Here is a 72,089-nt window from a genome sequence, read left to right on the forward strand (position 1 = left end):
AGCTCTTATTAATGCGTAGATACATTGATTCAAATGAACTATTTGTGTAATATAGTTTACTATCACTACGTCACTTAAGTCGTCCAGCCTTAGGTACATAGATAATTTTGTGAAGCCAGGACTAGTTAAATTCTATGATATCACCCTAAATTGTACTTCAAGTAATGCAGCAAGATATTGACAAACAGGATGTTGTAAAGTAGCCACTATCAAGCACTAGGAACATAAGTGGTTTTTCTCTGTGTTTATTTATTTTTCAATCGCTACTATGTGGGTGTGGTGCAGAATAATAACTTCGAAACTTTTATTTGAAAACTGTTAAATCTTTTGTAAATAAAACAAACTTGATCAATATTCTGTATCTTTATTTTACATACATATTGTTCAGCATAGTCTCGTGACGATCACATTTCTTCCAACAAGAGACTAATTTGTTGATACTGTACTGTAGAATGCTTCACTTTGTTCACGGAACCACAACCTTACCTCTGCTTCATCACTAGCAAGGGGAAGCTATTGAAGGTGTTGAAGTTTTAGAAACAGATAAAAATCGCATGGGGCTAAGTCTGAACCGTATGGAGGATGATCTATGATGGTGAAACGAAGGCTTTAGGTTGTTGCACGTACCGAAGCGGTTAGAAACCCGATCAAACCACGCTGTTTCTCACGCACCAACATAATTACATTACCCGCCGTCACGTTACACGCTACAATTCGGAACCCTCTATCGGCAGTGGTTTGCAACCTGGATCGGCGAAGCGGAGTAGTCGACCGAGTGAGCATAATACGCCTGAATCTTGTACCACATCGGGAACTGAGAACAGAATAAACAGTTCGGAGAATTACTTTTCAGCGGGACCTCGTATTATCTTCCTATTGTGGGTATAACCTATTGTTTCTTTCCGCAACTCGTGGATGATAAGGAAAAAATATTCGCAATTGGTTGACAATACCTAACAAATGAACCGTAAATTATCTTCTTCTTGCAAAATACGTAATCTAACCACGACTGCGTCTCATCTCGTCAGATGTAATTTTATCTATGCCCCTCGTATCTTGTTCCGATGGTTAAATTTATATCATCTTAATGTGAGCCTTTAACAATCTGCACGCGTAGTGAATTAGCTTTCCGGATACACTACCGCGGCAGCTCTGATTCGATTTTCGATACTCCTCTTCAGAATCACAAATTGACTCGAGATTAACTCAGAGTGGTTTCCGGGCGAAGATCCAATCATGAACGTAGGGTCTCTCCAATACCTTACCTTCTTCGGCTACACACTGCTTCATATGGCACGCTAGCCCATTAGAGGTGACATAGTTCTTCCCTAACGCACTTAATTGTCTCTTTCATAAAGTGAAGTGCTTTGGAAAGGTCACTCGATGTGCATAATGATGACATATGTTTCGATATTACGTGTATTATCATCAACACGATTCTTAGTGAATTGCTCGCCAAAGGTTTCCATTAGTAGATTTTTGCCGCTGAAAGACTTTTTTTCAGCTACTTTATTTCCCTTTTCTTAAGTTCATTTGGAAGCAAGTGGTTCAAATGGCTCTGAGCACTATGGGACTTAACTTCTGAGGTCATCAGTCCCCTACAACTTAGAACTACTTAAACCCAACTAACCTAAGGATATCACACACAGCCATCCCGAGGCACGATTCGAACCAACGACCGTAGCGGTCGCGCGGATCCAGACTGTAGCGCCTAGAACCGCCCGGCCACCCCGGCCGGCATTTGGAAGCAAACTTGATGCTGCAGTAATGAAGTTTATTCATAGTTAAGCTACTGCATTTTATAAACTTTGTTAGCTTACATTTGCGATCCAGATCTCAGAAAAATTTCATTTGCACTTCTACCACTGTACCAATATTACTATTTTTGTGCTACTTCCTATACTGGTTTAGCCTCGTAGAGCAAAAAGGTAGCAGATCTCTATTTTTCTTTGGCGGGAAGCTGCGAAGCTCGGTTCTCTATTTGGTTAGTTGATTTGGGGGAGGGGACCAATATCCACGCTCAACAGTCCAATCGCATTAGGGAAGGATGGGGAAGCAAATCGGCCTTGCATTTCACTGAAGCGATTTAGGGAAATCATAGAAAACCAAAATCAGGATGGGCGGACGCGCTTTTGAACCGTCGTTTTTCCAGTGTGGGAAGCACTGCGGCACCTCGATCGGTTCTTCATTAGTAACAATGTGGCACATGTGCTTTTTTCATGTTTTATTACTTTAATTGTTTGCCTAGGGTGCTTCTTTACTGGATACTCTTCAAACCGTTTTCTTTGCTATTAATTTTGTTCACTTCTGAGATGAGAGATCGTAGTATTATATCATTGGAGAAACTACAAGTGAGTTTATTTTGTGTCATCAATCGGCTACATAGTTTTATGTGATCTCACATTTTTGTCTCCTGTACCGATCAGAATAGACTTAAGAGTGCATGCTCAAAAGTAATACTCTGAATTCTTAATATGAAAAGTCTTCAAGGTTTTTAGACAGAACAAACGTTGTTAACATTTTACTTCTTTATTCTTCATGTGTACGTATTGCAGCATTCTGCGATAGAGGGCTCCGATTTGTAGCATATCAATTGAATCCTAATGTGGACAAGTGTAATGTGCTGCGAATACGTAGAAAGAAAGATCCTCTATCATTTAGCTAGATTATAGCAGGTCAGCAACTGGAAGCAGTTAATTCCATAAATTATCTGGGAGTAGGCATTAGGAGTGATTTAAAATGAAATGTCCGTTTAAAGTTAATTGTCGCTGAAGCAGATGCCAGACAGATTCATTGGAAGAATTCTAAGGAAATGCAGTCCGTAAACGAAGAATGTAGCTTAAAGTACACTTTTTCGCCCACTGCTTGAATACGGCTCACCGGTGTGAGATCCGTACCAGATAGGGTTGATAGAAGAGATAGAGAAGATCCAACGGTGAGCAGCGCGCTTCATTACAGGATCATTTAGTAATCGCGAAAGCGTTACGGAGATGATAGATAAACTCCAGTGGAAGACTCTGTAAGAGAGACGCTCAGTAGCTCGGTTTGGGCTTTTGTTGATGTTTCGAGAACACACCATCACCGAGGAGTCAAGCAGTATATTGCTCCCTCCTACGTATATCTCACGAAGTGACCATGAGGATAAAATCAGAGAGATTAGAGCCCACGCAGAATCATACTGACAATCTTTCTTTCCACGAACGAGACTGGAATAGAAGGGAGGACCGATAGAGGTACTCAAAGTACCCTCCGCCACATGCCGTCAGGTGGCTTACGGAGAATGGATGTAGATGTAACGTTGCGGCGATTGTCGTAACTATGTCTGAACGTGAGAAAGAGCATGCTTAATCGAGTTTCGAATTCGAAGAGTTCCTAGATACATGAAGCACGCTCTTCTTCAGCACAACAAGGCCAAAACACACACGAGCGCTGCGACATCTGCGGCAATTCGTCGCCTGATGTCCGGACAGTACCGAATTGGGCCCGTCCGATTTTCATCTGTTTCCAAACTTAAGGAACACCTCCGAAGACTGCACTTTGATGCTGAAGAAGCGGTGCAATGAGACGTGTTGCTGAGGCTCCGTCAACGAAGTCAACGTATCCATAGTGACAGTACAAACAATCTGGCCTCTCACTGCGCGAAATATGTTCGTCGTCAGTGTGACTATGTTGAGAAATAAGTATAAAGACCTGAAGAATAAAGACGTAGAATGTTAATAAAGTTTGCTTCATTTAAAAAGCTGTAAGGGTTTCCACGTGAGAAATTATTAGGCTCTACACATTCGTACACTCTCGTGCATTTAAAATCCAAAAAGTGTTAGTACAGATTATTAGTTTCTATGTAAAATATCTGTTTTAATCGCTAGGCAACCTATGTCAGGGGCCACAATTACGTTCTTGAAGACGGCAGAGAAATGAACTGTTGGTTAATCTGGGCCCAGAATGAAATTTTCACTTTGCAGTTGAGTGTGCGCTGATATGAAACTTCCTGGCAGATTCAAACTGTGCGTTGGACCGAGACTCGACCTCGAGACAATGTCAAATGTCCCGAGTTCGAGTCTCGATTCGGTGCACTGTTTTAATCTGCCAGGATATTTCAATCGAGTGGGCCTTCAGTTACGTCTACCGTATGAATAGCACTGTACGTAATAGATAGGCAGGCCACTGAGTGAATATCGTCAAACAGATTAATAGTTTGCTGTCGGGCGGTGACAGATTCGAGCAGGCTTAGTGACCACGACCGGTAAGACTGCACAATGCCTGTACCTCACTTTCAGTAATCCTGTTGTTGGCTACACTGCTGGCAGCGAAGCAGATTTTGTATGTGGCTCTTTTTCACCGTAACTTACTTGTTATCCTTGTGCTAACTGTCTAGCAACGTGGTTTTACATTATTGTCATGTAAAATCATGCATTTCCTAAATAAGCTATAGCACCTGCTATAAGAAGATTAGAAGGTTTAACTTTATACCATATGTGCTACTACCTATTGTAGTTCTCCCGACGAATTTACTAAGTTGCCATCTACAAAGAGTCTCCATGTAAAGGCAAAAACTGCAGCCTCGTAGAACGGAGCAAATTTGTGCGTTGCAGATGACGTAAAACTGCACAGTGCGTAAACTCCGAATGAGGATGAATCTGTCCAGAGCCAAAGTACACAGGAATCTACAAATGCATCACAACCAGGACCAAGTCCACGTATCTTCGTTTCCTTAAATGAAATAACTCATTTGGAAAACAGAAAGATAATATTATTTGTGTCGGGAAACCCTCTCAAAAGTAACTACAATCGCAGTTAAAAGAACAATAAAGAAATCATAGAAGAAACTGCTTGATTCTGATCCTACAAACAAAGTTAAAGCAACTCTACAAACAATTTACTGTTCATCTGTCAAGAGAAGTATAATAATCCACAAACAGAAGACTGCATTTAGTTTATAAATTCCGAGAGGTGGTGACGTGGCTCCTGTTGCTCTACGTTACATTCTGGACACTTCATCTGTGGTCTCTTTTAAATAGCATATCCTCGCATTACAATATTTTTGCAGGATTCCGTATTTTTTACTCTTTCATGTTCTCAAGGCTACTTACCCGTTTAGCCTTGCATGTTAAACCGTAACTTGCATATTTAACCGCCGGCGCCGACCCAGTGAATTAATGATGAGAGTCGGTGTGTTGGCCATTCTGAATGTGGTTTTTAGTCGGGTTTCCACATCCCACTAGGTGAATACTGGGATGGTACTCAAGTCTTGCCTCAGTTAGATTCGAAAACATTTAGAACACTTTCATCCACTTTGCAAGCCGTCGCTTCCTTCAGTCATACATATATGTCATACATATATCTGATTGAAGCTAAATGCTATTATCTTTACATAAAGAAAAGTATTATCTTGGCAGTAACTTTCAAATCGTCTGCTAGTCGCGCGAGTCTTCGAAAGGAGTTAGTGAATTTACTCATGGCAATTTTATTGTCCTATGTCTAATCACTTTCAGTAATTAAATATATATAATTAAAAATTTAATGTTTTCAAAAATATTACACTTTCAGCAGTCAAATTAATCATCAGATTAATTCATTCAATAAAACTGAACCTGAAACTGCTGCCGTACCCACGAAGCACCAAAATAAAATAAAAATACTGAATATTAGTGGGAGTATGAACAAAGACAGTGACGTATTTGAGTTTACAAAATAATGACAAATTTTATTACTCCTTTAGTAAGTACAACTTTCTAGAGAACGAGCTGATAAATCTTACACAGAAAAAGCAAACACAAATCAGCTGCGGAATGATGTCTGATAGGGATAGCCTAAATTGGGGTGGAAGCTATAGAATACTCACCTGAAATAATCCCTTTTAAAACGCAATCTGGCTCTGTTTACATAAATCCACTGTGAGGCCCAACACTCTTCAGATCAACAAGGATCCGCTATACCGCAAACTATGAATCACATGAGAACAGGAAGCTGTGAATATCACTTAACAACAGTCCGCCGGTGCAGCAGCCTTTTACCGTATCACCTTGCTTCAGGCGGCAGCAGAAAACGGCGCGCTGTGGGCGAGGGGCGGTGCGCTGCGGAAGCTGTATGTTCTGACACGTCTACGAAAATATGCAAACTACGTGATCTGTCATTCTCATTGTAAGAACGCGGCAATTCTCTATCACAGCACCGAAATCCCAGCAGATTGCATTGTAAGGTGCACCCGTTTGCTGGTCTGACCAAACTAGTTTGACCCAGAGACACAACAGTGCGTGCTGGAATTGTGAAACGTCAGACGGCCGACTCAGGACGAATAAGTTCACCCTCATAGCACACGATATGTCCGACGATATTCAGTTGCACTGTCGGTCTAGTTGGAAGCTGCCACAAGTTCTTAGTCCACCACAACATACAGACCATAAGTCTCACACACAAGGGAAAAACCTGAAGTTCTCCACCAGGGGCGGACCAGAAGATTATGTCCCCACGAATAATCACAACCACTCGCCGCCATGCCTCGGTACAGAAGCCGAATTAGCAAAACGAAACCACGCCCACAATGCACAAACCAATCAAACCATGCTCTGCTCATTGAATCTCCGCTCTTGACTCTCCTGCTGGACTAGTAGCCATTACAGATACAGCACCGGGGTTCCCACACTGGGGAACAAACCTCTACTTTGGAAATACTGAGAGGAGCGCGTCAGCACCTCCAAATTTCTCTTATACGAAAAAATAAGATTTTAGGATATGGAAACGTCTTTGTCACTGTAAGCATGGCCATGTTTTTGCAAAAAGCTTCTACCTATAACGGATCACATCCCTCATTCACAGAGTGATCTGATCTTTCCGCGTCGACCATTTCCAATTCATGAATGCAGGGTATTAAGCATCCCACACAGTGGCGCCAGTGAATTATATGTTTCCGCCGCTCACTAAAAATCCTGGCGGCTTCCTGACGTCATGAAGGATTACACTTATACCTACAGTAGACACGTACACCAGCCACTTCATCCCTGACGTCCCAGCGTCTTACATGAGAATGCACGAAGTTTTACGACCTTACCACCGTTTGCAGCAAACCTCGTTTTACAGCAGTCTGTCTTAAATGACTTCCTTCGCCCACGTTTACCCATCCCGCAGTCTTCCACGCTAGGCTGATGCCTGACCCAGAGAAATGGTTTGCGAACTAGCGGGAGGAGGAAAGAAATTTGCCCTGAAGTCCCTCTGCAGGTAACAACAACAGAACACTGTTTCCCAGAATTATTCACATGGCCAGACTACTACACTCAGAATTTATGGCTCGCTCCCTGTTCTTCGTTACTGCCCCCGCCTACAAGCCCTGTACAGGCTACACTTGCAACTACAAAAACCTTCTACCTACAATTTACTCATGCAGAAGTAGTCATCAACCACACACTGAGAATGTATTTCCGGGGAACACCAAGATCATGACCACAAATAGAAATGTTAATCTGACTGATAACGTTCTTAAACAGAGAGAGCAGCGTGCCACATCTCAATTTCCATATCGCTGACGCCACACACGGGTTGTTGGTGTACACATCTTCCATCTCGGGGTTAACTGGTTGCCGACAGAAAGTGCATTTGGCCATCCCTTAAAGTGACCATGCCAAATCCATTAATATCCATAATGATCCCAATCCAATCTGGGACAAAGAAATTCACACGTCTCATATCGCTTCACTAAATCAAATTTTGTGTTACTAGTAACGATATGTTGAAGTACTATATACAAACGTACACTCGAAATTAAGCAATGAGACAGAAATTGATGGCACGTATACTTTATCATTTTAAAAATTATGCCCAATTTTACCCAACTAGAAACGCACCCACTCTTACGCCCGGTCGGGCGAGACTAGGTGTTTCAATTTTAGATACCAAGTATGTATTACAGCATAATTTTACGTATACATTTTGGACTACATTATTTAATAGCAAGTTAAAATATTACTGTAATTCGTTAAATTTCCTGGAGTGATTCAACAGTTAAACCTTATGGTAGCAGTTTTGAACCACTTTGCTCTATTAATCTAATCGTGCAACATTAATTTAGATATTTCACTTTGTAACATAAAAGTGCCCACCTCCTCATCGAAATCAGAAACAAAGTTCTGTGGACATTATCAATCAGAGGCTATTTGTTCAAGATAACTGATGATGGAAAAAGTTATAATTAACAGGTATAGCAAAACCACTTCGGGCTTTAAAGTGTAAAATCAACATCGAGAAACAGTTTCTGATGGAATTTTAAAGCACAATCGTGCTTCCTTTTCTATGAGTTCAACGCCTTCACACTAATAATTTAACAAGATAAAATACACTATATTTCCTTTCTCCCACGGTACTGTGAAAGCGGTTCACATTAAAGATCGGTACCATTTTAATCTGTTGACTGTATCTTCAGTAATTACGATAGCCTACTAAATTATTAAAGCTCATTCACATACCAGAAGCCAAAGAATGGAACACGATGTTTTACAGGTTCATTTCTATACCACAGAAAATTTATGTCTGAGTATATATCTAATAAGCACGCACGAGATCTTTAGTTCGTCAGGGTTAACGGAATATTGGCTGTTGTATTTTTATATCTTTATTATTACTGTAAGCAAAGAGATCTCAGTGTGAAGTGTGTTAACAGATATGCCTGGCCTGATAGGGAGTTACGTAGAGAGCAACCGTAATCAATGCCCTCATAATACAACGTCCTTGGCTAACTGTGTTACCTCTAACCCTGTATCAACTTGCCGCAGATTCGCACCGACTCTTCTACTGTCGACCGTAATTTACTGGTATCGCTGATTCGCCTGTAACAGTGTCTGCACACCAACAGTGCCGCAGTAGAACAGCTACTGCAGATCTAAGAATAATACGATCAACATCAAGAGACATATGGACACTCCCAGAGCATGGAGTACCAAGCATTGTAATATGATGGGAGCATTCCCCTTCAGAACCGCCCACTAGGTGAACCGTAGCAGGAAGATATAGGAGAACCCATACTATGGCTCGAATGATATTAGAGAAAACGCAACACAGTATGTTCCTCAACTCGCTTATCTCACATCAATGTATTATTTTCAGAATTTCCTGCAGGAAATACTCTGTGTGATCAAAAGTATCCGTACACCCCCAAAAACATACGTTTTCCACATTGGGTGCATTGTGCCGCCACCTACTGCCAGGTACTCCATATTAGCGACCTCGTCATTAGACATCGTGAGACAGCAGAATGGGGCGCTCCGCGGAACTCACGGACGTCGATCGTGGTCTCGTGATTGGGTGTCACTTGTGTCATAGGTTTGTATGCGGGATTTCCACACTCCTAAGCATCCCTAGGTCCTCCTTTTACGATGTGATAGTGGGGGACACGTACAGCACAAAAGCGTACAGTCCGACCTCGTGTATTGAATGACAGAGACCGCCGACAGTTTACGAGGGTCGTAATGAGTTATAGGCAGACATATATCCAGACCATCACATACGAACTCCAAACTGCATCAGGATCTACTGCAAGTACTATGACCGTTAGGCGAGATTTCATGATCGAGCGGTTGCTCATAAGCCACACATTGCGCCCGTAAATGCTAAACGACGTCCCGCTTCGTGTAAGGAGAGTAAACATTGGACGACTGAACAGTGTGGCCGTGCGGTTCTGGGCGCTGCAGTCTGGAACCGCGAGGCCGCTACGGTCGCAGGTTCGAATCCTGCCTCGGGCATGGATGTGTGTGATGTCCTTAGGTTAGTTAGGTTTAAGTAGTTCTAAGTTATTGGGGACTGATGACCTCAGAAGTTGAGTCCCATAGTGCTCAGAGCCATTTGACTGAACAGTGGAAAAACGTTTTGTGGGGTGGCGAATCACGGTACACAATGTGGCGATCGGATGCAAGGTGTGGGTATGGCGAATGCCCGGTGAACGTCATCTGCCAGCGTGTGTAGTGCCAACAGTAAAATTCGGAGGCGGTGGTGTTATGGTGTGGTCGTGTTTTTCATGTAGGGGGCTTGCACCCCATGTTGTTTTGCGTGGCACTGTCACAGCACAAGCCTACATTGATGTTTTAAGCACCTTCTTAATTACCACAGTTGAAGAGCAATTCGGGGATGGCGATTGCATCTTTCAACGCGATCGAGAGAGCACCTGTTCATAATGCACGGCCTGTGGCTGAGTGGTTACACGACAATAACATCCCTGTAACGGACTGACCAGCACAGGGTTGTGACCTAAATTTTATAGAACACCTTGGGGATGGTTTGGAACGCCGACTTCCTGTCATGCCTCACCGACTGACACCTATAACTCTCCTAAGTGCAGCACTCCGTGGAGAATGGTCAGCCATTGCCTAAGAAACCTTACAGTACTTGATTAACCGTATGGCTGAGAGAGTGGAAGCTGTCATCATGGCTAAGGGTGGACCAACACCCTACTGAATTCCAGCATTACCGATGGAGACCGCCAGGAACTTGTGATTTTCAGCCCGGTGTCCGGATACTTCTGATCACATAGTGTTTGCTACGTTCACAGGGCCAGTTAAGAAAATTTTTCTGTTTGAGTGGGTGATAGGTTTTCTGCAGTAGTTTCAGATGATTAATACCGTCCCAAATAGATGCTGTTGAACTCTGCGACTACACCTTTACAGGTTAACGAAGAAAATAGACTACCTAAAGTGACGGCGGTCAATTGAAAACACCACTGGCTTCTTGTTATGCCAATCTTCAGACTATTACAATCATTTTCGTTTTAACACAGTCATTGCTGGAGTTCACTGTTAAACAGTGAACTCCAATTTTAACGTCTATAGGCATATGTATATGTAATCAGTAAAATATGGGTACAGCTCCAATGTAGTTATGTTTCAAATAAACCTTGTTCAGTTGTGACTGCTTGTCTTAAAGTTACCTTAATCGCATAGAACACACACAATATTGTGCTTTTCATTTACTATTTCTGACATTTTCTTCAGTACTGCCCTTTGGTATCAGTTTTGCTTTTAATTTAGACTTGCTCAAAACAGACTCAATTTTGTTGTCTGGTTACGCTATCACGTTTCTGCACGTAAGTGTCATCGTCTGTTAGTCGCCCTTTATTTCTAAAAACACAATTTCAAACTGAATACTAGTATTTCTGGTGTTGAGGTGTATGAGAGACGTTCTTTGAGCTGTGATTATAGGTTAATACGTGTTCTCCTTTTTAGTTGTGTTTCCGTCATGTTGTCAGTGTTACAGATTGGGCTGGTTTAATGTTGCCTCCTAGCATGAGCTAAATTGCATATCTTAGGATATTTGTCTCTAGTATAAGTGATGGGCTTGTATCTCATGCCAAGATTCTTTCTCATTCTTCTCCTGTTTATATTTAATATTAAGCTTGGCTATTCTTATTTATTACATATGCTGTAGCTGTGTGTCTGAAGTGATGTAAAGGAATGTGATGTTTCAATGAAAGTTAATTTTGTGAGGGTTGCCCCATTTCATTGCTTTTAAACATTTACAATATTCGTGGCACCGATATTGTATATCAGATGTGAACGTTACTCAGATAACGATTCCTTCATTTAACTATGTTAATGTTTAGTGCAATAGCCTCACTAAGGCCACGGGAAGGGCCCAATGTAGGTGAAGCCAACCGACATACAAGGTGATTTTTTTCTACCATATACAGACTTAGGAATTGATCGCTGGGAGGATATGGAACAAATAATTTCTAACAAACTTTTGTCTGGAAATGCGTGGTTTTCATGCTAGAAACCATTTATTTAAGCATACATTCTGAGAGACAGCAATCATACGCGCTGTACTGTGCTGCCACAGTTACTGTATGTGTTGAAAATAGTTTCCATATGCCTCAACGCAAGCGTATAAGCGCCACAGCATGTTCTATCTCACATTTTCACATCGGCCAGACTGCATCCAAACAGTATCGAAGGCAGCAAGAATACACTGCTCCAGAGTCTATGCATCTGGATTGCGCTCTTCATAGGCGATACTTTTGAGATGGCCCCATAAGCAGAAATCGCACGGATTGAGATCCGGCGAAAGAGCAGATTATGCAATTGGACCCACTTGTCCGATCCATCGACCAGGAAATACAGACTGAGATGCCTCCGGATGTTAACAGCGAAGTGGGCTGGAGCACCATTATACCTGTATAGCAGCCACATAACCCTTCGAATCGTCAATGGCAATTCTTCCAGTAGGGGAGGCAAAGTGACCCACAAGAATCGCCGATAGTTCTGGCCTGTTAGGTGACGTGGAAGGAAGACTGGTCCCAAAATATGGTCGCCAATTACTCCAGCTCACACATATCTGCAACTATGCTGCTGGTTCGCTGTCGCCATACTATGGCGGTTCTGCAAACTATCCCACAGATGACTTCTGAAAATTGAAGATAATATTCCACGTTAAGGTGGCCTCATCTGTGAATAGGATAGATGACACAAATCCCGATATCGTGGTTGACTGGTGAAGAAACCAGTGAGAAAACTGCTCCCCATGCGTCAAATCTGTTGCTACAAAACCCTGCAGAAGCCTCGAGGGATTTGGGTAGTAACAGGTACCACGAAGGATATTCCACACAGTCGTCTGGCTTACCCTGTACTGGCGAACCGACTGCTTACTACTGATATGGCGGTCGTCTTCCTCAGTGTTAATCACATTTTTCTCCAGGTCTCATGTTCGAACATTTTGGGTACGTCCATCATGATATCCTGCTTCGTGAAAGGGCCCTGTCTCAGACGGCGAAACACTGTTGCAAGCACTGAATGCTATGGTTCTTGTCAGCAGGGATAGGTCTCCTGATACAACCTTGCTGCCCACCGACCACTGTTATCTGCCTTTCCGTAAGTAAACACCATGTCGGCAAGCTCTCGATTCGAATCTGGAACCATTGTGTATAACACCGTATCATATCTACTATAAGGCGATGCAGCAAGAGAAGGGAATCGGACACAATATTACTAATTAATATGGCAGGAGAGGGTGCTAGGGCATCACGTTTGAGGAACAGCCCCACCCTCTAGTAGGAAATGATGCGTACTCCAACTGTAGCTGCATTCTCTGTAACAAAATATAATTGAATAAATGGTCTCTAGCATGGAAACCATGCATTTCTGGACGTTTGTTCCATATCCTCTCATCGATAAATCCCTAGAGTCTGTGCAGAGTGTACAAGCAGACCCAGAATTTTTGGTGTATGTTGTTGTTGTTTGTCGAAGATGGAGAATCGAGAACTAACTTGCAAATATTTTTAGTGATACGCAAGAAGAAAGATTTGTTCTCCATACAGGCAAAGGACTGCTGGTGCTGTTAAACTGTTATGATCGACGACTGTTAAGTCACTCTTACCATGAAGTGTTATATGTTCCTCCGTATTTATTGATCATCTAGCGAACCTGGCAATGCTTCGCAATTGCTAGATATGTATGCGAATTGGATGTATGTCCTTATCTCGTCCTCCCCCTCTTTATCGCTTTCCTCCTCTCCCCCCTCTCTGTCCATCCCCTCCTGTTCCCCTCCCCCCTTCCCATTTCTTTCTCTCTCTCTTTCTCTCTCTCTCTCTCTCTCTCTCTCTCTCTGACGTTGTGCCTTGCCTATTGTTACAGTCAACGAAACCTTTATCTTGAACTGAAGCCGTTTAAAATAAACGCGTTAGTCAGTTGTGACCATTGGTATACGGTGTATTACAGATCTCTCCTCCTGCTGCATCGGGTAGGATTACAAAGTTTCGGACGATACACATTCCACTTTAGTGTTCCTATCTCTAACCGAAGCTAAAAATACTATTTTCCTGTTTTCGGTAAAAACCGACTGCGAAGAAGAAAACAAAATAGTTGATAATTGTGTACATAATTATTGTTTAAAATTATATATAAAGAGAAAGAACATATATGGGAGGAACAGTTTGTACAATGGTTTAATTGCTGTGGTATAGCAGTCACCCGCTGGAGACAAAATGAGACCCGACATTTTCATTGGAAAGAAATACCGCATTTTATATCTCGGAGCCCACCTTAACAGAAAACCTGTTCATGGTTGTTTGAACAAATATATGTACACTATGTCTATCTGAATGTTTGTTAGAGTGTTACGTAAAAATTTGAAGTAAGTCAGGCCAGAAGCTTTCGCTATTTCACATTTTTGCAAACAATGCTCCTACTTTTTATAATTATACATATATCTTTATAAAGTATAGTTTAAAAATCGGAAGTAAAATGGGATAGTAGTTTTCTAGATTTTTCTTGACAGCATCACTTTACACAGTATACACGGTGAATCACTTAAAGAATGGACCGCAGTGACGGATAGGAATGGTAGGTAGGGGCTTGCTTGCCTATGCAGCCTATACACAGAGCGCTGTGAGTCTGAAATGTATCTCCTTTAAAAAGGTACAAATATTTCAATGGAACAATGCCTGTTGACAATAGACTGAATTAGCATGTCCACGTTCTTTGTTGCAGGACTCTAGTGCACATATTTTACCAGATATCGTAGTTTGAACATTGTAAACACGACAGTTGTTGGCTCCATACTGTAGTACAAGCGAATGTGACTTTCTCATGGGTGAGTATGTAAACATTAGTAAGTCTCCCGAGGTGTCATTTTGTTCAATGGAACATTTCCTAGGGTAAAGTAAAGACGATAAAAGATGGAGTACCCCTGTGAGGTCTGACAAGTGAGGAACCAGTGTAACCTCGACGCTTGTGCCCAGAAGGACCACCACCGGTGTTACTACAACCTTGCAGTGTACCATGCAATGATCACTGCAAACCTTCCAGCATTTCAAAGGAAACTGCACCGCATGTAGCAGTAATACACGGTTTCATATCACTGCAATTGTTTGGAGAGATTGACGTCTATTGCGATGTCTTTCAACTAACACTGTACACGAGCTAATAGTATACTTCCTGCATTCACCACAAACCATGAATATGCCCGCTCTTTAACCATTGGGGAGCACCATGTTCCAAGTACGTCCTACTACGTCCACTATCAGACAATAAGTGACGGTACTGTCCCAGTGCAAACGCTTTGCCGAGGAGCGTAATGTAAACAAACATAAAATCGTCACCGCGCGGTATTAGCCGAGTGGTCTCAGGCGCTACAGTCATGGACTGTGCGGCTGGTCCCGCCGGAGGTTCGAGGCCTCCCTCGGGCGTGTGTGTGTGTGTGTGTGTGTGTGTGTGTGTGTGTGTGTGTGTGTGTGTGTGTGTGTGTGTGTGTGTGTTTGTTTGTCCTTAGGATAATTTAGGTTAAGTAGTGTGTAAGCTTAGGGACTGATGACCTTAGCAGTTAAGTCCCATAAGATTTCACGCACATTTGAACATAAAATCGTCGCCTAGCGTCAAAACACTGCGATGGAACAAACATCTGTGTCTGTGTTCACAATAAGATAACCCAGAACTACTATCAATAGCTAACAACACTGACATTCTCATTTGAGCTACTTTTAGGACTAGGACTTGACTGCCAACAGGCATTGTCCCATTTAGAAATACGTAACTGTTGTAAAAAAAAAAAGCAACATTACTTAACGTCTCAAAATCTGTGTACTAATTCCAATACGCGTCCTTGTCTATAATTCTGTAAAAAACACGTATAAATGATCAGTAGTGCCTCCCATGTCCGAAATGTTTGCGCAGCAAGTGTCAGGTATTTCATCATATACAGGGTGAGTCACCTAACATTACCGCTGGATGTATTTCGTAAACCACAACAAATACTGACGAATCTATTCCACAGACCGAACGTGAGGAGAGGGGCTAGTGTAATTCGTTAATACAAACCATAAAAAAATGTACGGAAGTATGTTTTTAACACAAACCTACGATTTTTTAATTGGAACCCCGTTAATTTTGTTAGCACATCTGAACATATAAACAAATACGTAATCAGTGCCGTTTGTTGCATTGTAAAATGTTAATTACATCCGGAAATATTGTAACCTAAAGTCGACGCTTGAGTACCACTCCTCCGCTGTTCGATCGTGTGTATCGGAGAGCACCGAATTACGTAGGGATCCAAAGGGAACGGTGATGGACCTTAGGTACAGAAGAGACTGGAACAGCACATTACGTCCACATGCTAACACCTTTTTATTGGTCTTTTTCACTGACGCACATGTACATTACCATGAGGGGTGAGGTACACGTACACACGTGGTTTCCGTTTTCAATTACGGAGTGGAATAGAGTGTGTCCCGTCATGTCAGGCCAATATATGTTCAATGTGGTGGCCATCATTTGCTGCACACAATTGCAATCTCTGGCGTAATGAATGTCGTACAAGCCGCAGTACATCTGGTGTAATGTCGCCGCAGGTTGCCACAATACGTTGTTTTATATCCTCTGGGGTTGTAGGCACATCACGGTACACATTCTCCATTAACGTACCCCACAAAAAGAAGTCCAGAGGTGTAAGATCAGGAGAACGGGCTGGCCAATTTATGCGTCCTCCACGTCCTATGAAACGCCCGTCGAACATCCTGTCAAGGGTCAGCCTAGTGTTAATTGCGGAATGTGCAGGTGCACCATCATGCTGATACCACATACGTCGACGCGTTTCCAGTGGGACATTTTCGAGCAACGTTGGCAGATCATTCTGTAGAAACGCGATGTATGTTGCAGCTGTTTGGGCCCCTGCAATGAAGTGAGAACCAATGAGGTGGTCGCCAATGATTCCGCACCATACATTTACAGTCCACGGTCGCTGTCGCTCTACCTGTCTGAGCCAGCGAGGATTGTCCACGGACCAGTAATGCATGTTCCTTAGATTCACTGCCCCGTGGTTTGTGAAACCCGCTTCATCGGTAAACAGGTAGAACTGCAACGCATTCCCTGTTAATGCCCATTGACAGAATTGCACTCGATGATTAAAGTCATCACCATGTAATTGCTATGTAGCGACACATGAAACGGGTGAAAGCGGTGACGATGCAGTATGTGCATGACATTACTTTGACTCAGTCCACCTGCTCTCGCAAAGTCCCGTGTACTCATGTGTGGGTTCATGGCAACAGCAGCTAACACACCAACTGCACTCGCTTCTCCTGTGACGGGCCTGTTACGGACCCGTTTGCGTGCTACGACCATACCTGTTGCATACAGTTGGCGGTAGATGTTTTGCAATGTGCGGCACGTTGGATGCTCTCTGTCCGGGTACCGTTCTGCATACACCCTGCAGGCTTCAGCTGCATTTCGTCGACACTCGCCATAGATTAGTATCATCTCCGCCTTTTCAGAGTTCGAATACACCATGGTCACAGTTCCTACAACATTACACTATCACAGACGTCTGGTAACACGGTGTACTACAGTTGGTCTGCGTGCGGAGACGAATGCAGAATAACAATAGCAGCAAGCGCTACATGCGGACACTGCGACAGCTAGACCAAACCACAACAGCGCACTACAGCCACACTCGTAAACACGGTCGTCATCGTAAACATGCCCCTGCAGATGCTGCTCGCCGACCGTGGCCCGTGTTTGTTACAACAAGCAAGTGAATGTCGGAGGTTTCAAGCGTCAACTTTAGGTTACAATATCTCCGGATGTAATTAACATTTTACAATGCAACAAACGGCACTTAGGTTTGTGTTAAAAACCATACTTCCGTGCATTTTTGTATGGTTTGTATTAAACAATTACAATATCCCCTCTCCTCACGTTCGGTCTGTGCAATCGGTTCGTCAGTATTTGATGTGGTTTACGAAATATATCCAGCGGTAACGTTAGGTGACTCACCCTGTATACGTGTGTGTACGGGTGTGTGTGTATGTGTAAAGAAGTATGTAGTCTGTCCGTCCGTCCGTCCGAACGTTTCTTAGAATATCACGAAAAAATCTGAAGTAAATCAGTCAAGAACTGTTCGAGGTTTTTCCTAACAGTGTTTTCAAAATGGTTCAAATGGCTCTGCGCACTATGCGACTTCACTTCTGAGGTCATCAGTCGCCTAGATCTTAGAACTAACTAAACCTAACTAACCTAAGGACATCACACACATCCATGCCCGAGGCAGGATTCGAACCTGCGACCGTAGCGGTCACGCGGTTCCAGACTGAAGCGCCTAGAACCGCACGGCCACACTGACCGGCTAACAGTGTTTTAAAAATATATTTAATATAGTATCGTTTAAAAATGTGAAGCAAATTGGTCAAGAAAGTTTCGAAGGTTTGCTAACAGCGTTATACGACGACTTGTCTTTAGATATGGTAGTACGGATGAAATATGTCCAGTGAAACCACCAGCACGCTTCACTCCCCACAACCGTACTACCTACCGGCACAAGCCGCACGAGTTTTCACGGAACGCTAAATCTAGGACGCGTGGTGTTTCCCTCATTCCGTAACTCTCATTACGTTTGTTTGTTGTGCTTATGGACTGCGCGTCCGGGCGGCTGCAGTGTGTGCAGCCGAAACACATAACACTGTCATGCTCGACGGTCAATATACTGCCTGTGGTGCCCTCTGGTGACTATCTAAACTTATCCTTCTGCAAGGCTTCATATTTTGACTGTTTTATAGTTAATGTGTAATATTTCAAGAATACATATTTTAAATCTCGGTTTCGTTAGCTTTTTAAAGCTTAGCTTGTTATGAAGGTGGTCTTAGCTCTGTGTCGTTCGGTGCTATGGCAGGCAACAGGTGCACTATTTGTGCGCCTCGGGGCAGACCACGCTCCGCTGCCTTGGCATGCCACGCGGCATTCGCGGCAGCTGCCGAGCTGAGGAGCTGTCTGTGGTCGTAAAGCAGCGCTCCGGAACGTCGTCTAGGAGCCCGCGGGGCGGCTGCCGGCAGCGCCGCCTTACCCGCTCTCACATGGAGACCCTGTATTGTAGTACGCTTGGCCAGAAGGCTACGTGACAGTGTCTCTCTGACTGTTATGGTGTGCAAAATCACTTTATTTCAATTTACTATTTTATTCATCATGCCCAACTCATCACCTCACAGTAGCGCTCGCATTCTTGCATCTTCAATTGGATGTATTTTAATCTCTTTCCCTCGCTCCCTCGCTCCCTCTCCCTCCCCCCCCCCCCTTGCAGCTTTTGCCCTCTTCAAATGCCTCAAGTAACACAGTGATCATACCCTGATACGTCACTAAATGTTCTATAATCCTGTCCATCCTCCTCGTCAGTGTTTTGCACATATTCTTTTCCTCTTCGATTCTGTGCAGAACCTTCCCATTCCTCGCCTTATCAGTTCACCTAATTTTCAAACTACTTCTGCAGCACCTCATTTCAAACGCTTTGATTCCGTTCCGGTTTCCCCACAGTTCATGTTTCACTACCTCACAATACTGCGCTCCAAGCGCACATTCTCAAAAATTCCTTCCCTAAATTAAGGTCTAAGGCCTTTGTTTGATACCAATAGACTTGTCTTTGCCAGGCATGCTCTTTAAGCCAATGCTAGTCTGCTTTTTATGTCGTTCTTGATCTGTTCATCATGGTTTATTTTGCTGCCTAGGTAGTAGAACACCTCAACTTCATCTACTTCATAATCATCTATTCTAATGTTAAGTTTTTTGCAGCTCACATTTCTGCTCCTTCTCAGTACTTCCTTATTTCTTCGATCTACTCTCAATCCATATTCTTTAACTTTTCATAACTGGGATTCACAGTGGTGAAATTTCTTGAAAGACATCATGTTTACGCCAGTTACTGTTAAACTTTTTATTTCCACTATTGCAATGTATATAACAGCAAATGACAACGACATATAAATGTGTCAGCTTGTATAACGTAGACATGGCTTAAAGCCAAAACATCTGAACTTGGTATTGCGTAAACATGATGTCTTTCAAGAAAAAATCCATATTCTGTACTCATTAGACTGTTTATTCTATTCACAAGATCATGTTGTTCTTCACTTTCACTCAGGACGCCAATGTCATCAGCGAATCGTATCATTGATATCCTTTCACCCTGAATTTTAATTCCACTCCTGAACCTTTGCGTTATTTCCATCATTGCTCCTTCGATGTACACATTCAACAGTAGGGGCGAAAGACTACATCCCTGTCTTACACCCTTTTTAATCCGAGCACCTCGTTCTTGATCGTTCACTCTCACTATTCCATCTCGGCTATTACACATATTGTCTATTACCCGTCTCTCTCGTAGCTTACCCTATTTTCTCAGGATTTGCAAAATCTTCAACCTTTTACACTGTCGAAGATTTTTTCCAGGTAGACAGATCCTATGAAGGTGTTTTGATTTTTCTTCGGCCTTGCTTCCATTGATAACCGCAGCCTCTGAACTGCTTCTCTGGTGCCACTATCTTTCCTAAAGCCAAAGTAGTCGTCGTTTAACACATCCTCAATTTTCTTTTACATTCTTCTATATTATTCTTTTCACGAACTTGCAAGCCGCCCGCACTTGCTTCCACACTCCTGCCGCCGCCGAGCTCCACCTGGCCCACTGCTGCTGCCGGAAACCAAAGTACGCGACTCCTATCGAAAGTAGAATCGATACGAGCCTCCGCGGCTCAAATGCTGTGTCTTTAGCGTTCATAAACATATAACTAATACTGAATGCTCTCGATATGAGAGTACTGTTAAAAATCATTCAAAAGATAAGGTCGCACAAATTAGTTTTTATTTAAGACAACCACTGGATGAAACTCAGCACAATAAAAATTTAAGCGTTGTAAAAGTTTATAATGTTCTGACTTTTATCCAATTCATATATTTTGCCTGAGATTCAGTGTAAAATGAACATGTTCCACTATAAAAAAAAAATGCTTAAGATCAGCTATGACTGTTGAAACCAGTTGTCCTGAATAAAGAATATTTTGTTCGATGTTGGCTTTTGAACGGCTTTTAACAATATAATCACTGCATGAACACGTGACACCAATTTTACAGTGCATATATGCACGACCAACAAACAAAATATGCTCACAGTGGACCGAGCTCTCACCAATCCCATTGAGTTGTGGGGGGCGGGGGGGGGGGGGGCAAGGGAACGATTTTGTTTCCACAGATCAGCAAGGCTTCCCAGTTTTCGTAGCTCTTATACCACGATGTTTCAACCTCAGCTCATGCTACTGGGCAGTTCCTCTCGTTCAGCTGCCCGTCGTCGTATTTTTATATCAAACATCACAAGGTCCCGAGTATGACGTTAGCACAGTGCTGGGAGGTACCTAAAATGGGTATCTAAAGGCTGTAGAACGGTTCAGAAAATAAAGTTTTGTTGAGGAATCTATGTCTGTAAAAGTACCGTTTGGATATAAAATGAGTTTGAAGATCGGATCGCCTTCAGATATCTCGGTTGGCTCCAAAACCCTACTGTCTACACAATCTCTGTTCAATGTGACAGCCTTATACGACATTGCTGGGAGGGCCTGTAGGCCCACACAGTACCACTCTACTGGTCGACGTCGGAACCAGCGTCATGCTGCACCAATAACCTCCCCATCACCCACGTATTGCTTCCTGCGGAGTCCATATTGCGGAGTGCATCCCTCATTGGGAACATGGAAGTCTCCCCTTAGGCCTCGAGAAACCAACGGACACACATCTTTGAGACCCCAATGGAATTAACTTTTCAACCGAAACTGACTGATAAAAAATAACTGCTACATTACTTTTTGAACGCCCGTCGTATTTTTGCTGCAACTTAGCATTTTAGTCAGACTGCAACGACGGCTGCGAGAAACTGATTCGTTCGCATCTACAGTGGTGTCGAAGATTAAAGCAAGATATGGAAGGTTTGCAACGTTGCTTTTATTTTGCCACGAAACAGTATAAACAGGTGATAGTAAAAAGGGAACAATGCAAAGAATTTAGAACGTAAACAACTGTAAAATTCATAACGTTAGACAAAAAAATGTCTTCGTTTTTTTTCACTTAACGGATTTGCACACACATTCCGACAACTGGTTAATATGCACAGTATGGGGTGTGACCACCTCTGGCAGCAATACAGGCCTCATGACGACGGGTACGCTGTGTCATCAGTCTCATACAGAGACAATAACACCCGTTCTTCCTGCACACTGGTCGCAGTCTAGCAGTGAGTGTGGTGGATGCTGACGTGATGCAAGCCGTCTCCCTAGAGCATCCCAGACACGCTCTATGGGATGCAAATCGGGAGAGCGAGCAGGCCACGCTCTGTGTTCAATATCTTCCCTTTCCAAGAAAACATCATCCACCTGTGCTCTATGAGGTGGAGCATTATGGTCCATCAGTACGAAGTCTAGGTCCACAGAACCTCGCAACAACTGCAGATGAGGTCCCACGATACTTGACAACAGTTAAACCTTGCCGATTCACTTGCACAATTTCAATGGGAGGGACTCTAGTGATAAACCTGATCCCTTCCAACTCCATTAGGCATCCTCCTCGATATCGGACTCTTTGCACAAAGTCTAGGTCCCGAAAGCGTGTTCCACGTTCCCTCCAGACGCGAATCCATTGTGAATCACCCTCTAGACTAAATCAGACCCATCTGTGAAAATACCACTGGTCTGAGCCGTGCGTGGCTCATGTTCCCGCCATCACGTATTTTACACCCTGTTTTTAACGTACTTCCACCTCACTACGTTAATTTAAATTACTACTGTCACTTAGTCGCTGCTTTGCCTGAACGTGAGCGGCGTTAGTGCCTTTGCTCGACTGCTATGACTTCCCAGTCGTTGTCTGCTGTAAGTGAGTTGGTAGCAGTTCAAAAATGGTTCAAATGGCTCTGAGCGCTATGGGACTCAACATCTATGGTCATAAGTCCTCTAGAACTTAGAACTACTTAAACCTAACTAACCTAAGGACATCACACAACACCCAGTCATCACGAGGCAGAGAAAATCCCAGACCCCGCCGGGAATCGAACTCGGGAACACGGGCGCGGGAAGCGAGAACGCTACCGCACGACCACGAGCTGTGGACTGTTGGTAGCAGTTCGGGTTACGAGTTCGGATAAGCAAGTCAGTTGGAACGCGGCTGGAGCGAATTCCGGATCTGCCAGTCGGTAGTTGTAATGCGGCACTAGTACACTCGGGTTGGAGCAGCAGTGAGATCTGCGTCAACATGGCCCGCCCGACTATTGCCGCCACGCATCTCTTGAGCCGGGCCACGGTCTTGGTGGATCGTCGGTCGGTCGTCCTACCGGACACGTTTTGGCTCGACGATCGTTCATGAGTCGTGTGTGTGTGTGTGTGTGTGTGTGTGTGTGTGTGTGTGTGTGCGAGCGCGCATCGACTCCCGATTTGTCTTCGTGTGTGCTTAGTTACTGTTGCGTATCGTTCAGGTCTTCGTACAAGTGTTTGTCAGGTTGTGTGTGTAATTGGCGTTGTTTCCTAACGACTATTTTAAATGTTGTCGGCGTACTGCCTCTGAAAAGTTGGTAGTCTCATCGGGCGACGATTATTTGGTTCTCCAAGTGCTTCTGGGCCCCTTCAGTTACCATCTTGTGGAACTTGGATCGGTCCTTTCCTGGTGCAGGGATGGCGTTTTGCCAGTGGGCGAGCCAGTATTTCCCTCCGTCGGGTGTCTGGAAGTGAGTGCGAGACGCACCAGCAGTGCAGTCGCGACGGAGCAGCAGTCGGGGACGGACCAGCAGGAGTCGGTCGGTTGTTGCGGACGAGGGAAGTCATCTCCGCGCGGTGCAGCCGGCTGTGGCCGCTGGCGGCCCCTGTCAGAGCATGTTTGGAGCTGTCCGATCGCTACGAGCTTCGTAGTTCACCGACACGGGACGTCAAAGTTGAGTAGTGGTTTCAACTACCCAAGACACGTCTATTCATGTTGTGGTGTTTCGCTTCGGTGGTTTGCTGTTGGGGAGGTTTTCCGGTGAGCAACACTGATTAGTTCTACTGGTGAGATTTAGCCGCCATGCAGTGCAATTAACTATTTTGGTCGACACAATTTGAGTGCAGCAGTGAAATTTTCTGTCTTGTGGCCGTTGGTGTTCTGGTCACCTGCCCTCGGCACTGATGTAAATTCAGGCACTGTTCTTTTGAGCGAAGTTAATATTACCGTGTTTCAAATTCAAGTGTACCAGCGGAATTTTCTGCCTTGTGGCCGTTAGTGTTCCGGAAACGTGACCTGGCCACTAACGTAATTTCAGGCAGTGTCCTTTCCTCATCTATTGTCGCTGTGCAACGTGGTGTGTAATTTTCACAGCTGATACATACTAGTAGTATGTCTATGATTGTTCTGGAACACTTTGAAGACGTATATACGCAACGAGGAGGCTTACTACACCGTACCGTACCCATCTGAGTCATCGCGCTCTGGCCGTTGTCCAAGGTTAGGCAGCCGTCCACATGAGTCAGTTACGTACACACACACACACACACACACACACACAATGTTTACAATTACAGATTGCTTTGTGATCAAATATACTTCGATTAGTTTCTTCAGGTTTCTCTGTGATCAGTACACACACACACCACAATGTTTACAATTACTGTTTTCTCTCTCTCTCTCTCTCTCTCTCTCTCTCTCTCTCTGTGTGTGTGTGTGTGTGTGTATGTGTGTGTACAAGAGGTTAAGGTTTTGCATAATGTAATATGGGAAGGTTGTGAACTTCCCTTTCTTACGAATTATCAGTTCAAGTATTAAAAGGGTCGGTTTAGGCCGGTTGAGATGGAAAAAAACACCTTACGTGTGCCGTTTTTCCAGTGTTTTGTGCAAGTGTAGGTTAGTTCGATTGGTGTACCAATGGGTCGATCGGTCAACCACTAACAAAGTTCGGCTTAAGTACCACGGAGATAGTTCGTCCTGTGTACCACGATTGATCATGTCTGTCGCTATCCTTCGACTTTACCAGAAGAGTGGCGGCGGCAAGGAGAACTGGAGCGAAATGTAGCAGTCAAGATTCCTCCCTCACCCCTTGCGGTAATGGAAACTAAACCAAAAGGTAGCAGGTAAGAGCTCGCAAATTTTGGAAATGGAAGACGTACCACCAAAATCTGTATCTGAGAAATTGCACTTTACGTATTCTGAAAATTTCTGTTGACCAGTTTGCAATGTATCCTTAGTCAAAGACTGTCTTCTATTTGCTAATGCTGACATAATCGCCGTGGATCGATCGTTTTGATTTTATTATACACCTCCACTGGCTGCATTTTAATTGTCCTGTGTTTCGTGTGATTATATTGCTTTACGAATCCTTCTACAGTATTAATCAATTTGTAGCAGCCCTGAGCAGTAAATTTTCTGAACATAAGACTCTTGAGAGTTCTGCTGAAACGTTCAACTACCGAAGCTTTCATATTTGAAAAAGTGGACTAATGATTAATTTTGAGATGTTGCATTAACTTTTTAAACTAGTATTGTAGAATTATTTCCCAAGATCAGTTTGTAAGTGTACTGGAACCCGCCTGCTTTCTGTGTAAATTTTTTTAAGCGCGTACCGGCCGCGGTGGTCTCGCTGTTCTAGACGCGCAGTCCGGAACCGCCCGACTGCTACGGTCGCAGGTTCGAATCCTGCCTCGGGCATGGATGTGTGTGATGTCCTTAGGTTAGCTGGGTTTAGCTAGTTCTAAGTTCTAGGGGACTGATGACCTAAGATGTTAAGTTCCATAGTGCTCAGAGCCATTTAAGCGCGTTTGCAACTGCTACAGCGCCTTTATCTTCAGAGCAGCAACCCATGCGTATTTGGAATAAACAACAACCACCGTTAATAAATATTTATTTTTAGAATTCCATTTCGAATATACAATCATGTGAATTAAGTATGCTTGATGGAGTTTGCCAAATCCTTTTGTGATAACTGCCCACCCACAGTATACATTCAACTGGCAGGAAGATGAAGCTCATCAGCAATCGCAGCTTGCATCTCTCTAACTTGATGCTTATTGAAAACATCTGCCAAAGCCTAGTTCAACGCCGTTGGCTACTCAACAAAAGGGGACCACTACTGTTAGTAATAACGTCTCTACTAAGGTATTAAGGGAAATGGAATTAATGATGGACGACAAAATGAAAAAATAGCAAAGGCAATTACAATCTGTTCGGGAGGAAAACTAAGGCATTTGGGAGGAAAACAAACAAATTCAGGATAAAATCAAAACCAAATTGAACACGTTAACAGATACTGTCAATAATTTGCGATCTGAGCTTACTGAGATGTTCGATGAAAAAATGATCAGCTCAGTGAGGGATGTGAAGTCAAACGCGAAGAAACTGAAACGGAAAGCCAAGAATTTTGGACCCACGTTGACAGAAAAATGTAAGCAAATAATTGAACTGGTTAGTAAAACTCTTGAGAAAACACAGGCGCAACGTGATGAGATCATTAAAATCAATAATACAAGCAAGAAGGACAAAAATCGATGAGTATAATGGTTAACGGCGTACGTTTCTAGTGCAACGAATTGAACAATGAAGTAGACAAAATCCGTAACAAAACTACTGCCAGTGATGAAAATTCAGTCGCATTTAGTAAAGAGAATTTGCGTAACGAAATTAATGCTGTGAGTTGAGAACTCACAGAAGTTACGACTTTAAATCACGAATTTAATTGAAATATCTACAACTACTGACAGAAGACTACTAGTGCTCCGCAGCAATAAGGGCAAACAATATGAAAATTGTCAAGAAAAAAATTCGGAATGTGGAAACGTGCTTATTTTTCGTAAGTCAAGTTAAAGTGCCACCTCAAGCATGTGACCAGATGAGAACAAAAGCCGATTCCAAGAACTATCTCACTGAAAATGCATTAAAGTAAAGTGCAAGACAAGGAAATAAAATACACTGCAGCAAGAAAAGACAGTTGTTGTTTAAAAAAACGAATATGTCTTCGCAATGTTCGTTCGAAAACTCATTAAACCGGATCTGCGTTCGCTGACAACAGAAATTCCAGTCAATTTTAGAGCTTCTTAGGCACGTTGGATAGTCCGTGTTGATATACCAACAAATCAATCTTCTATGATACTGTATCTGTACATTGAAACAAATAGTATAGGCAAAAAGGAGGCATTTGAAAAGGGAATTAAACTTCAAAGAGAAACAATGAAAACTTTCGAGTTAGCAAGATTAGCATGTCTCAAAACACAAAATTTGCGTACATCGAATATAAATTAAAGTGCAACGAATTCATTTCACAGTGCAGACAAGGAGAGAATATTTGAACAATAGTGTTGAAGAAAGAAGGTTACATACGTGGAAGAGACCTCGAGACACTGGAAGGTTTCAGATTGATTATATAATGGTAAGTCAGAGACCTCGGAACCAGGTTTTAAATTGTAAGGCATTTCCAGGGACAGATGTGGACTCTGACCACATTTTATTGGTTATGAATTGCAGATTAAAAGCGAAGAAACTGCAAAAAGGCTGGAATTTAACGAGGTAGGACTTGGACAAACTAAAAGAATCAGAGATTGTACAGAGTTTCGGAGGGAGCGTTAGGGAACGACTGACAAGAACAGAAGGAAATGAATGCAGTAGAAGAAGAATGGGTGGCTTTGAGAGACGAAATAGTGAAGGCAACGGAGGACCAAGTACGTAAAAACATGAGGGCTAGTAGAAGTCCATGGCTAACACAAGAGGTATTGAATTTAATCGATGAAAGGAGAAAATATTAAAAAATGCAATAAATGAGGCAGGTGAAATGGAATACAAACGTCTAAATGATATCGACAGGAAATGCAAAATGACTAAAGAGGAATGGCTAAAGGACAAATGTAAGGATGTAGAGGCGTATATTACTAGTGGTAAGATAGATTCTGCATAAAGGAAACTTAAAGAGACCTTCGGAGGAAAGAGAACCACTTGTATGAATATCAAGAGCTCAGATGGAAAACCAGTCCTAAGCAAGGAAGGGAAAGCAGAAAGGTGGAAGGAGTATATAGTGAGTGTATCCAACAGTGATGTACTTGAAGACAGTGTTATAGAAATGGAAGAGGACGTAGATGAAGATGAAATGGGAGATATGATACTGCTTGAAGAATTTGACGGAGCACCAAAAGACCTAAGTCGAATTAAGGACCCGGGAGTAGACAACATTCCGTTAGAGCTACTGATAGCCTTGGGTGAGCCAGCCATGACAAAACTCTACCATCTGGTGGGCAAGACGTATGAGACAGGCAAAATACCTTCAGACTTCAAGAAGAATATAATAATTCCAATCCCAAAGAAAGCAGGAGTTGACAGGTGTGATAGAAGATAGGTTAAGGAAAGATGAAACCAACGTTTATAGCATTCGTAGACTTAGAGAAAGCTTTTGACACTGTTGACTGGAATACTCTCTTTCAAGGGTAAAATTCAGGGAGGAAAAGGCTATTTACAATTTGTACAGAAACCATAAGGCGGTTATAAGAGTCGAGGGGCACAAAAGGGGAGCAGTGATTGAGAAGGGAGTGTGACAGGGTTGTATCCTATCCCCGATGTTATTCAAAATGTATAATAAGCAAGCTGTAAACGAAACAAAAGAAAAGTTAGGAGTAGTGATTAAAGTTTAGGGAGAAGAAATAAATACTTTGAGGTTTGCCAGTGACACTGCAATTTTCGCAGAGACAGCAAAGGACTTTCAAGAGCAGCTGAATGGGACGGACAGTGTCTTGAACGGAGGATATACGATGAACATCAACAAAGGCAAAACGAGGATAATGGAATGTAGTCGAATTAAATCAGGTGATGCTGAGGGAAGTAGATTAGGAAATGAAGCACTTAAAGTGGCAGGTGAGTTTTGGTATTTGGGAAGCAAGATAACTGATGATGGTCGAAGTAGGGAGGATATAAAATGTGGACTGGCAATAGCAAGAAAAGCGTTTCTATAGAAGAAAAATTTGTTAACATCGAATACAGATTTAAGTCTCAGTAAGCCCTTTCTGAAAGTAATAGTCTGAAGTGTAACCATGTGTGGATGTGGAACGTGGACGATAAACAGATTAGACAAAAAGGGAATAGATGATTTTGAGGTGTGGTGCTACAGTAGAATGCTGAAGGTTAGATGGGTAGATCATGTAACTAATGAGGAGGTACTGAAGAGAATTGAGGAGAAGAGATATTTGTTTGCTTTGGTTTGTGGGGAAGAGATATTTGTGTTACAACCTGACCAAAAGAAGGGTCAGTTGGTGGGACGCATTCCAAAGGATCAAGGGATCGCAAATTCAATACTGGAGAGAAGCCTGGGGAGTGAAAATCGTAGAGGGAGACCAAGGGATGAATACAGTAAGCAGATTTAGAAGGATGTAGGTTGCAGTAGTTACTCGGAGATGAAGAGGCTTGCACAAAATAGAGTACCATGGAGAGCTGCATCAAACCAGTCTATGGACTGAAGACCACAACCACACAACGACAGTTTTATGGAAGAACGCTATACATCATACAGGTACATTCGATAACCAACGAAGATTTTTTAACTTGTATTACTGAGAAAAGAAAATTACGACCTAATTTCGCTGGAAGAAGAAATCAGCTGGTAAGCCCATCCTGAGGCATCACAGAAATATCAATTTGGTAATTATCGTAAGTTTCAGGAGTAAAAATTGAAGAGGGAAACCGAGACTTGCCTACATTAAGCGTGTTCAACTGGGTGCAAACTGCGTAGTTACAGAGAAGAAGAGGTTCGGACAGGATATACTAGCGTGAACACGTGCATCTTCATTCCAAAGACCACAACAATGTAATTTCCAGTCACATTAATGTTACCTCGTGTCAAAAGCCTGAATAACCACCTTTTGCAGTGCAGACCATTGTGAGAATATTTACAGAAAATAGTCAACTAGATTTTGGAAGGTACTGAAAGGGATGTGGAGTCATGCCGACTCCAGTGCTGTGGTCAGCTGCGCTAGATTTCTCGTTTCAGAATCCATGACGCAAACTCCCTGATTGAGGTGGTTCCATAGATGCTCAATTGGGTTTAAAATCTTGGAGTTTGGTGGCCATGGGATTACGCTAAACAAATCCTGGTGCTCTTCAAACCACGCACGTACACTGCGAGCTGTGTGACACGTTGCATTGTCCTGCTCATAGATGTCATCACACCTAGGAAAAACAAATTGCCTTTAGGAGAGGACATGGTGCTCCAGGGATAGATGTGTACTTTTGTTGATCCATTACGCCTTCCAGAATGACGAGATCACCCAAGGTATGACACAAAAACATTCCCCAGAGAATAAAGCTCCTCCTCCAGCCTGATTCTTTGCCGGCCAGTGTGGCCATGCGGTTAAAGGCGCTTCAGTCTGGAACCGCGTGACCGCTACGGTCGCAGGTTCGAATCCTGCCTCGGGCATGGATGTGTGTGATGTCCTTAGGTTAGTTAGGTTTAAGTAGTTCTAAGTTCTAGGGGACTGATGACCACAGATGTTAAGTCCCATAGTGCTCAGAGCCATTTAGCCTCCAGCCTGAGAGTGTTGCTCTCAGACGTATCTCGCCATACACGCCCACGGCTATCTGTCCGATGGAACATGATTCATCTGCAAAAGCCACCTATCGCCACTCAGTTCTGTATACTAAATTGTACTTATACTTCGGAAATATAGGGGTTGTGCGACCTCCAGACCAGATGAGTGGAAACGCAGGTCACAGCAAACTCTAAGTAATTACCTACGAACCTTTTCGGAAATACAGGGATAGTCGACCTGCAGATCATATGAGAGGAAACGCTCTTGGTTGCCAATAAGAATTCCACTATTGAGAGAGACGGAACGTCATACATGTTTCCGTACGTCTTACAGAATAATTACTAATAGAGTTTCAACGGCACCAGAACTATTTTACATCGCAATGCCCAAAATACATGATCCAGTGACAATAACGTGACCACCGGCTCCATTCGACGTCAACGTGCAATAATCACTCACAGACGGCAGGTGGGAGCGCTAGTAGCGGAGAGTATAGAAAGCGGAAAACAGTGCAGTCGTTGGCATAATGCGGAAATGGAGTGATCTAACGTCCAGGAGGGTTTCATCATTGGCTTCTGGGCCAAGGGTGAAAACATTACCGAAACGGCTGAGTTTGCTTGCTGCCATGGTTAAAGTATACCGTGCACGGCAAAAATGCACTACCCAAAACCGGCGACGAAGCAGCTGTGGTGCATTACGGGCCATAGATGGCGGAGGTGAATGGCAGCTGTGGAGATGTGTACAGACGAGTAGATGTGCAGCTGTGGAGCAGCTGACGGGCCAGATGAACCAAGGGGGCTGATACTTGGTAGCATTTGCTGAATGATCGTCGAAGAAGCACTGTTGGTACACATGCCACCGGTGTTTAATTATCTGTTGTCAGATATTTTAAATTTTAGGCTTATGGTTATTTGTTTGTTTTCTTAAAATTTTGCAAAATTAATTTTTAAATCTATCTTTCAAGCTTAAACATTGCGGCCTTCTGCCGTTAAAGATTATGGTAATATATTTTTAAAATTGTGAAGTTTAATTCTGGCCCTCAGCCATTTGCGTTGCACCTTGCATATGTTGCTTTTTGGGGTTTTAATTATTTTTTTGCTATCTTAATTCCATTTTTGAATATTTAAGATGTCTTGTTGGCCTTCTGCCTTTAAAGTTCTATGGTAATATACTCTAAACTTTTGGAATTTAATTGTGACCCTCAGCCATTTATATTGAACTTTGCGTATGTTGTTTTTTGAATTATTTGATTGCTATCTTAATTGGATTTTTATCTTGTTTAGATTTCTTGTTGGAGGCCTTCAGCCGTGAAAGAGTTTCATTCGGTAAAGATTCGGCTATGTGCCGTTTTGGTTGTAAATGTTATTAAATTACAATAGACGACAATTAGAAGCAGAAACTGACCTCAGAAAAATGGTTCAAATGGCTCTGAGCACTATGGGACTTAACTTCTCAGGTCATCAGTCCCCCAAGAACTTAGAACTACTTAAACCTATCTAACCTAAGGACATCACACACATCCATGCCCGAGGCAGGATTCGAACCTGCGACCGTAGCGGTCGCGCGGTTCCAGACAGTAGCGCCTAGAACCGCTCGGCCACTCCGCCCGCAAACTGACCTCAACCCTTGGCCCTTTCCACAATCGTATTACCTATGCTTCCCAGCGGGTTTAGCGGCGTATCATGGTCCACTGTTCGACCGTCCAGGTGGCATGTTCATTACTCCACTCTAGATGTTCCCTTTTGTGAAGACGTGTCAGATACTGACATACAGCAGATCTCCGATAATACAGGCCACTCTGCCGAAGCGTTCTGCACATCGTTTGCCTCGATACTACACGTCCGGTGGATCCTGCAAGTTTACATGCCCGTTGCCGTGCAGTACTAATGCGGTACGTCGCGCTCTTACAGCCAAATAACGGCAGTCTCTTCTGATGTCGCATGTGGTCGGCCGTGCCCAGGTCTTCGGGATATAGTTAGGATCTCTATAAACTGCTGCCACATCCGAGAAACAACTGAACGATCCACATTAAGCCATCAGGCCTTTCTTTCTACGCCCCTTCACCGCAGAGAATCTGGTAGGCATCTTCTCTGTGCCATACTGCACTGCCCGTGACTGTGTACACGGTGATTGTGGATGTAGGGCTACAAGGAAAACATTACCTCGTTTCCTAAGTGCCTTGATGTCGTCGCCGGCGTGGTTGTCCGTTGACTGGAACGCTGCTTCCGTGCAGAACACGGTGGTACAGACATCTAGTTAACAGTGTGTAGAATTACATCGTGAATTAAACACAGGACGGGGAAAAAGCGGTTTCTTGCTTTAATTTTGGACACCAGTGTACGAAGGTTGATGACGATACTATACAGACGTGCAGCGCCCTAATTCTGGGGAGGACCTTCGTCTAGTAGATGAGAACATCGTCCATGCAATGCGCTCCCATCGAATCCACAGGTAATAGATCATTGCCTCCGCTGTGCGCCTGCCGTGAACATAGATTTATCGGATAATGAAACTTGTTTTACATTCAAATGGTACATTTCCGGATATAGATCCGTTATCAGAACTTTATGTACTAAGTCACCTCACTTCTAGAAGCATTTAATAGGAAGTGTGGAGCACCTGTATGCGCCCTAGTCCGTAATTTTTGTTCTTTGTGTGGTACAATGTGTTCTGTAGGTGACGTGGTGAAATATGTCCTACCTCAAAACTCGGAAAAAAACTGAAGTCTTAATGGGACGAGTGTGAGCAATTCCAGACACAGCCGTTTCACAAGCACGCTCGGGTGTGCTACATTTCAGACCGCACTCGGGGCTCACATGATACTAGACGCGCGAGTGTGCCTTCCACAGAAAGAGCCACTGTAGTCGCCTACACGCACGCAGCACGCACGGCAGCTGAGTGCCTTATCGCTGCAGGAGGCGGCGTATCAGTGACTGGGGCAGAGGAGACGGCAGCCGACGCCTGGCGGCAGACAACCTAATTTACTCGCCGGCAGATACCGTCTGTGAGTCGGAAACTTCACACCGGCCCGCTCCTCCTCCTGCTCTGCTCTGCTCTGCTCTTACAGCTGTCTCCGTCAAGACTCCCAATATCGCCGGGCCAACGGCGTCTGCGGCGGCGCCGCCTGACCTCGATCCGTGACGGCTGCCCCACCCAGCGCTCACAGTATTTTACGTCATCAGAGCAACAAGGTTCAAACGCACTGTCACGCAGGAGACAGCTAACATAGTCCGGCCGCATATCCCTCTGACTTGCAGAGAATCATTGTTACTTGGCTCGCACCGAATGCGTTCAGAGGTTAACAACAGACTACTATCGTCACACTACGTGATGTACGACGCGCGTCCGTAAGATATGATTCCCACACGACCCACAGGTAGTAAACAGCATGTGACGGGACACGGCATGGCTCACGCGATATCGGAACTACCAGAGGTCTCTTGGTACCTTCATAGCAGCGGTTGAAAATAGAGGTTCCAACTCCAGATCCCGTTATGTATGAAGTGCAGTCGCGGTGATAAAATTTTTGAATTTTTATCTCTCACGTAAAGAGCTGCTGCCTGTTATTGTAAAGGATGTTTCCGTAGCCGGCCGGAGTGACCGAGCGGTTCTAGGCGCTACAGTCTAGAACCGCGCTACCACTACGGTCGCAGATTCGAATCCTGCCTCGGGCATGGATGTGTGTGATGTCCTTAGGTTAGTGACGTTTAAGTAGTTCTAAGTTCTAGGGGACTGATGACCTTAGAAGTTAAGTCCCATAGTGCTCAGAGCCATTTGAACCATTTTTTGATGTTTCCGTAGGAGCATGCAAAAATTTAACTGGACATAGAGGATTGTCCACTGAACAATTTGCGGTAGGGGACCTAGGGTCGAAGACACCAGCTTAAGGAGATAATAGGAATGAAATAATATTACTATATACTCTTTTATTTGCATTAATTACATTAAGCTGCAAATACCATCACTGAGCCCGCATCTCGTGGTCGTGCGGTAGCGTTCTCGCTTCCCACGCCCGGGTTCCCGGGTTCGATTCCCGGCGGGGTCAGGGATTTTCTCTGCCTCGTGATGGCTGGGTGTTGTGTGCTGTCCTTAGGTTAGTTAGGTTTAAGTAGTTCTAAGTTCTAGGGGACTTATGACCACAGCAGTTGAGTCCCATAGTGCTCAGAGCCATTTTTTTACCATCACTGATGCAATGAACGTACCATTTGTACTGTGTCTTACAAAATGTGCTGAAGCTAACGGTCATCAACCTCAGCAAGCGTGGTACCAGCGTACAAGATTCTGAGGCACCTGACAAATATCCCTGGTGTGTTTCGAATCACAAAAAAATGGGTCTGAGCACTATGGGGCTTAACATCTATGGTCATCAGTCCCATAGAACTTAGAACTACTTAAACCTAACTAACCTAAGGACATCACACAACACCCAGTCATCACGAGGCAGAGAAAATCCCTGACCCCGCCGGGAATCGAACCCGGGAACCCGGGCGCGGGAAGCGGGAAAGCTACCGCACGACCACGAGATGCGGACTCGAATCACACCACAGGCAGTTACAATTGTGGCAAATAATTCGATCTCCATATTCATTGGGGTCTCATATACAGATGACTTCAGGTATCCTCATAGGAAATAATCAAGGGGATTCAGGTCATATTACCTCGCAGGCTATGGAATAGGACCTCATCTTCCAATCCAGCGACCAGGAAATATAGCATTGAGATGGTTGCGGACATCCTCACCGAAGTGAGGCTGTGCACTACCAAGTTGTATCTATTTCCTCTCACGAACAGCCACTCTCTAATTCAGGTAAAGCTCTTTGCACGAACGTCGAGTACAGGTGGCCATTCACACGGCTAGGTAGAAGATAAGGCTCGTCATCGAAACCGGGAACCCGGGCGCGGGAAGCGAGAACGCTACCGCACGACCACGAGCTGCGGACCTCTGTTACATATGTTGTCTTCACTATGGTCATAATTAGTGACAGTTCTTCCCTTTATACCTTCTATGTGTTTGGTATACATCTGTTACTATGTCGTCTTGACTGTGGTCATAATTAGTAAGGTATTGATTAATTACGTTCCAGTATCTCTCCGAACTTAAGGTAACAGTGGAGAGCGGGAGTTGATTTAATGTGTCATAGTCAGCTGCATCAGGTCCAAGGACTCGGCAAAACTTTCGAGCCTGTCACACGTGATGCAGCGAAAGAAATGGTTGGTGGATTTGGGGGAGATTCTGAGTAGACCACTCCTTTTGGCCTCGCCTCACAATGGCTTCCCGTTCACACCTATTCTGAATCTTATTTAGACTTCTTTTTTTAAATTCCTCTTTGATGTTGTGGTCGCTGAGATCTATTTCAAACAGTTGTTATTAAAGTATTGAGCTCTAAATGTTGCTGAAACGATGTATAATGCCAATAGTGGCGTTAGTTTTCGGAGTTCTTCGCATCGAATGTCTAAGTTCCAAGAATTGCTGTGTTTGCTGTGTTCCTTAGATATTCAACTTTTATTTTGTCAAGTCTAGAGTTTATGGCTTTAGTTAAAAATTTCCCTTACGGCTTTAGCATCGTAGGTGTTCTTTGATTTAGAAACGAGGACATTACCCTTGATCCTTCCCAAAGGGAGGCAGAGGGAGCTTTCACTGGACGATACTTTGTAATCGACAGCCAGCTTCCGATCTGTTCTTCAACTCAGGCTTCCGATTTGGTGACTGCGACTGCAGTGAAAGTCAATGTTGTTGGCTTCGTTTCATTGTGTAATTTTTTATTTTCTTCCTTTAGGGATGGGACCTCCATTTCCAGACGTTGAATTTTGTCTATTGCGTCAGGACCATTTGGAGCCATTAATTCTCTACACAATCTTCGGTTTTCAGTTCTTAGTTCATTATGTTGTCTACGAAGTCTTATTTGACAGATTCCAAATGCCCATATTGTATTCCTATATGGTGCGGTGCCGTAATTATGCTGGACACCTTTTTCTGCTTTGGTTCTAATTGAAATTCCGTCAGGATTACGTCTACAGCTACTATCACTTTTGATTCCATGTTTTAACAAATCCTGCCGAGCTTGTTACTCTGATCGGTCCTTGTCCTCGTGTCGGTGTGTTGTCATTCTCTTTTCTTACTGATAATTACTATGATGTTTAATTCCCTCGTCTGGCCGCATTCATCGGTGATTGATGCAGCTGACGCCAGTTTGGCACACAATGAATGCTCCAGTGTCCTCGTGTCTGTGCATACTTGGAGCTTAGTCTAGTGGAGAGCCTGATATGCAGGTATCCAAAATCTTTCACGAAGAGAGGCAGAGGGAGTCCACACAGGGCGTTACTTAGTAACAGACAGCCACGTTCTGATTCTGGGCCAAAACAATGTTAGTCTTGATATACACTATCAGCTGGCCTTTAGTGTTCAGACAATGTACCAGTGCCAGTATCAAAGAAGCTAGAGGAAATAAGAGCCACACGCCGGTTGAAAATACTTGCACCCAACTTTCCGTAGACGGCGTCAGCTGAGTCGACTGCTGTTGTCTGGGTCGCCTGACGCAACAAACAGCTGCTGCCACCCTAACGCAAGCCGCGCTGTCAGCTCCGTTCACGTCCGACGTCACTGCAGCCCGCTGAACGCCGGGCCGGGGCCGCCGCCGGAGGACAATGGCCTCCCGCTCCGCCAACGAAACTTCCCACACGGCTCGCAAGAACACATTCACTTCCACAGAAAAGCTCTCACGGCCAAACTAATCCCCTAACTAGTCTTTATTTCGTAACGTGACAGATTGCACTTATAAAACTCCTCGAGGAACCTGCACAGCAATTCGACCACTTCTTCGAACCACGGACGCGAAAGTAAGTGGAGCGCTCAACGAACACGTATGTACGCCACACACTTGAATAATTCAATCCACAGAACATTCATCGTCTGGTGTTCCAGGCATATGTTGAAACGGAACTTGTTGTACCGTTCCAATGTTTTATTAAAGTGCTAGCACGCAGAAATTATTAGCAAGAGTTTCTTCTCTTGCAGGTAATATCTCAGCTGGTGTCCAAAAGGAGAGAATGGACTAAACAGTGTTATTTATTGAATTTTTTTCTGTTGCGTACCACGTTTCCCATTTTCCTTTCGTTTGTGCGTCCTCCACGGTATAAATGAGTGAGTGTGTGAACTAGCAGAAAGCTTTAGGCACAGATTGTAACACTGCATGAATGGTCGTTCTGGGGTAGGGTAGTACCAACCCCCCAAGCGTGAACAAGTTTAGCAGAGACCAAGTTTGCAGGTCAGGGCAAAGATGACACGTATGCGTGCGAATTGGCTCTGTCAGGTTGGCGCGCCACCCCCACCACGTTTGTAAGCGGAACGGTTAGGCGAATTCGGTTGTAAGGGCACTTGTTCCTGTGTCGTGGTGCTGGACAGACATGGAGACGCAGCTCTCGTTTTGGTAATGTTAACATAGGTATTAGATTGTCTGAAATCTGATCTGTAATGAAGTCCAAGTGTGGAAATCTGGTTACCACTGAACCCCATAAGGGAACTGATTTTCTTAATTTACTCGAATTTCAGTAGACGTTGCGTTAGTGCCTTGTTCAGGCAACGCACCATGTGCCATAAGCTCACGGTCACGTTATTGCTCTGAGCTTAACAGAAATTCACTCATTCAATGTATTTTAATCTGCTCTTCCATTTACAGTAATATTTTGGGGATTTTTATTTATTTTCCATATGTTTTCTTTGTGAACTTGCTTTCGTGCCACGTGGTCGGTTGGAGCAACCGCCGCATTGATAAATTGTAGTTTCGGTCTGAAAATATATTGTACACGATGAATAATCATACGATAGTGAGCGAATGTAAAATAGGGAAGGAATAATCGTGTGTGTCCATATTTTTCTGGGTTTCTGTTGGCTACTGAAACTTGGCCATGTGGGTGAACAGCATTGAAGTGATGTTTCTTGTGCACCCCCATAACGAGTTGATTAGTTGGCGATGTTGTGCGTTAAGTAAAATACTCGTGCCACTAGGAAAAGTATCGGATTTTAACGCCCACTGATTTGATAAAGATTTGCGAAATACTCTTCCACCCTGACCTAATTTTGCTTGTATTGTCTTGTCGGAACTTATCCTGAGTAACCTACAGCAACTGAATGTTTAGGTATAATTGTGCGGTTCTATAAAATTACATTAAAGCCAGGTCTGCGCTCCTCTGTCCCCTTCCATAATTACGTGGCGAAACTGAACCATGTTAACTAGAGACCGGTTTTGATTATGTACATTGCAAGAGAAACACGACTAGTTGTTGAAATACCATCGGTACTGAATAAATATCAATTAATCTCTACCCTCGACTGATTATTTACTCCTTCCATCATCAAGAATAGGTGGCAGTCAGTACCACAGTCGAATCCTGGGTCATGAAAGCAAATAAAAGCTATATACTGCCAATTAAGCCCTGTATAGGTGCCTTCTGTAGTGGTTCAAAAAAAGGCGTTATCCGTTGCGTTCAAATTTCTACCGGTTCGTTAAAACCTTCCGTTAGAAATTATTAATACCCAGTAATAACTCGCAGGGGCCAGTAATGTCGTGAACCACACGAAATTAAGTAACCATTTACTACAGACGGTAGCTTGCAGGAGCGGTAGGGCATGCCAAAGCGACGGCAATCTACCTACTTAGGTAGACTTTTACCTCCACCAGTACTGGAAGGTTACGCTGCAATGTGCCTACCTTCATGAGCAAGCAGATCGTGCGTCGCTGGTTCAGAGATTCTGCAGCAGGTCGCCCAAATTTTCATGGTGAGAAGGGCAGCGGGAGGCTATCCACCATTGCTGCTGATCTTCTCCATCTTGTGCGGGAATGCATTGTAAAAAAAGTCGTCGCATCACGATCATGGAACTCAGCAATCAGTTCCCAAAGAAGTGCCGCACCTTGGTTATGAAATTGTCACGGAGCACCCATTGGTCAAAAAATTGTGAACCACTTGGATGCCCAACCACCTGTCTCCAAAAGATAAAGGAAAGAGCATGTGAGCAGCTCTGACTGGCTGTTATACCATCACTCGTGATGAGATGTGCGTTGGACAGAACACTCCAGAAACAAAGCATCAGTTAATGCATTGGAGTTACAGTTTCTGTGCCTGCAAGATGAAATTACAGCAGACTGTGCCAGTGAGGCAAATGTTATGTCCAGTGTTCTGGACATGAACATGAGAAGAGAGAGAAATACACGATGCTCTGGAGTACATGTAGAAAACAATGTAGTAGCATCTTCTGCCACCAAATGTATCAGGATGACCTATTGTAGTGGAAAAGAGTAGAAGGTGCCGTATTAAGACTCGTCCAAGCTTTGCAAATGATTTATTAACTACAGTGCTGTGTTCCACTCTGTGTCACCGGGCCCCGCAATGCTGAAGACACCACTTTGCTGTCAGTAAAATGGCTTGGCACGGAATGGCTGCCTCAGCGACCTGTGTACCCACTGTGTGTCAGCCTTGTATGCCAGCAGAGTTGCGTCGCCGTCAGGATGCCGACAGTTCACTCAGTGGTTTGTTTCCCTGCTGACTCAGCGCCGCTCAGTGTGGGATGCAGGCAGACAGCTTCATGCTTCTCGCTGGTGTTGCTGAGACTGCGGCGGCAAGAAGAGCCCATGATCCGGCGTCCAAATCTGCAGCCCTAGCCTCCGAATGTCTCTGGCATGTCTTGGAAGCCAGGATGGCTGCCCACGGTAGCGAGCTGTGGAGTGGCCCGCCGCTGGCTGGCTACAGACCCAGCATCGAACCAGCGATTTGCCGTGGACTGGAATGCTGGTGCCCCATCTGCTGCTGCGTGTAGCTGGTGGTGTGGCATGCCCCGCTGTCCAGGAGAGCTGCCACACTTGAATGAATCTCGTTAGAAAGACGCACCTTTTTATACACGGCTGTGTGCCCCTGTTTTGCCATATGCGCTGCTTCGCGTCATGTACTCATAACATGCTAGGTTGCCCAGTGGGTCCCTTCTGCCTGTGATCTGCGACATGCAAATCTGCTACATATTCTCTTTCAGCAATTTGATGTCCCTGTGACCTCTATTCTACTTTGCAACTGTTGGTATGTGTAACTCACTGCAGTCCAGCTCACACCTGGCTGTAGCTTTTGCTCAGAATGTTGCACAAAACTAAGTTTCCCTACCGTAAACGGTGGTGCTGCTGCAATGAGCATAACTTCAGCCAACACATAAAATTAAATACAAATAAGGCATAAAATAGAACGTTTAAGTACCACAGTACCCCATATTAGAGCATACTACTACGCTCTCTATGAGACAGTATGTTTTGCTTGGGCATGGAGACTCATGGAGACTCATCTATACGATGAACAGGATAATTGTGAGGCGTGGACAGGGGCCTGTTGGGTGGCATTCAGCACCACCTCAGCAGAAGCACTGTGTGGTGCTGGGTTTCTGTATGATAGACATAGCTTTCAAGTACCGAGAAACATCCTACTAGGTGAAGAAGGGAAGACCAGACAAGGTCAGGAAAATTGCACGAGAAAATATCGAGCGGAAACGGCAACTAAACTCCTGGCTGGTGGACACCTGGCAACGGGAATGGAACCAAAGAGATAACGGTCGTGAGCGAACATCGTTATCCCCAACGTAGGGATCAGTTACGAATTAAACACGCCAATCCGAGCCGTGGCATGGCTCACTTCCCAACTGGACGTGCCCCACGTGCAGCGCATTTGCAGAGCGTTTCGTTTGCTGACGATTGCCAATGTGGGGAATATGAATGTCCGGAACATTCATCTCTATACGCCCAGTTACATAAAAAATACGAGGAATTCCCACGGAGGCACTACAGGAAAGACTCAGGGCCGTAGAAAAAATGGGAATTAATAAACAAGCAGACAAATAAAATTTCCAAAACCGAACACACTATCTATGAAGAAATTAGACCATATCGAATCGAGTTAGATGACATCGAGATAAATGGGTTAGCTCAGATGGAGACTCCTACAGGGCGGGTTCCACTAACACTAACACCAACGACGAGACAAATGATCAATAACACACACGGAACACATAATAACACCTTGGTAATATAGTAATACACAGACAAATTAGAACAAAAACCTGTTAACCTATTAAGTAAAGATAGTTCGTGGTCGATTATTGTACCAGTCGCCACGTGAAACATGTAATTTACTATTTTAACATAGAAAAACTGTAAGACAACTAATGTAGCTAATTAAGACTTATGTAATGACACGACAAAAATAACTCTCAACGCACCCAACAAACGACCCTAAATTTAGAAATAATAGCACACAGATAAAATAAATTGGAAACCTGTCCATCGATTAAGTAGGATGGATCGTGGCCGGTTATTGTACCAGGCGCCATGTTAAACCTGTAAGCAGACGACATTCGCGTAGAAAAACCTTAACAGATTTACTATTACTAATTAACATACATTCAGCATAGAAACACTTATAAACCTTAGGTAATAGAACAGTTATGCGACCGAGAATCCGACTCGTGACATCCGAGACGTGAATTACCTCTTGTAATAAACTAACCATGGTAAGCGGTGTCCAGGGATATCAGGCTCGAGGACACATTCCGAAAAAAAAAAACCTTTTCAGTGCTGCCTAGCGGACAGTTGCTTACATCACTAAGCTTTCCTACCTTCTTTCCCTTTCACTTCTTAAAAATTTAACTTTTATAGTTTCCTGTTTCGAAACTTCATGTATTGTGATTCCAAGAAGGAATAGTAGCTGTACTGTGTCTTACACAAGAAAGGACACAAGATATCCTCGCAGCCCCACATCCACGATGTGTTGCATGGGAGACAGTGCTCTCAGCTTCTGGTGCATAGTCGTACTTCGGTGCACCGAGCGGCCGTGGGTGCCGGCTATGTAGACTGAGTGAAGCACCACATCCCGCAAAATTTATCAGACTGAGGGACCTAGTTGTCTAAATGCCGCCTTGAAATAAAATTAAGCCTTGTTCTGGGAGGGATAGGTATGTTCTTGTCGTCGAATTCCTGACGATAGGGTAAACAGTGAATGCTGACGGTTGCTACAAAACAATTCAAAAACCCCAATGGACTATACAGAAATAGCGGCACTGGATGCTTAGTACCTGTGCCGTCTTGATGTACGATAACGCTCCGGCACACACAGCTTGACGGACAAGGGAGTTCATGTAAACATTTGGCTAGCAGGTGTTTTATCATCAACGCTATTCCCCGAACCTCACTCTCGCTGACCTATATCTGTTCCGGAGTCTCAAGAAACTCGTTTTCAGCAATTAGACAGCGTTCCCAGACTGACAGAGAGGCAGAGATGGTGTCACACAGTGGTTCCAATCCCAGGCGACAGACTTGTATTTTAGACAGCGGTACAATGGTGATACGTGTGTTCAAGGTATGACGTTGGACAGAGGCTTTACCTCAGGGGTGTCATCGGTGAGTGATCTCTTTGGTTTGGTGAGTTCTAAAAGGGAGAGATCGCAAAATTGTGGAGTGACTGAAGAGTGAGCTGGTGGAGAGCCGGTGTTCGCGAGCGACGCGGAGATAGCGATACGGGCTGCCGGTGGACCAAGTGTGTATTTGAAGGAGCAGAAGGCCTCGGTGAAGCGTCGCGAGCAAGGATAGTGCCCGGGTGGGAGCAGTGACTTTGTAGCGGCTAGTTCCTATCGAACATTCCGCAGGAGCGGCGCGTGTTAGGTGGAACTGGCTGTCGTCTGAGCAATGCGTGCTGGCTCACAGAATTCATCGCAGTGAACAGCTCCGCTGCCTGCTACCTTTATAATGTGCCGCTTTATTTGAAGTTGCTGGCTTGCAAGTTCTTCTTCAGTTCTTCCATTTAGTGATTACTGTTCAAAAATTGTTCAAATGGCTCTGAGCACTATGGGACTTAACATCTGAGATCGTCAGTCCCCTAGAACTTAGAACTACTTAAACCTAACTGACCTAAGGACATCACACACATCCATGCCCGAGGCGGGATTCGAGCCTGCGACCGTAGCGGTCACGCGGTTCCAGACCGAAGCGCCTAGAACCGGCCGGCCGATTACTGTTAAGGCTCCCCTGCCAGCCGTGTGCGTTGGCGTAATTGTCACTTGATTTGGATTGGTTGTGCCCCCCTTTTTGTACTCCATGGTCGATGAAACTTTCGAATTAATTAATTAATTGTGGTAATTGTAATTCCTGGGCTTTTGCCTTTGAATTGAGAGAGATGCGGAAATGTGTGAGAATTCCTAAGAGATCAAACTCCTGAGGTCATCGGTACCTATACTTACACACTACTTAAACTTACACTATGAAGAACATACACACCAATGCCCGAGGAAGGACTCGACCCTGCGGCGGAAGGGGCCGCGCAGTCCGTGACATGGCTCTTCAAACCGCGCGGCCGCTCCGCGTGGCATGTGATGTGGAAATCAAAGTGCCCTTTGAGAGTGGCACAGTGCAGCCTCAGTATTGTGAATTTCTCTAAAGTCTGAAAGGTTTTTACTACCCTTTACCGACGGCTCATTGCAAAGTTCCTATTCCTGAAATCGTGAACATTTATTTAAAGTTTTATTTTCCGCTTGAAAATTAGCTTAAGCTTTCGATAAACTTTTTACTTCCTTTTTGAAAATGGAGCTCAGGATGTGGCTGTTTTGGTCTACCCGTTAAAGGTGATTTACAGAAATTTATATTAAAATTCGGAAAAGGTTTTTCTCCACCCTTTGAATGTGGCTCGGTTTCAGTTTTGTTTGTTTGTAAGCACTGGTTTAAACTAAACAGTAACTTTTTCTTTGTGCTCTAGTTGGTAGTTGCGTTAAGGTTAAGCGCAAGTCGATCACTTCTTCATTGACAGAGTATGATGTGTTAATTGCCTATCGATTCTCCTAGACTCCGCAACCTATATGCTTAAGTTATTCCCCGTGTAACCCGGCGCCTGGGTCTAGAGGACCAACTCGCGATCACTATGTTCTACGTTGTTCCTAATTGTGTGGAAGTTTCCTTCTACCTAATACTGAGTAAAACTATGAAATCTTTGTGTGCATTTCTTTTCACCTATCTGAAATGTCTGTTTCATTGCAATGCAAAAATTGTAATATTTTTTGGTTTCTAGTCAATTTTTGCTTTAATCAAAGTTAATTTGTACATTTATTTTAAATCTGCCTAACTAGTCAGATCCCTGAGCCTGGCTCTAAAATCATATTTTTCTTAGTTGTTTCAGGTTAAATCCTTGTCTAAATTAAAGTCCGTCCAAACATCTGTTCTGAATCTCGGTTTTATTACTCAGATTTCTGAGGTTATCTGTAAAATCATCAGTTGCATAATTTTTCCATGCGTACTACCAGCGTATTGTGTAAAGTCAAATATAAGAAAAAAATTGTATTGTTGCTGTATCTTCCACTTGGGTTTCGTCCTTTCACTTGTGAAGAAGTATCCATTATTGATAGGTAAATTTCTTCTTCTTTTTTTTCTATCATTGCTTTCGCTTTCTTAGACTAGGTACTCACGTCTTGGGTGGTGTAACATAGCTATGTTTGGTAATAATGTTAAAACGTAACTGCAATTTATTTCTTTTTTCTAAAGACTAAATATGTTTTCTTAGTATTGCTTGAATACGCAAGACTTAAAATTCATTTATTTATATTATTTCCATTTGTAATATTAACTACGACGCGAATAACTGCTATGTAAGTCGTGGACAAGACAGCAAAGAGAGCGATATCGAAAGCACAGTGGAGCAGCGATGTACATTCATGGTGTGTGTGCACGACAATATGGCGACACGAATGTAGCTAATTTGAGATTCAAAAATTTGCCGAGAAAAACGATAGTGTAACTTAACAAATGACTACTGCGATTACTGTCGCAATGCGTAATGAAATCAGGTTTCATTACGCATTACTACAGTAATCGCAGCAGTCATATGTTAAGTTCCACGATTCTGTGTCTCGGGAGCAGTGAACATAAGACTTGTGCGTTCTGAGTATTACTGAATGAACTGTGCCTCAATTGGTAATGACAATGCTTACGACAGTTGACATCACTGTTATTGCTACCGTGTTAGTGAAACTGATTTTACATTTCACCACATCACGAAAGCCAGGGCTTCATAAAGTTGTGTCTCCTTAGTGAACAACCGAGTGTTCGAAGCCGTAATTACCGCGATCAACATAATTAGTATTGTGCATCAAGTGCAAGAACGGTTGTACTGATTGTGAATTTTCGATTGCGGTAGTCATATGCAAACGTGACCAACAATTATATCGTGGTCAGAAACTATCGTGAACAGTGTCGAAGGAGAAACTTTCTGGCAGATCAGAACTGTATGCCGGCCCGAAACACGAACTCCGGACCTTTTTCCTTTCGCAGCAAGTGCTCTACCAACTGAGATACCCAAGCACGACTCACGACCCGTCCTCACACCTATATTTCCGCCAGTATCTAGTCTCCGCCTTCCAATCATCACAGAAGCTCTCCTGCAAACCTTGCAAGACCAGCACTTTTGAAAGAAAGGATATTGCGGGGAACTGGCTTACAGACAGCCTGGAGGAAGTATCCTCCGTAGCGGAATGTGCGCTGATGTGAAACTTCCCGGCAGATCAAAACTGTGTTCCGGATTTAGACTCTAACTGGTGACATTTGCCTTTCGCGTGCAAGTGCTCTGCCAACTGAGCTTAAAAATTAAGAGCCTTCCCAAGTATCCCCTGTTTTGTGCTTGTATATTTGCGTAAAGGTCCGAAAACTGCAAACACGATTTCATACTAAACTCCAAGCCCGTTTCCGTGTCGCCATTAGATGTTTCGGTCAGGTACAGATAGTCACATATAGGTGACAAAACGCCAGAGAATTCAACTGGCAATGATGGCAGGTGCCCTACAATCCTCCTAGGTTATGGAAGTAGTTTCCCTTCAGAGCTTTGCTTAGAACCTTTTTCGTTTCTACCATTAACCGCAACACTTAGAATTTACTTTGAGCATTTAATTACTATTGCCGCAGTCCAATGCACAAGGTAATTAATTTACCGGTTAAAAAGCTACTACGCATGTTTATATTTCGTAATGATTTATTGATTACTACTAAAACAATATTTTTTGAACTGATATTTTAGATTACGCATCTGATGACTGACTGTTTACTAGTCTTCCAGGAGCTACTAAATGCCTATGACAACGTTTCAAAGAATAGGTTGTGTACCAGCACTGTGATATGTGAGTTTCGCAAACTCTTGTTACAGCTGTACGGCAATTCAGAAGGGGTATACTAGCAGTATTAAAGTAGGGAACTTAGTTTTCCCACCATTCTCGAAGACTGCGCAGACCTCATTTAAAATCACTGCGGAAATGGGATTACCGAAAGAAGACAAGTTGAGGATCAGGTCAATATAGCTGAAAATAAGAACGATGAAAGTTAGGTACTGAGATATCTGAAAAAGAAAACATACAAAGAAAGAAGTCTGAAAGTTAACGAAGAAGAGAACTGAATATCTGGCAACATCAAAATAAATTCCGACAATCTCGACACTAACCGAGCAAAAAATCGAAGGTGGTGCTTGAGATATCAGCTGGCATCTATATCGACTACTGTTTCTTCTTCTATCACACCAGGCAAATCTTCCTCCTTATAAATGCCTTCGATGTACTCTTTACACCTATTCGCACTCTCCTCTGCATTTAACAGTAGAATACCCGGTGCACCCTTAATGTTACAACCCTTGCTTTTAATACCACCGACTACTGTTCCGACTTTCCTATACACTAAGTCAGTCATTCGGACAATCATTTCTTTTTCCATTTCTTCAAATTTTTCATGCAGCCATTTCGTCATAGCTTCCCTGCGCTTTCCCTGTATTTCATTCCGCAGTTACTTGTATTCCTGTATTCCTGAATTTCCCTGAATATTTTTGTACTTCGTCTTTTCATCGATCATTTGGAGTATTTCTTCTGTTACCCATGGTTTCTTCACCATTGCCTTGTTTACACCTATGTTTTTCTTTCCAACTTCTGTGATTGTTCTTTATAGAGATGTCCGTCTTCTTCAACTGTAGTGCCTACCGAGCTGTTCCTTAGTATCGTATCTATATCCTTAAAGAATTTCACACGTATCGCGTCATCCCTCAGTATTTCTGTATCCCACTTGTTTGCTTATTGACCCTTGCTGACCAATCTCTTAAACTGTAGCCTCCTCTTCATCAGTACTACGTTGTGATCTGAGTCTATATCTGCTCCTGGGTACGTCTTACAATCCAGTATCCGATTTCGGAATCTCTGGCTGATCATGATGTAATGTAAGTGAAATCTTCCCGTATCATCCGGTCTTTTATCGGTATAGTATACCTCCCCCTCTTACGCTTCTCGAAAAAAGTATTCGGTATTAGTAGCTGAAAGTTATTAGAGAATTAGTCTTTCTCTCTCTCATTTCTTGTCCAAATCTTATATTCTTACGTAACCATTTCGTCTGCTCCTTCCCCTACAACTGCGTTTCAGTCCTCCATGACGTACTGTATTACTCTTTAAACATCCTTGTATACTTTCTCTATCCCTTCATCTACAGCTTGCGACGTCGGCATGTATACCTGAACTGTCGTCGTCGGTGTTGGTTTGCTGTCGATTCTTGTAAGAGCAACACTATCACTCAACTGTTCATAGTTACTCACTCTCAGCTCTACCTTCCTATTCACAACTGATTCTACACCTGTTGTACCATTTCTCAGCTGCTGCTGATATTACCCTATACTCATCCGACCAGGAATCCTTGTCTTTTTTCCATTTTATTTCACTGACCCCTACTATGTCTAGATTGAGTATTGGCACTTCCTTTTCCGGTTTTTCTAGCTTCCCTACCACGTTCAAGCTTCTTCCATATGGAACGAAATAGGCCAAGGGAAAAGAGCAGTAAGCTATCTCCTTTTCTTCTGGAGCAGGAATATAACCAGTGGGGTGAAGCTAGACATTTATAAATATTTTGTTGAGAATATTACTGTATATGTTGCAGAGACAAGCGAACCAAATAAGAGAAAGACAAATTCCAGTGGCACGGAAATGGACTGTCGGAATAGAAGTGGTATTCCGAGGATGGACCATTCGTTTGAATAACAATACATTAAGAAAGACAGTGGTGTTTCAAGTCAAGAGATTAAATGTTCTATTTCAACCGGATAAAGCCGTTTCCAACATTTATATCCAGGCGTTTAAATTTTCTGACTCACGAATGTGCTAGTGTCTATGATTAAATGTATTGGGGGCTAAGACTATTCCTTTCTCCAATGTAGACAGTCTGGGGTGGAAGGGGATAGCTTTAGCTCCCAATAAAATTTATCATAGACGCTCGTACATTTGTGGGTCAGAAGTTTTAAATACCTGGATATAAATGTTGAGAATGGCTTCGTCCGGTTTAAAAAGAACCTTTAATGTTTTGACGTGAAGCACCTGAAGATGCAAATTTAATTTGCGAAGAATTGTAACAGTCGCAGCAGTATAATTTATTCAAATCGAGGAATATTTCGGCTGTGGTTGCCCACATGAAAAGTAGTTGATAAGCACGGGCTTGCTCTCAGACTGGCCATCCAAGGATACAGGTTGTCAGTTATGGGGGACATGGACGCCGTCAGTTGAATGTCATCCTGATCGGGTATGTGCGTGGTTCTTGATTCTACCAATTTGCATGCCCGAAAAGCACCTTACTCAAATTTGGTGGAAAACGACCTGTGAACTTTTCCTGAAGTTTGGTGTGCACAGAATTCAGGGGCAAACTCAATTAACGAGGCGTATTAAGCGGTGCTTTTCGGACCTGTTTGGCGAACATATTAGTGCGTAGACTACATAAACAGTTATTTGGAACCGTTCGCTGTGCCGCAGCATTCTTTCTGCTTCATATTTAGCTTATAGTTAACGCCCATTTTATTTAACGAATTTGCCGGTTTCCATTGGATAAACAAATCTTGATAGAAATATTTCTAGGGTTTGAGTCATGTTGGAAATTTATCACAATTATTTGTGGTTGTTTTTTGTAATTCAAGTTATTCTCAGGATCAATCTAAGTACAATTTTATTACATGTTGTTTTAGTTGTTATTGTTCATATTTCATTTATACATTCATTTTTAAAACTACGCTGGGTCATTCTCGTTCTACTAAAAGAGTTTATACAGTTCTTCTGTCATTCACCTAAAGATTATAGTTTAAACGAATTTATAACTTCTCACTGACTACTTTCATCTGTCGTGCTTATTTATGTTTTAACTGGTATGTTAATTAAATGTTCAATGCTGTTTAATGTTTATGCTAATTAGTGATTAATGCTAATTGAAAGCTTTCACGTATGTTCTCGTAGTGCCTGAATTCTTACTGTGCTTTACTCAAATTATTTTGTTACAGAAACTCTACTTACGGCCGAGATGTCAGACCAGAGCTCAAAATTTCTCAAATTTCATGTTTTAAATATTTATTGCTCATTGTCTTGCATTCATCTGAGATAGTTAAAGATGACAACTTCTTAAATAAATTTGTCTTTTCTCTGTGAAGTTTTGTGCCTTGGTGGCCATGTACTTTATCACTTCCAGCTTCTTGTTTGCTGAAGTTTTCCTATCTGTATGCAAAGATGTGGAAAATATTGTACTTTGCGATCAGCAGTAACAGCCGTAAATAAGACGAAAACTCAGAAACGTAATACCACTTTTAGCTCACGTCAGTTATATGTTGGCAGACGGGACATTGCCGTTTCTCCGTGGTAGCAACTCCAGCGAGCAGACATTCCCAGGAGATGGTCCGTCGATGCGTCGGGTCGGCGCCCCCTCTCCCCCCCCCCCCCCTCTCCTTACTGGCCGGCATCGATTCGCCACTGTGACGCCTGTTGACCGTTAATTACCATTAATCACCGGGAGACGCCGCTTGCTGGGCCTGGTGGACTTACAGCACTTCACGTCTGGACCGCCACCGGCGCCTGATTGCACACCAGAAGAGTACGTCGCAGGACAGTCACCAGCTCTGTGCAGGGCAAGACGGGCGATCACTATGTCCGGTAAAATAGCGACTAAACAGGGGGATAGGTCTGTCTCAACGAGCAGCTGCAGAGGCGGCTAAAACTCTGACTGCTTCTTACTTCTCCTGCATTGGTGGCGTTGATATTTAAGACTCTTTTTCAAACCATATCGTTCGTTAAACCTACACATTAGTCATATCGTAAAATACAATATATTAAGGTATACGAACAGTTTGCATGGATGCATCTTGTTTAAAAGAATAATATACAGACGATTTAAACAGCGGATTACAAATGTGTTAGATGACGATCGGTTTGGCTTTAGTAAGGTTAGGGACGCTAAAGAGGCAGTACCGACATTATGCTTAATAAGAGCAACCGTGACTTAAGAAAAATCAAGACACTTTCATAGAATCTGGTGACCTAGAAAAAGCATACAGCAGTGGTAAATGATGTAATATGTTCAAATTTTGAGAAAAATAGGACTAATCTATAGTGGAAGTTGGGCAATATACAATATGTACAAGAGTCAACAGGAGAAAATAAGATTTGAAGAACAGCAACGAAGTTATCGCATTAAGAAGAGTATAAGATAGGAATGTAATCTTTCGTCGCTACGTTCATTCTGTACATTGAACAAGCATTGAAAAAATATAAGAAAGTTTCAAGATGGGAGCAAAATTCAGGGTGAAGGGATATCAATAATATTATTCGCTGACGAGACCGAAAGTGGAGTAGAATTGCAAGAACATTTGAACATAATGATCTGATTAGTAAAGATTATGAACTGAGAGTAAACAGAATATAGATTAAAGTAATGAGAAGCAGCAGAAATGGGGACAACGAGAAACATAACATCACTATTGGTTATCACGCAGTAGATCAATCTCAGGTATTCTGCTACCTAGGCAGCAAATTAACCCAGGACGGACGGAGCAAGGAGGACATACAAAGCAGAGTATCACAGACAAAAAGGGCTTTCCTCGCCAATAGAAGCCTACTACTATATAATATAGTCCTTAATTTGAGGAAGGAATTTCTGAGAATGCACATCTGGAGCACAGCATCGTACGGTGGTGAAACATGGTTTGTGGAAAACTGGAACAGAAGAGAATCGAAGAAGTTTAGATAATGCGCCACAGAAGTATTTTGAAATTTATGTTGAGTGATAGGGTAAGTATTGAGGACGTTCTCTCAAGAACCGAAGAGGAAAGTAATGTATGGACACTGAGAATTGGAAATATATTAAGACATCAGGGAATAACTTCCATGTAACTAGACGGGCAGTAGAGCGTAAAAACTTAACGGAAGACAGGGACTGGCATACAGCCAACAAACAACTGGAAACGTAGATGTTGGCACAGGGGAGGAATTTGTACATGCAGTTCCAAACCAGTTAGACGACTGATCAGTAAAAAAAACAAAGTAAGTCTGCAGCATTCGTGGCCGTTGTCGTTCAAGGTAAAATCTTGTAGATTCCAATGCAGCGTCATGTTCCTCTTCAATTTCTTCTGCAAAGTAGGATTTCTGAAGCCTCTGCTGGGATCTTCAGGATACTTCAATTCATCGAACACCTAGGAACATTCGTCTAGAAAGGTTTTAGTGTCGATTGTGAAGAAGAAATTTTAACGAACATGACACAGCCAATAAGCTCGATGGTTAACTTTCTACAACGTAATATTTCAATGTCTAGCTTACGGTCGCAGTTTTGCACCACTATGGGTCTGTATACGTTATTAAATAGAAAACTGTTTATGGAAACATTTTTTCACAGCCTCTGTTCATGGAATATTTAGAGTTATATGATAATCTTCGAGACCTTAAGTATTGTTTTAAAATTTGGTAAGGATAAAACTGTGTTCTGATTTCGATAAAAACGTGGAAGGGGTCATGAATGCTTGTGAATCACAAGCATAGGTGGAAGCATAAGCGGCCGAAGACACTACTAGCTAGGGCATAACCACCTATGACGGCTAATATACACTCACAAGCGACAACATCGGCAAGCCCCTGCAAATCAGCACCATCGACTACATATGCCACCTGCTGTTAAAACCGACCAACAGGCTACAACAGGTATATCGACAAGCTCGCACACTAACGCATAAACAAACACCAACACTAACCTACACTGTGATATATGATCTTTTTTTTGGATATCAGTCTTCTGACTGGTTTGATGCGGCCCGCCACGAATTCCTCTCCTATGCTAACCTCTTCATCTCAGAGAAGCACTTGCAACCAACTACCTCAATTATTTACTGGATGTATTCCAATCTCTGTCTTCCTCTACAGTCTTTGCCCTCTACAGTTCCCTCTGGTACCATGGAAGTCATTCCCTCACGTCTTAACAGATGTCCTATCATCCTGTCCCTTCTCCTTGTCAGTGTTTACCGTATATTCCTTTCCTCTAAAAAATGGCTCTGAGCACTATGGGACTTAACTTCTGAGGACATCAGTCCCCTAGAACTTAGAACTACTTAAACCTAACTAACCTAAGGACATCACACACATCAGTGCCCGAGGCAGGATTCGAATCTGCGACCGTAGCGGTCGCGCGGTTCCGGACTGTAGCGCCTAGAACCGCTCGGCCACTGCTTTCCTCTCCGATTCTGCATAGAACCTCCTCATTCATTACCTTATTAGTCCACTTCATTTTCAAAATTCGTCTGTAGCACCACATCTCAAATGCTTCGATTCTCTGCTGTTCCGGTTTTCCCACAGTCTACTTTTCACTACCACACAATGCTGTACTACACACGTGCATTCTCAAAAACTTCTTCCTCAAATTAAGGTCGATATTAGGTAATATTAGACTTCTTTTGGTCAGCAATGCCTTTTTGCCATAGATAGACTGCATTTGATGACCACCTTGCTCTGTCCGTCATTGGTTATTTTACTGCCTAGGTAGCATAATTCCTTAACTTCATCTACTTCGTGAACAAAATCCTAATGTTAAGTCTCTCGCTGTTCTCATTTTTACTACTTCTCATTACCTTCGTCTCTCTTAGATTTGCTCTCAATCACTACTGTGTGCTCATTAGACTGTTCATTCCGTTCAGCAGATTAAGTAATTCTTCTTTACTTTCACCCAGGATAGAAATGTCATCAGCGAATGATATCACTGATATTCCTTCACCTGGAATTTTAGTTCCACTCCTGAAACTTTCTTTTATTTCCATCATCCTAAAGTCAAACTGATGGTCATCTAACCCATCCTCAATTTTCTTTTTCATTCTATGGTATATTATTCTTGTAAGCAACTTGGATGCATGAGCTGTTAAGCTGATTTGCGATAAATCTCGCACTTGTCAGCTGTTTCCGTCTTCGGAGTTGTGTGAATGATGCTTTTACGAAAGTCAGATGGTATGTCGACAGACTCATACATTCTACACACCAATTCTAATAGTCGTTTTGTTGCCACTTCCACCAATGATTTTAGAAATTCTATCCCTTCTGCCTTATTTGATCTTAAGTCCTCCAAAACTCTTTTCAATTCTGATTCTAATACTGGATCCCCTATGTCTTGTAAACGGAATCCCGTTTCTATCACATAAGACAAATCTTCCCCCCTCGTAGAGGCTTTCAATGCATTATTTCCACCTATCCGCTCTCTCCTCTGCATTTAACTGTGGAATTCCAATTGCAGTCTTAATGTTACCTCCCTTGCTTCTAATGTCACCGAAGGTTGTCTTGACTTTCCTGTGTGCTGAGTCTGTCTTTCCGGCAATCATTTCTTTACTTGCAGCCATTTCGTCTTAGCTTCCCTGCACTTCCTATTTATTTCTCTATTCCCGAGTCTCACGGAACAGTTTTGCACTTCCTCCTTTCATCGATCAATTGATTTCTTTTGTTACCCTTGGTTTCTTCGCAGTTACTTTCTTTGTACCTATGTTTTCCATCCCAGTTTCTCTTATGAACCTTTTGAGGTATTTCCATACCTCTTCAACTGTACTGCCTATTGAGATATTCCTTATTGCTGGATCTATAGACTTTAACCGTATCTCCTCATTCCTCACTGCTTCCGTATCCCACTTATTTGCGCATTGATTTTTCCCGACTAATGTCTTAAAATTCAGTCTACTTTTCATCACTGCTATATTGTGATCCGAGTCTATATCTGCTCCTGGGTAAGCATTACAATCCAGTATCTGATTTCGGAATCTCTGTCTGACCATGATGTAATCTAACTGAAATCTTCCCGTACCACCCGCCTTTTTCCAAATATATCTCCTCCTGTTGTGATTCTTGAACAGAGTATTCGCTATTACTAGCTGAAACTTGTTACAGATTAGTCTTTCTCCTTTCTCATTCCTTATCCCAACCCCATATTCTCCTGTAACATTTTCTTCTGCTCCTTCCCTTGCAACTGTATTCCAGTCCCCCATGACTATCAGATTTCCATCCCCCTTTACATGCTGTATAACCCTTTGAATACCCTCATACACTTTATCTATCCCTTCATCTTCAGCTTGCGACGTTGGCATGTATACCTGAACTATCGTTGTCGGTGTTTGTGTGCTGTCTATTCTGATAAGAACAACCCTGTCACTGAACTGTTCACAGTAACACACTCTCTGCCCGAACTTCCTATTCATAACGAATCCTACACCTGTTATACCACCCTCTGCTACTGTTGATATTACCCTATACTCATCTGACCAGAAATCCTTGTCTTCTTTCCACTTCACTGCACTGATCCTACTATATCTAGATTGAGCCTTTGCATTTCCATATTCAGATTTTCTAATTTCCATACCACGTTCAAGCTTCTGACATTCCACGCCCCGACTCGTAGAACGTTATCCTTCCGTTGATTATTCGATATTTTTCTCATGGTAACCTCCTCCTAGGTAGTCCCCTCACGGAGATCCGAATGGGGGACTATTTCGGAATCATTTGCCAACCGAGAGATCATCGTGACACTTGTACAATTGCACGTCACATGTCCTGTGGATACACGTTACGTGTCTTAAATGCAGTGGTTTCCATTGCCTTCTGCATCCTCATGCCGTTGATCAGTGCTGATTCTTCCGTCTCTAGGGGCAGTTTTCCACCCCAAGAGAGTGCTCTGAACCCCTTTTCCCTCCTCCGCCCTCTTTGACAAGGCTGTTGGCAGAATGAGAGTGACTTCTTATGCCGGAAGTCTTCGGCCGACAGTGCTGTTTATTAATCAAACTTTAAGCAGCGGTGGGATTCGAAACGCGGACCGAAAACGTTTTGATAATGGATCAAAGACGCTACCCATAGACTACGGACCCTAAACGATGATGAACAGTTACAGGCACTCTGATGCTGACCGAGAAGCGAAGACGTTTACCCAGATGCAGCCGCCAAATAAAACCGCTGCTCGACCTCAAAGGTATCCGCCTGCCTGATACGCGTAACTAACAAACCATATCCTTGACTGACCTGTCGCAGGCAGCAAGAAAACCACTGCTGCTCTTACAGTAGGATCCAGCTATCACAGAGGATTTCTTTTTTTCCATTGGCTCTTGCCTTGGCACTTTTTTCCCTCTGCCTTTCAAATCGCTAACCTTCGTTCAACTTTCGACCCAATCTATCTGCAGAGGGGTGCGTATTAGTGGTTAATCATAACTAGACGTACACAAACATCGCAGTACCCACACCCTGTGAGATCTGAGCTAGTGAAAACTAAAAATGTGGTGGCAGCAGACATTTGGGTTGGCCATCACGCGGACGTGAGTGTGGAGGGGCTCCACCCTATAAAAAGATAGAGCACATCCCGGTCGATGCGTTGTACATTTCGTAAGATTCGCTGTTTCGTGTCCTTAGACTACTAGAATAGCGGTGTAATTTCTTTACACAGCGTAAAGAACCTTTGATTCAGTGCATTTTATCGCTACTCCCATCAGAATTTCCAGGCATTTATTGTTAAAAGCTTTGTAAACATCTAGACATACTACAAACTTGTATTTGCATTTCTCGAATCTGTCTTGTGATGTAATCGTAGGATCAATATCGTCTTCTGTGTTTCTACATTTCTTCAGAAACAAAACTGATCTCCTCTGGGAACAGCTTCTACCAGTCTTCCCATTCTTCTGTAAATTATTCGTGTTAGTTTTTGTATGGGCCTTCTATCTTGGGCTTTGATAAACTTGCGTTAGTCCAAAAAATGGTTCAAATGTCTCTGAGCACTATGGGACTTAACATCTGAGGTCATCAGTCCCCAAGAACTTAGAACTACTTAAACCTACTACTTACACATAAGGAGATCACACACATCCATACCCGAAGCAGGATTCGAACCTGCGACCGTAGCAGTCGCGCGGTTCTGGACTGAAGCGCCTAGAACCGCTAAGGCCACCGAGGCCGGCGTTAGTCCAAAGCAAACCAATTCCCCCACCCATCACGCTCATCCCTATACCATCACTTGTGTAACACGGGGCGACGGAGTCTTTTCTCGGCTGCTTTATCGGTAACATTCCTTCAACTGCCTTCCAGGATTACCTCCCAGCCCAGGTGCTCGTGTCTGTGCACTACTGCTAAACTTTACGGACACTCCGCGACATACAGAAGCTGTTGTTGAAGGCAGTCCGTCCAGCGGCTTACGACTTCGTAATCACAACCAGTTTCAGCTATCGTAAAACTACAAAAAAAAAAAAATGGTTCAAATGGCTCTGAGCACTATGGGACTCAACTGCTGAGGTCATTAGTCCCCTAGAACTTAGAACTAGTTAAACCTAACTAACCTAAGGACATCACAAACATCCATGCCCGAAGCAGGATTCGAACCTGCGACCGTAGCGGTCTTGCGGTTCCAGACTGCAGCGCCTTTAACCGCACGGCCACTTCGGCCGGCTGTAAAACTACAGCAGGCTACTGTAGACTATCAAAGTAACCGGTGACGACGATATTTTTCCTAGTAGCCTTGGTCAGCTGAGATAGTAACCGCCTTACCTACACGTACGGTTTGTTACGTATTTATCGGCGTTACGTCATTTCCATCGTTTTGTCTGCATATGCAATCAACGTCTTACTAGATTCTCCTAGGAACCGAAAGCGGTGAACCATCCACAGAACTGAATCAGGATATATAAAGGAGGCTTAACCTTTGTGCTACATAGTAATCCTCCTGTCTTTTACTTAAAAATAAACAGTATTTATAGCAAAATCGAAATTGTCAATGGTTAATTCAGTTTTTACTCGAAATTTATTTGTTTTTAGTGTCAAACAGAGTGACATCAAATGTAAAACATCACAAAAAATACCGATTCAAGAAATAACTCTAGAAAATGCATTTTTCTAAAAAAAAAAATGCAAAATTAAAAACAACTGAAAACCAAAAATGGATCAAGTATCACTTCAATTCTCTGTCGAGCTAATATGCAACATGTTTCTGTCATTCATAAACAATTTTCGCACTTATCATTAATAGCAGGACTCTCTTGCCTTTGATTATGATGAAGAACGTTCTGTTGAGTACAAAATAACAATTAAAATTATAAAAAAAATTATGTTTGTGAATGTAAACTTTACTTGCATCAAAAGTGACATAAAAGCACAGAAGTTTCGTGATAAACTAATTACTATTACTTTTAAAATGAAAACTATATTCTGTAAGGATATAAATTACACACCAAACTGACGCTTAACGATTTATAGTTGTAATTACGTGCAAAACAAACAAACTAAGTAACAAAAACAAAGAAACTAGTCGGCTCCCAGTTTCTGTCTCGGTTTCATGAAGGTTTCTTTGTCTACCAATGCTACCAGCAATCCTACCATTTGGTATGTCACTTATGCACTGTAACAAAACTACAGAACAGTAGTTTTAGTAAATTGTACCTTTAGTTTCAGTATATGATGTATCCAAGAAACTCTACAAAAACGAAAACAGGATTGCTCGCATTCTTATTTGGTGTATTACTTCAGTACTGTTAGTCGGCCATAATGTGTGTCCAACATCAACACTGTGTAATGAATCTCATTAAAATCTGCGCCGTCTCAAGGAAAATTACACGAATATTTCTCAGTGCTAAAACTGTAGGGTCAACAGCCTTAAATAATGCAAAAGCACTAGAAGTGACGAGTTTAGATGCAGAAAGCCTTCATCAGAATTACACTACAACAGTGTTACAAAAGGGGTAAACATAAAAATATTAAAATTTTGTTGTCACTTCTCTCGTAAAGCTGCGTCTAGATACATACTTCGTAAGCCACCGAATGGTGCATTGTGGAGGCTACCTTCTAACACTACTAGTCATTTCCTTTCCTGTTGCACGTGCAATTTCAAAGATGTAAAAACGACTGGCGAACCCTAATGTATCTTAGCTTCGTGACCCTTACACGAAATGTAGGTTGGCGGCACTAGAATCGTTCTGCAGCCACACCCAAATGCCTGCTTCCCAAATTTTTCCAGTAACGTTTTTCGCATAGAGAACGTCGTCTTCCTCCATAATCCTACTGTAATGATCGAATCTACAGGTAACAACTCTAACGGCTCGCCTTCGAACTGCTTCTGTGTTTTCCTGTAATCGGACCTGGTGCGGATCACAAACAATCGAGCAGTACTGAGGACTAGGTCGCTCTAGCATAACCCTCTCATCCTAAAATGTGCTAAGTAAAATAAATAAAATAATTCTAAGTACATCGTTTGTGTACGTAGGTTGTACGTTCAACTGCACGGTCAGTATTCTTTTAGGAAAGTGACTCCCAGACATGTATAGCATGACTGAATACTTTGTGTGCATAATCGAGAAATCTCACCAATTAGGAAAGATAATGCTCTCCTTTGGTGTTCACATCGCGTCACACAACGTCAGCACTGTGGTCGTAACAAAAATAGCAAACCAAAGGCTGATAAAAATAGCAAACCAAAGGCTGATATGACAGATCTACATTATTTTTAAGAAGTTGTTTGCATTTCGTATAAGTTCTTCATTTAATGTATTTTCAATTTCCCCGCTGTATATCGTAATCTCGAACTGCTCCAGTAGATACAATTTCCTAACCGTGTCCTCTAGGTGCAAAACTGTGGAGTCTTCTTCAGTTCCCAACAGGTTGTCAGCGTCACTGATACGGCCGGTCACTATCGTAGAAAGGGTTTATATTCCTCTCGTACCTCAATTTTATTTGTGTTCCAGAGTGACTGATGTATAATGATGAGCAAAAGTTAAGGGCAAAAGTAACTTTTGCATGATGTGTCACTGCCAAATAACATAGCCAATCAAATACTGAACATGAAATGACAGGAACGAAAACAACACTTTAGTTCAAGTAATAATTGCACTGAAACTGCAACTATTCGTCCGGCCGGTGTGGCCGAGCGGTTCTAGGCGCTTCAGCCTGTAACCGCGCGGCCTCTACGGTCGCAGGTTCGAATCCTGCCTCGGACATGGATGTGTGTGATGTCCTTAGGTTAGTTAGATTTAAGTAAAGTTCTAGGGGACTGATGACCTCAGCTATTAAGTCCCATAGTGCTCAGAGCCATTTTGCAACTATTCGTGATGGTCTCCTGGACATTATTAAAGGCGAGAAATGTTCCTTAATATGGTGAGTGATCACCATTGATAGCAGCGTAAGCTCTCCAACGAGCTCCCACGTTGGACATAAGACTGGTAAGGATTATTTGTGGAAAGGTGTTCTATGGGGTCCAGTGCGTCTAGAAATGTTGAACATTACCGTTTTGGTGGTCCAGGTGTTACGGTGTGGGAAGTCACGATGGTTTTTGGGCTTACTGACCTCAAAATCTTTCAACACGGAACATGCACTGGTAAGCGTTAATTGAAGCTGTATTCCTTGACTCTGATTTCATTTTCATGGCTGGCACTGAGCAACCAAGCGACCATATCTAACAGCGCTGATGGAGGAACTCTTGGAACAAGAGAAGATTCGACTAACAGACTTTCAAGCCCATTCCTTCGATTAAAATCCCATTGAGCGCTTGTGGGAAGCGGAGGAAAAACGTATTGCAGCACATTCGTTCGCATACACCAACGACATTCCAGCAGTTGTCAACCGAGCGGTGGACGAACGCAACACCCTGCCCGAGATCGCTGTTCCACCTTTGATGTCAGCATGGAAGCACGTTGCAGAGCATGCTTTGCCACCGTGGTGATCACACACCCTCTTGAAAAGTCCAGCGGTCCATCCTGAATCTCAGTGACTTTAGTGTGATTACTGCCTTTGAATAAAAGCGTCATTTCTGTTCTGTGTATTTCGTTCCATTCACGGTGCTAGTTTTATCCAGCGATGTGGCTTTGTAGTGCCATATCATGCGACAGTTAATTTCGTCCTTACGTTCTGCACACCTCTGTATTGCCTTAAAATTGTTACAACGGTTTTTGGAAATACCAAGTTCATAATATTAGCAACATGTTTTAAATTGTTACATAAGTTACATCATAATGGGTTGTTGTTTTATATGTGGTTTCAACCTTAAATGTCACAAGAATATTAGCTACCTTCCGCAATAAACTACCGAAATACAGAACGGCAATCTTTAATTCTGTATGGCATTCTCATTTAGGTTTCTGATTAGATTCTTACAAGCCTGGCTTATCGGAGATAATTCCGTATTAGGGTAGCCTACAGAATGTTCTCTTCTCGTCACCATCGTCCTCTTTCAGAAGCGTGCTACCCTCTAACCCATTTTTAGCGCATCCCTGTGTGTCTCTTCTGTGTACACCGCTGATCGTCTTAATTGGGCTAGATAGCTGATTGTATCAGGCTCCCTCAATTCCGCTCCCTTACTCAATAAAATTTCCCGGTCTCTCTTGATTATTGTTCTAAGGCCAAACAGTTTTTGTGCCCTGGGATGTGCAGAAGCGTTATGAATCAGCGTATCCATTGTAGTTGACTTAGATAAATATTGGAAGTAACGTTAACCTCCTTAAGGGAGAGGTTAAAACCGAAATAGAGTAACCCAATTTTCCACGCGAATTCAACGATTGTGGCTATTGAGTGCCCTAAACATTTCATATGTGTGCAATCAAAAATCACAATCATGTGGCCGACATACCGCATGCAGCAGAGGTTTCCAACCTCTCGTAGACCATTAGCCCTGAGTGCAATCAGACGTTAGCTAGTACCTACATGTCCTCCCCCTCCCCTATCACTCCCCCGCCATCTATTGGCCCACCCTCCCCCCTCCCTCCTCCACATTATCCCCAACTTTAGCTCCTAACTGAACTGTTGAATGAAAGACTTTTTGGAACACTTCCATATTTAAGATGGTGAAAGATGAATGATATTTAGTTTGTGCCTGTGTGTGTGCGCGTGTGAGTGGGTGGGTTTGTGAGTTTCACTGAGGAAGGAATTCGTGGTGCATCGCGATTGCTACCAACAACTCCTTCTCAGATAAGAAAGCTAACTATCTACAGTTAGGGCACACACTTGTTACAAAACCAAAACATACTTCCCCTGCACTACTACTCTCCATTGCGGCACTTGCTTGACCTACACACTGAAACCACATTTAAAATAAAACGTGTTAAAATGTGTGCGCTATAATGACTACTCGTACATCACCTGATTGCTGCACTCCTTACTTCTGAACTGTCAGAAATCGGGAAACTTAATGCTGTTAACGCTTTGTGTTTGGCCACAGCCACTAATAATAATAATTATTATAATACTGTGTACAACACTATAGTAACCCTTACATACAGTGGCTGGTGTGTCGTGCTGTCAATTAATTCATTTATCTGTTTCGAAGCGAGCAATGAAGCAATTTCTGGACTACTGCAGGTACTATCTACAACTATGACAAGACGTTTTCTTGAGATATTTAGCATTTCTTACGTACATGTGTCACTTTTATTAACAACGATGTACAGAACAAAGCACAACATATGTATGTAGTGCGTGGACTATGTGAGGAACCTGTAATCTCCAACTCATTAATGCTACAAATTGAGGAGAAGTAATCTTAGAGTTTTGCAATATTGTGATTATAGCAATGATCTTTTGAAAATCATTTAGTTTCGTCACTGAAACAGAATCGAATCGTTAACTTTCTAGCCCTCAGAAATTTCGTTTTATCCCTCATGGGGTAATTAACGCCAAGCTGGGAGCCACAGGCCTGAAGGTTACGATATTGTCCTTAAACTAAGGTTCATCGAAGAATCTTTTTTCAAAGTGTGTCGTACAAATGCTGGCTGTCCGTCTCCTTAGCAGAGTGGTCATCGTTTCTGACTGCCTTGCAGTGGGCATGGGTTCTGGGGTCGGGTCGGACATTTTCTCGGCTCGGAGATGGTGATGTCCTAGTCACCGTATGATCATCATTGACAGGCAAGTCTCCCTTTGTGGAGTCAACTGAAAAGAGTTGCAACTCGGCTGCCGAATTAACCGGCTTGGGGACTCATGACAACCAACGCCATTCGATCATTTCATTTCATCATTCATTCATCATTGTTGGCTAAAGCTGTGGCAGCTGGGAACCACGGCGAGACCTTTATTTGTAATCATGTTGGCCCAAGTGTAAAATATTATACTTCAGGACCACAGACAAAAGTTTCATGAAATTCGTAACGCAAGTAGAGCAAAAATTATTAAATATCTGAAAGTTTTTCACTATGATGTCAGTAACGTCATGAATTGGAAAGTTTGAATATATACTTTCCATACCAGAGGACGCAAATATCGCTCGGTTTGGTGTATTCAGTGCCTTCAAGTGCTCAGTAACATGCTTCCGATTTTTAACCATGTACGATTCAGGTAAGAAATAATGCTGGGTAAGAATCTTATTAAGATACCTAGCCAACTGATGCCCCGGACTACGAATGGCATTAATAATCGGACTTAAGGGAGCGAACTGTTTATGAACATTAATGGTGCCCCTTAAGGTGGGTTCTCTGTTCTTAGAAACAACCTATTCGTCAGATACTGATCTAACATCAATTTGGTATTTTTAAATATATTGTTAATATCTACCATACATTTCAAAGTAAGATCAAATGTAGTCAGTTCTACGTCATTACCCGCAGTAAAGTTCTCCACTCTCTGTATATACCCAGCTTTAGACAAGATCACCGTAGTTTTACCCTTATCTGCCAGAATAATAAGGGTTCATTCTCTGCCACCCTTTGATCAGCTTACCTGTTTGTATAATCTTTATAGTCCTTACGGTGATGGAGTATAGCCTTAGTAAGTCTAATCCCGACACTGTTTCTCTTGGCATGCACAACCTTCACTACCTGGCTGCTCTGATTTGAACTATTAATCATTCCACTTGCTCCGTTTTATAATGTTGCAGATGCTCCCGAAGATGGGATGCTTGTCCTGAAACCTGTTTTTGCTTTCCTTTTTTAAAAATAAATAGCTTTTAAAATCATAGCGGATTTTATCATTGTTGCCAAATTTTTTGTACGAGTTCACCACCATCCCAATGCAAATAAACAATAACACATCCAAACTACGAAGCAGGAAACCTTGTACCTACAAACCGAACTGTAGATCTTTCCACGATAGCTACACCTTCCTGTTTAGCACGTCGTAGACCCTAGTTTTCTTGTCAGCGCAGCGCAGTCACGTACTGCATGTCTATACGCCAGTATTTCAATGTACTACTGTAATATCAGGTTATGTCACGTTGTGGATAGAGAACGAGTAAGACTCGAGCAGCTGCAGTTACTCAGGCGGACAGCGCCCGAGTCTTGCGCGTGCACTGTGTAAAAATTCGTAGCTAACATTGCGGCGCGAACCCTTTCGGGAACCATGTAGACTTCACACGCAAGGGTCTCTGCGTTACCGTGACACTTAGTTTTAGAAATACGTTCATGACATAAGAGCTTTGTACGTTTCTGCGCTTTGTTGAGTGGGATGGGACGGTGAGGCGCGGCGACTAAAGCGCACTGGGAATTCGTTGAGCTTCTAGTTATCAAGCTGTTCTCGAGAAGCTCACGAAAAACAGTTCGGCGGTGCAAGTCGCTGCACACTGGTAGTCTGAGACATCATGAGCTGAGGTTGTTGTTGGACCTTAATGCTGACACTAGAGGAACACGCTCGCGGTTCGCTGTGCTCGTAATTCGTATGTCTCATGTTTCATTCGGATAAAGTTGTGATCCAAATCAATCTGGATACACAAAAACGGAAAGCATGGAGCTGGCAATTCTCTACGGAAGGTGAAATTAACGTTTGTTGCTACATTTGTTTTAAAAAGCTCCGTTATGTTTCAAAAAATACAACTGATATGATAACACATCTTAAATTACGCAAGTTATCGAGCAGTGAAACATCGATGTCCATGGGTGCAGATACTCATTCTTCTAATAATGCGAATCAGATAAATTACCTAGCTACGTAGGTTATCCATTCCAAACGAACAAAAATAATTTACCTGTAAAATGTCGGGTAGTGCCCGAAGCAGTCCGCCGAAGCCGGATTTTTAAATCGGACTCCGAAAACGTACAACATACCACAAAATCAAAACTATCCAAGCATTTGCACGTCATGGTTAGTTGATTGTTTGGAAGATTAAAATGACCAAACAATTAGGTCATTAGTCCCTTCCAAGGTACGATATGTAATTTCATTAGGCTCGCTTTCCAGCAAAACTTTCTCTGTCATTGACAACACTCGTTTCCGAGGTTTTGTTGCACCCAAAATATCAGATACTAAATAGGAAAAGAAAAAAATGCACTACAGATTGAAGCAAATTACCGTAGAAAGAGACAGTAAACTTGGAAGTTAAAGACTTTAACGACCGATATTTGGACCTCGCTTAGTTGTGAGGCATATATGACGGTGACTAGTCATTTCATGAGCAGTGATTGGTGCCTGAAGGCCTTGGCTCTCGATACATTCGACATACGGTGCTGAGCCTTAGTGAGGCGTTAGATAAAGTCGTTTCAAAATCTAACATCGGAAATAAGGTTTTAAGCTCCACAACTGACAGTTACACTAATATGACGGCAATCGTACAGCTTATTCGCAGTGGCAGCATATATATGCAACAGATATCTTGTTTAGCGCACAACATCAATTTAGTTGTGAGAAGTTCTTTCAACAGCAACAGCATTATCAGTATACGGGAAAAACGCAGAAAAATGGTCAGTTATTTTAAGACAAGTTGCAGTGTCAATGAAAATCTCTCCCGGATCCAGGATCTAATGTATACAGGGTTATTACAAATGATTGAAGCGATTTCACAGCTCTACAATAACTTTATTATTTGAGATATTTTCACAATGCTTTGCACACACATACAAAAACTCAAAACGTTTTTTTTAGGCATTCACAAATGTTCGATATGTGCCCCTTTAGTGATTCGGCAGACATCAAGCCGATAATCAAGTTCCTCCCACACTCGGCGCAGCATGTCCCCATCAATGAGTTCGAAAGCTTCGTTGATGCGAGCTCGCGGTTCTGGCACGTTTCTTGGTAGAGGAGGTTTAAACACTGAATCTTTCACATAACCCCACAGAAAGAAATCGCATGGGGTTAAGTCGGGAGGGCGTGGAGGCCATGACATGAATTGCTGATCATGATCTCCACCACGACCGATCCATCGGTTTTCCAATCTCCTGTTTAAGAAATGCAGAACATCATGATGGAAGTGCGGTGGAGCACCATCCTGTTGAAAGATGAAGTCGGCGCTGTCGGTCTCCAGTTGTGGCATGAGCCAATTTTCCAGCATGTCCAGATACACGTGTCCTGTAACGTTTTTTTCGCAGAAGAAAAAGGGGCCGTAAACTTTAAACCGTGAGATTGCACAAAACACGTTACTTTTGGTGAATTGCGAATTTGCTGCACGAATGCGTGAGGATTCTCTACCGCTCAGATTCACACATTGTGTCTGTTCACTTAACCACTAAGAAAAAATGTTGCTTCATCACTGAAAACAAGTTTCGCACTGAACGCATCCTCTTCCATGAGCTGTTGCAACCACGCCGAAAATTCAAAGCGTTTGACTTTGTCATCGGGTGTCAGGGCTTGTAGCAATTGTAAACGGTAAGGCTTCTGCTTTAGCCTTTTCCGTAAGATTTTCCAAACCGTCGGCTGTGATACGTTTAGCTCCCTGCTTGCTTTATTCGTCGACTTCCGCGGGCTACGCGTGAAACTTGCCCGCACGCGTTCAACCGTTTCTTCGCTAACTGCAGGCCGACCCGTTGATTTCCCCTTACAGAGGCATCCAGAAGCTTTAAACTGCGCATACCATCGCCGAATGGAGTTAGCAGTTGGTGGATCTTTGTTGAACTTCGTCCTGAAGTGTCGTTGCACTGTTATGACTGACTGATGTTGGTGCATTTCAAGCACGACATACGCTTTCACGGCTCCTGTCGTCATTTTGTCTCACTGCGCTCTCGAGCGCTCTGGCGGCAGAAACCTGAAGTGCGGCTTCAGCCGAACAAAACCTAATGAGTTTTTCTACGTATCTGTAGTGTGTCGTGACCATATGTCAATGAATGGAGCTACAGTGAATTTATGAAATCGCTTCAATCATTTGTAATAGCCCTGTAAAAACCTGAACATAAATTAATTCAGAAACCGAAAACCGATGGTACACTACGTTTTCTATTTTACAACGCCTACTGGAGCAAAAAGTATGCGTTTAAGCGTTTATCAGCTTAGCACACCGCCGGGAAGAAAAGTAGCATACCTCGAAGATAATGTCGATTTTGAGCCGATGACGGGTTATGCCACCTGGGGATAGCAGATATACTGACAATAGTTTCAACGTCGTCCGCCAACAGATGGCGTAGTGGCATGGCTACCAGAACGCCATCTGGGTATGCTCGTTAATAAGGAATGCTGACAGCCAGGATGTTCAGTGTGTTGCGACTATGCCACTGAGATGAACTCGAGATTCCTGCAGCCAACTGAACGAGACTGGAACAGGTCAGACTGTGGCCTTCCGAGTCTCAGGATTGTCACACAAGTTGAAAGTGCTGCGTCAGTTGTGCAACGAGGATGGTCACGTTAACATGCTCACGCCCGTAGACGAGGTACTCGACGTCCACGCAGCACGGACATCGGCCAGGATCGTCATACCGTAGGGGCAGCAGTGGCAGATACCACAGTAAGATAACAGGGCTCGTGAGCCGAGACGTGACAACATGAACTCTTGCGAACCGGTTATGCAGCAGTGGACTACGGGTATCCACACCTTTAGCCAGTCTTCCACTTGCACCACAGCATCGACGTGCACGGCTCGAGTCGTGCCGTCAGAAGATCACTTGAAAGACAGAATGGCGCGCCGTGCTTTCTACGATAAAAGTAGTTTCTGCCAGCAGGCAAGTGATTGTCGTTCGTACGTACGACGTAGAGCTAGTGAGCGCTGTTTCGTAGAGCGCATTCGTCCACGACACAGGACCCACCTCAGGCCTGGGGTGCGACAAACTACAACACACCTTCATCTTTGGTGTTTCTGGAGGGAAAATTAACCTGCGCTCGGTAAGGGCGGAATGTTGTTAGACACGTTCTTTTGCTGTTCTTGCAACAGAAAGGGGATCTGTTGTTCCAGCAGGATAATGCTCACCCACACATTACCTGTGAAACTCAATGTGCTCAGCAAGACGTGTAGTAGCTTCCATGGCCAGAATTATCATCAATCGCCTGCATGTGGGATACGACGGGACAAGATGTGACTCGTGCAGTTTGTCAACCAACAACTCTTACAGAACTAAGCAAACAGGTCGAGAAGGTGTGGCATAACGTATCCCGGGATAGTGTTCGCCATCTATAAAATCAACTGGATGCCAGAATCACGGCTTGCATTGCCGCCTGTAGAGGCTACACCAACTACTAATGTGGTTGTTTCAGTATGGATCGCTATCTGGTACCTCAGAACAACTTGCTATTGATGTGTAAATGTAATCATTTCATGTACTCTATATGCACTGTTTCAACAATAATTTTTTGGCTATTTGGAAACCTCTAACATGGTACACCAAAATTTTTTCGTCAGTGTATTTGCGTGTTCAGAAACTCACAGTTGTCAAGCGATGATTGGGCTAGACCGACATACCAAATGTTAGAGCAACGTCTGCACATCTCATTAATAGCTAGGCTAAGATTAGAATAAAGAAAGAGAGGGTAGAGATCTGCTACCAAGCTCGACCCTAGATTACTCACGGAAACTCCTACACAGTTCAGGAAGAAAAATGAGAACCTTTATCCATGTCTAGCTGGCCTAGAAAAAAATCGCAACATCTTCAACTTCTGTTCCCAGTAAGAGAATATGTTCCAAAACAGAATATGGAAACCAACCAACAAAGAAGCACACTAAAAGTAACGAAAAGTAAAAATATATCCTGACGAATTACAACTTTTTCCTACAACAAGTAACGATATGTAAGCAGTTCCTGTTCTAGGCATAACAGGTTACATCATTTCTCTTTTATTATGTACCAGTATACATACGTGCCCCTAACTCCCCCTCCCCCTCAATCCCTCCCGTGAACAATGGACTTCGCTGTCGGTGAGGTGGCTTGCAAGCTTCGGCGATGCAAAATAGCGGTACCTACGTGCAACCACAACTGACGGTTATCTGTTGATGGTCAAACGAACGTGTGGTTCCTGAAGAGTGGCAGCAGTCTTTTCAGTAGTTGCCGGGGCAACAATCTGGATGATTGACTGATCTGGCCTCGTAACATCAACCAAAGCGGCCTGTCTGTGCTGGCACTGCAAACGGCTGACTGCAAGGGGAAACTACAACCGTAATTTTTCCCGAGGACATGGCACTTTCTAGGATAAAATATTCCGAAGATATAATATTCTTCCCGGCGGGGTCAGGGATTTTCTCTGCCTCGTGATGGCTGGGTGTTGTGTGATGTCCTTAGGTTAGTTAGGTTTAAGTAGTTCTAAGTTCTAGGGGACTGATGACCATAGATGTTAAGTCCTATAGTGCTCAGAGCCATTTGAACCATATAATATTCCTCCAATTCGCATCTCTGTGCGGGGACTACTCAGGAGCATGTCGTCATCACGAGAGACTAAATTGGCTTTCTACGGCTCGGAGCGTGAAATGTTAGAGCCCTTAATCTGGCAGGTTAGAAAATTTAAAGAGGTAACTGGATACGTTGAAGTTGGGTATAACGTTCGGCGGCAGGAGAAACAGTACTTCTGCTCACTTGAATGAAGGGTTATAAATACAAAATCAAACGGGAGTAATGCAGGAGTAGGTTTAATAATGAGTAAAAAATAGGAATTCGAATAAGCTACTGCCAACAGTATAGTGAATTCATTATCGTAGCCAGGACAGATGTGAAACTCACGCCTACCACAGTAGTATAAGTATAGATGCCAAATAACTCACCAGCTGATGGAGAGATTGAAGAAATATTTGATGAGATAACAGAAATTGTTCGGATAGTTAGACGAAAATTTAATTGTGATGGGAGACTGGAATTCAGTAGTAGGGAAAAGAAGAGAAAGAAAAATAGCAGGTGAATGTGAACTTGAGGAACATAATGAAAGAGGAAGCGCATAATTTAGTCACCATTAACACTGGGTTTAAGAATCGTAAAAAAAGTTGTATACTGGAAGCAGACCTGGAGACACCGGAATGTTTCAGATTAGTTTATGTAATGGTTAAACAGAGATTTGGGAATCGGGTTTTAAATTGTAAGTGGCAGACGTGGAGTCTGACTACAATTTATTGTCTGCGAGCTGTAGATTGAGACTGAAGAAATTGGAAAAAGGTAGGGTATTGAGGAGATGGGATCTTGATAATCTGAAAGAACGAGATTTTGTTGAGACTTTCAGAACGAGCATTAGGCAACGGCTGACTAGAACAGGGGAAAGTAGTACAGTAGAAGACGAATGGGACGCTTTAAAAGACGAAGTAGTGAAGGGGTAGAGGATAAAATAGGTAAAAAGGCAAGGCCTAATAGATATCCTTGGCTAATGCAAGAGATATTGAATTTAACTGATGAAACGAGAACATTTAAAAATGCAACAAATCAGGCAGGCGAAAAGTAATATTAAATGAGACTGGCAGAAAGTGCAGAATTGTTAGCAAGAATGGATAAAAGGAAAATGTAAGGATTTAGAAGCATATTTCGCTAGGGTAAAGATAGATACCGCCTGCAGGAAAATTAAGAAGCAGCTGTATGAGCATCAAGAGTTCATATGGGAAACCTCCCTGAGCAAAGAGGAGAAAGCTGAAAGGTGTAATCGGTATATAGAGGGTCTATAAAACGGAGATGAACTTGAAAGCAATATTATATAAAAAGAAGTGCACGTATATGAAGATGAGTTGGGAGATATGACACTGCGGGAAACATTTGACAAAGCTCTGGAAGAAGTATGTCTAAACAAGGACACGGGAGTAAACGACATTCCGTCACAACTAATGATTTGGGAGAGTCAGCTACGACAAAACTCTTCGTTATGGTGTGCAAGATATATGAGACAGGCGAAATACCAGACGTCAAGAAGAATGTACGTAGTAATTCTAATTCCGAAGGAAGCAGTTGTGAAAATTACCAAACTATCAGTTTAATAGGTATCGTTGCAAAATACTAACACGAATTCTTTACAGAAGAATGGGAGAACTCGTGGAAGCCAACGGCGGCAAACATCAGCTTCAATTCCTGAGAAATGTAGGAATATGCGAGGCATTACTGGCCCTACAACTTATCTTGGGCGATAGGTTAAGAAAGGCAAAACTGCTTGTACTTTTGTAGCATCTGTAGACTAAGAGAAACCTTATGACTTGAATGCACTCCTTGAACCTCTGAAGGTAGCAGGAAGCGAAAGGCAATTTACAACTTGTACAGGGACCAAACGGCATTTATGAGAGTCGAGGGGCATGAAATGGTGGTAGAGGTTGAAAAGAAAGTGAGACAGGGTTGTAGCGTATCATCGATGATATTCAGTATGAACACTGAACAAGCAGTAAATAAAACCAAAGAAAGATTTGGAGTAGGAATTAAAGTTCAGGGGGAAGAAACAGAAAGTTTGAGGTCTGACGATGACATTGTAATTCCGTCAGAGAGAGCAAAGGACTAGGAAGAGCAACTGGACCAAATGGACAGAGTCTTCAAAGGACGGTGTAAGATGAACAATAACAAAAGCAAAACAAGGATAATGGAATACATTTGAATTAAATCAGGTGATGCTAAGAGAATAAGATTAGGGAACAAAATGCTTAAAGTAGGAGGCAAGTTTTGATATTTGGGAGCAGAATAACTGATGTTGGCCGAAGTAGAGAGGTTATGAAATTTAGACTGGCAATGGCAGGAAAATTATTTCTGAAGAAGCGAAATTTGTGAGCATCAAATATAGATTTAAGTATTAGGAAGTCTTTCCTGAACGAATATCTGCGGAGTGTATGGAAGGGAAACATGGAGCAGAAGCTGTTTTGATAAAAAGAGAATAGAAGCTTTTGAAATGTGGTACTACAGAAGAATGCTGAAGATTATACATGTCAATCACGTAACTACTGAGGAAGTACTGAACCGAATTGGGGAGATAGATTTGTTGCACAACCTGACCAAAACAAAGGAACGGATCATACGACTCGTTCTGAGACATCAATGGATCATCAATTTAGCTTTGGAGGCAGCGGTGAAGGATGAAAATCATTGAAGGAGAGCAAGAGATGAATACAGCAAGCAGTTTCAGAAAGATGTAGGTTGCAGTAGTTATTAGAGGCTGGCACAAGATGGAGTAGCATAGAATCTTCGGACAGAAGACATCAAAAACAGCAACATTCATAAATACGATCAGAATGCGTAACGTTTGTGTCTTCTGAAAAATAAAAGAACCACCCACAAAAAAACCTTAATACACCTTCAAACTATTTCCTGCAGTTCACTTGTGAGTGCTTTGTTGTACAGTGGTTTCCCACAGTCTCTCAGAGGGCGCAGCTCCGTCGATATCTTCTCGAGAGTACCCAAGAAATTCTTGATAATTTGCCTTAGCGTGCGTTTCTCGAGCGCGATCACAGCC

Source organism: Schistocerca nitens, chromosome 9 (assembly GCF_023898315.1).
Source record: "Schistocerca nitens isolate TAMUIC-IGC-003100 chromosome 9, iqSchNite1.1, whole genome shotgun sequence".
Classification (NCBI taxonomy): Eukaryota; Metazoa; Arthropoda; class Insecta; order Orthoptera; family Acrididae; genus Schistocerca; species Schistocerca nitens.